This window comes from Microtus pennsylvanicus, chromosome 19 (assembly GCF_037038515.1).
Source record: "Microtus pennsylvanicus isolate mMicPen1 chromosome 19, mMicPen1.hap1, whole genome shotgun sequence".
In the NCBI taxonomy this organism is placed as follows: Eukaryota; Metazoa; Chordata; class Mammalia; order Rodentia; family Cricetidae; genus Microtus; species Microtus pennsylvanicus.
In genome coordinates this window covers 35,595,172-35,665,499 of record NC_134597.1, presented here as the reverse complement: position 1 = coordinate 35,665,499, position 70,328 = coordinate 35,595,172, and the positions used below count along the sequence as shown (strand labels likewise).

General features: G+C 42.4%; 4 protein-coding genes across 7 annotated transcripts in view; all 4 read right to left on the bottom strand.

The window, feature by feature from the left end:
* Window positions 1–15,708, bottom strand: part of Casp2 (caspase 2) — a 17,773-nt gene extending 2,065 nt beyond the window's left edge. Inside the window, exons 1-12 of one of the 2 annotated variants that reach the window (XR_012908524.1) lie at window positions 15,544–15,708; window positions 13,098–13,248; window positions 12,725–12,892; window positions 12,512–12,593; window positions 11,875–11,969; window positions 11,398–11,574; window positions 6,772–6,900; window positions 3,731–3,821; window positions 3,586–3,646; window positions 483–632; window positions 223–332; window positions 1–71 (exon numbers count right to left, since the gene is read on the bottom strand). The exon at window positions 1–71 is cut by the window's left edge and continues 2,065 nt beyond it. Coding sequence is in view for 1 of the 2 variants with exons in the window: in XM_075953565.1 (XP_075809680.1) it covers window positions 1–71; window positions 223–332; window positions 483–632; window positions 3,731–3,821; window positions 6,772–6,900; window positions 11,398–11,574; window positions 11,875–11,969; window positions 12,512–12,593; window positions 12,725–12,892; window positions 13,098–13,248; window positions 15,544–15,617 (1,298 nt within the window). In the remaining variant the exon portion in view is untranslated. The remainder of the gene's footprint in view (window positions 72–222; window positions 333–482; window positions 633–3,585; window positions 3,647–3,730; window positions 3,822–6,771; window positions 6,901–11,397; window positions 11,575–11,874; window positions 11,970–12,511; window positions 12,594–12,724; window positions 12,893–13,097; window positions 13,249–15,543) is intronic. The other variant, XM_075953565.1, reaches the window with a different exon arrangement.
* Window positions 15,709–15,857: 149 nt separating this feature from the next.
* Window positions 15,858–18,792, bottom strand: Tmem139 (transmembrane protein 139). Of its 3 annotated transcripts, none has more exons than XM_075953466.1 (4): window positions 18,741–18,792; window positions 18,160–18,259; window positions 17,436–17,697; window positions 15,858–17,034 (listed from the first exon to the last, which is right to left on the bottom strand). In XM_075953466.1, exons 3-4 carry the CDS (start codon window positions 17,678–17,680, stop codon window positions 16,638–16,640), a joined length of 642 nt encoding a protein of 213 aa, XP_075809581.1. In that variant the 5' UTR covers window positions 17,681–17,697; window positions 18,160–18,259; window positions 18,741–18,792; the 3' UTR covers window positions 15,858–16,637. The 3 variants fall into 3 exon arrangements, with proteins under 3 accessions (XP_075809581.1, XP_075809583.1, XP_075809582.1); XM_075953468.1 differs by lacking the exon at window positions 18,741–18,792 and adding an exon at window positions 18,600–18,699; XM_075953467.1 differs by lacking the exon at window positions 18,741–18,792 and adding an exon at window positions 18,426–18,584.
* A 26,288-nt stretch (window positions 18,793–45,080) lies between these two features.
* On the bottom strand, window positions 45,081–49,066 carry Gstk1 (glutathione S-transferase kappa 1). The gene is made up of 8 exons (XM_075953654.1): window positions 48,893–49,066; window positions 48,118–48,199; window positions 47,804–47,932; window positions 47,269–47,369; window positions 47,086–47,121; window positions 46,029–46,145; window positions 45,604–45,697; window positions 45,081–45,311 (listed from the first exon to the last, which is right to left on the bottom strand). The coding sequence occupies exons 1-8, from the start codon at window positions 48,962–48,964 to the stop codon at window positions 45,262–45,264; spliced, it is 681 nt and encodes a 226-aa protein (XP_075809769.1). The 5' UTR covers window positions 48,965–49,066; the 3' UTR covers window positions 45,081–45,261.
* A 7,414-nt stretch (window positions 49,067–56,480) lies between these two features.
* On the bottom strand, window positions 56,481–60,478 carry LOC142838308 (glutathione S-transferase kappa 1-like). Its single transcript, XM_075953671.1, has 8 exons — window positions 60,289–60,478; window positions 59,520–59,601; window positions 59,206–59,334; window positions 58,666–58,766; window positions 58,483–58,518; window positions 57,433–57,549; window positions 57,001–57,094; window positions 56,481–56,711 (listed from the first exon to the last, which is right to left on the bottom strand). The coding sequence occupies exons 1-8, from the start codon at window positions 60,358–60,360 to the stop codon at window positions 56,662–56,664; spliced, it is 681 nt and encodes a 226-aa protein (XP_075809786.1). The 5' UTR covers window positions 60,361–60,478; the 3' UTR covers window positions 56,481–56,661.
* Window positions 60,479–70,328: the final 9,850 nt, after the last annotated feature.

The following is a 70,328-nucleotide window of genomic DNA, read 5'->3' as shown; positions in this document are numbered from 1 at the left end:
GACATCTCCTTGCATCGGTGGAATTCAGTGCCAGGGGCATAGCCTTCACGCTCCTTGATAAGGGCATTCACCTGGGAAGGCAGAACCGGTGGTCCAAAGTCTGAGATCACTCTGTGCTTCCATGGTACAGACAACCAGAAGGGGAGACTAATAAGGTAGGCAGGGCAAGGAAGGAGAACACTGGAGATGAAAGGTTTGTAGTGCCAGATGGCACTGACCTACCTTAACCAGCATGTCAGCCACGTGCATGTCACAAGCTCTTTCAGAGAAAACCCGAGTGAGTGCTTCAATGTACCAGGAACCCCGTTTGGTGTTCCGCATGGCAGCCGTGCCTACAACCAGGGGTGGGAAGGTCATGGGCAATCCTCACAAAGACAGACTTATGGCCTCTTCTACCCTCCCTAAACAAAGACCTTGGTATAAAAACAAAACAAACCCAAGTCTAGGACAGTATAATCTACATTCACAGTCTCTCCAAATACCTTTTAGGCAAGCATAGCCACATATCATGTCCGAGCGAGTCGGCAGTCTCATCTTCAATAATTCTTCTTTGCCAGCATCACTCTCCTCACATCCAGGGGATTGCGGGTGGTTGTTTCCATCTTGCTGGTCAACCCCTCGGTCTGTCTCGTCTATAAAAGACCAAAAGAAGAGATAAAGATGTTATTTTCTCCCATCTTTTATAGATCTGTTATAGGTACATCCAAGCTCCCTATAATCTTGACTGAAGAGCCATTTTCAGCTGTTGCTCCAACCTATGGCTAATGAATTAAAAAGAGTAAAATTAAAAACTCATTACTTTCTAAACACACATCCATTGCTCAAGGGATGACTTGTAAAGGCCAGGCAGGCACATGCACCTACACAGGCAGAACATGCTTCATTCTGCATATGGGTGAAAGTGCTCAGTTAAGCCCCTCCTTGCAAATGGAGGTAAAAATCATCACATTAACTTGTTCAGTTAATAATGTATAGAAACACTTTATTTTTTTGCTGTATCAGAAAATAAAATAGTGATATTCAGTCTTATTAAAAAATGGTCTGTTTACTATTCATATTCCACATTAAACTGACAATCTCAAACTATGTTACCAGTTTAAAAAAAAAAACAAAGAAAACGTATGCGACTAAGTGTGATCAGAAGTTTTCAAGGTGGTTTTTACTTTTAAAACTTTTCTCTTTTTTCGAGACAGGGTTTCTCTGTGTAGCTTTGGAGTCTGTCCTGGAACTCACTCTGTAGACCAGGCTGGCTTTGAACTCACAGAGATCCGCCTGCCTCTGCCTCCCGATTGCTGGAATTAAAGGTGTGTCCACCACCACCGCCGGCATTGAAATAGAAACTACTTGTTAAGTTTGTAAGACAAATCATAGCAGGTGGCCAAGCTTATTAGAGAAGTTCAAAAAAGGAAGACGTTCTAGTAACAGGCTATTTTAGGGTCAGGCAGGAGTCATGCTGTAGAAAAGGACAGAGTGATGGGGCACAGGTCAGCACACAGCTAAGAGTGTGCCCTTCACAGGACTTCCTGCATGAGATTCTCAAGACTCTCAGGAGCAGAACGAACTGATGCTCAAAGAACTTTTGGTAAAAGTTCATTGACTCACTGACTCAAAAGAGATTTTTTTTTCTTTTAAATTAAGCATCGTGTGTATACCAGGCACCGTCTTCTACTAATAAGATCTAGGGACACACTGCGTGAAAAACAAAGGAGAGCAAAACAAAAAGCCAAACCCTGCTCTTCTCAAGCTCATTCTCTAGTTTGGGAGTCAATCACTGTATTACGGGAAGATTGGCAAGTTCAATTATTCAAAGAAGCATCGGCTTCAGGTCACACTGTAATGGACTAAATTTTAGGTATGGACTGGACAGGCATAAAAAATTCAAATGACTACAGAAAAAAAGCAATTTCTTCATCCAGCCCTTAGCACTACAGATAATATTCTGAGGTGGGAAGAAAATGACCACTAATGGTTTATTTTGTTGTTACTGCCTCTTAAGTGATCTAGGTCAGGCTAAGCATATCCTTTAAAAAATGGAGGGCTTGCTTGTTGCCTTCAAGTTTCAGGCCTATTATTCAGTAAACATTATCTTCTTTTCTTCACAACTGATTTCTATATTAATGCAATTTTTAGACATAGATTTCGTAACTTTTAAGAGTGTAAAGCAGTGCTCTGGGAAACATCTATGAATAAAAAAATGCTTGTTTTTACATGCTTTTTTCTTAGTGCAGTTCCCCGCCATAATAACTTTCCTGGAAAAAATAGAGCACACTATTTCATAGTTAAACTCCCCAAAGTATTGTCTGTTGAAGTTCAAAAATCTCAGCTGTGACTAAGGGTTTGTAATTAGCTGGAGCAACTGCCTGTGATCAGCCACAGCTCACTACAAGGCTTACAGAGATGCTAAGCATTTTAGATCTGGGCACTGTGGATATATTACATAATGGGGGCAAGGTGGCCTACTGTACAACTAGGGGTAAATCTTATAATCTTGTGCTTGTCATGCTGCACCACCCCCTTTTCTGGAAAAGACTCTCTCCATACCCGTGTAAAGGCATGTGTCCATGGTCCAAATTAAGCCTGTCCCTACCTGCAAATATCTCTTCGAACTAAGCTCGGGTAAAATGGTCAACTGCTATCGCACGCATTTCACTCCTGCATGACAACTAGCCTCAAGCTGTTCTTCACATATACTTGCTTTAATTTCCCGAGTAAGCCATATACTCCTTAGGCAAACTTAGATATTTTCTTCTGCTTCTGTGATGTCATTTATAACCACAGTCACACGGCAGGACCGTAAAATATACTCTGTGGTGACACAGAGGGAAACATAAGCATCTTCATGTTGATTATGTAAACTTTAACCCACACTATAAAACATTTGAGGATGCTGACCACATTGTGACAGCCATGGCTGGCTTTCTCTCCAGATTTACCATGAGTCAGGTACAAGCCAACTAAGCACTTAGGTGCAAATTCATTAGTCATCACAACAGCTTAAAGAAATTTTATATAATGACTATCCAGTTTATAAGAAAGAAATGGAAGTGGAGGGAAGTGAAGTAACTTCTCTAACTTCACATAGTTATTAAACAATAGAGTCACATTCTGATTCCAAATTTAGATTCTTAATTACTACTGCTTTCTTCTAGATGAGAAGGAGGCCTGTGTGTCTTCTGAGCCATGTGACACAGGCTTGGTTCTTAAAGGGGTAGGAGAAACTGCATGCAAGAAAGAGGATAGAAGCAGCTCAGGAGTCCGATGCAGACATGGGTTCTGTACTGTTCTCCTGCATGCTCCAAGAATGACAAAGAAAGGAAGCAAGAGCGCGGGAGCGTGAACACGGCAGACAGAAAATGGTAAGAGAAGGAAGATTTGGAGAGACAAGCAGAAATCCTTAACTGGAATGAGAAACAAAACAAAGTGCATTGCAGTTAATAGCAGAGAAGAGTCCAGGTTCTCAGGAGAAAGGTCAGACACTGGCAAGAGGCTCCTGAGAACAGGATATGGAGGTGTACAGAGCTGGCCAGACTGAGAGCCTTGGGCTGCCCAAGTCCTAGCACACCCCATGCATTGGGAGACACTTACAGAGCAAGAGAGGCGGTGGCAGCAGTGAACAGAAGGAGGTGCCCAAGGGATCCAATAGCACCTGAGAGGAGCAAACAGGAAAGTGAGAGCTGGTGGAGGCTGCCCAGGAGCCACCACCCAGATGCTGGTTAGCCAGGGCACTCACCTCCACGGCATGCTTGGATGAAGAACATTTTCGGCTTGTTCTGTAGACTTGGACAGTTAGCATTGTCAAAAAGTCGAAAAACCTCTTGGAGCTACCAGAAACAATGAGGGAGAGGGGAAGTTAGGCAACTGTGACACCTCTTCAAGTCCAACACAAACAAATGCAGTCATCATCTGAAGGGTGGGCTGATGGCTGATCTTTCAGCTTGACTGATTTACAATCCCTTAGGAGACACAACTTAGTGTGCCTGCGAGGGCACCGAATGTCCACAAAGAATTAATTGTGAGGGAAGACCAGGAGCCCAGACGGAAAGAAGGTGTGGGGCAATCAAAGCCAGATAGGCCGGCATCTCTTCTACGATGTATGATCTACCCACATGCAGGTATGCAGCCTTGTGCTCCTGTCTCCAGGGGAGAGGTGGCTTCCTTGCCCCAAAAATCTAGTAGTGGCCTTTGGAGTTAACGTTTGGAGGAACTTGAAAGAGTCTGAAGCTGTAGGCTAGGAAGCCCGAGAATGGTGTAAGTAGGGCTTCACGGGCCATTTAAGTGGGAACTCGAGAGCCAAAGTGCTAAGAGAAATACAGACACAGGCTAGCCTCAAGAGATCACAGACTCAAACAAGGACTCTAATGAGAACTCAGCTTGTGAAATATGAATGCAGTCTGTTGATATTCTGAAAACTTGAGGCTGAATTTAAAATAACTGACTAATTTGCACATTTTAGCTTAACATTCAGTCTGTGTGACATGGTTATTGCTCACTAAATTTACCCACATTTATAGTGAGTGAAGTGTACAGCATAAAGATATAAAAATGAAGTTTCATGAAGAAAGGCTCTTGAGTTTGGATAAAGTTAAGGACGGGGTGGGAGTTCTTTTATTTTTCACTAGAACGCCTTGGACTCTCAATGTCAAAGGTCCTCAATCAAGGACAATGAAACCCAGTGCTAGACATCTGGGAGAAGAGTTACGTTAGAGTCATTGACGCAAAATCTGAACTCTGCATTGGACAATAGAAAAGGTGCCTTTTCTCGGCCAAGAGAATTCCAAGGCTGACAGCACAAACTCACACAAAGGAGAACACCTGAAAAAAGTAGTCCTTAGGGGTACCCTGCTGGATAAAGGTTACCCAGGGAAGTATTTTCTAAGGTTCAGTTAAAAAAGCAGAGGCTTCTGTAGCTATAGTTCAAGCTACATCTCAAGCTGGCAGCAGAGTGAGGTGAAATCATAGACGCTTGCATCAAGGTACCAGAAGAGCCACCGAAGCTAAGGCAATGTGTAGTCTCGGCAGGACTGGGTACCTGTATGGAACTCCTGAGTAGTTGAAAAATTAAGGTGAAATATAAGTTGTATATGGAGAGCCCACATAATAGGGAAACCAGAAACTTGAGGCTTTTGCTAAGGAAAACTGTTGGCACCTACAGAAGCAGGGCCCAAAGCCACAAACCAGAGCTGGAAGGGCAAGCTTATCACTTTAGTTGGAGCAAATGATGCAGTAAGGAACCTGAGAGGTCTGGTATTCACTCAGGAGAGCTTCTGTCTTGTTTTCATCCACTTTCCTTATTATGACCCTACCCCTTTTCTTTTTGGAACAGAAATGGTTACCTGCCACTGCTTGTTTGTAATTTTACCCCTAGTCCCACAATAGTTTACGCTTATACTGTTGAACAGTGTTGAAACAGTTAAATCTTAGGAGATTCTTGGAGATGTATTGTTCACCATGAGATGCCCATTAAGTCTTCAGAGAAACAGGTTATGGTTTAAGTCATGTGTTTGGGTATCTTATGACAGGACTTAAGATCATCAAAACACAGTTTCTTTTTTCTTTTAAAATTTGATTTTTACTTATGTGTATGTGTCTGCACTGGTTTGTATGTACCATGTGAGTGCAGACGCCCAGAGAAGCTAAAGGGTATTGGATATTCTAGAACTGGAGAAGCTGTTGAGTTGGTTCCCGGGAATGGAACCTGCAAGGACTCCTAACTGCTGAGCTATCTCTCTAGCCCCTAGACCAGTTACTTAAACTATAGGTCACGAATTCATGGGGCTGGAGAGATGGCTCAGAGGTTAAGAGCACGGACTGCTCTTCTGGAGGTCCTGAGTTCAATTCCCAGTAACCACATGGTGGCTCATAACCTTCTGTACTGAGATCTGGTGCCCTCTTCTGGCTTGCAGGCATACATGGAGGCTGAACACTGTGTACATAATAAATAAATCTTTAAAAAAAAAAAAAAAGGACGAATTCATGAGATCTAAATGCAGGAGTTGTCAAAAGATTTATCAAAAGGTTTCTGCATGAATAATGGCCATCAGGTCATTCAAAATCAAATGCATAACAAAACTAGAGAGTTTAGTGCTTATTGGTGTTCACATCATTTCAGCCTTAGTTCTGAACATGTAACACAGACACGATGCACTGCATGTGCCAGCAAAGCTGCCTTAAATGCTTGGCTTAGGTGTCTCCAGTGTCTTTACTGGACATACAAAGTTTCCTCTTTATAGAAGCATAAAGGTCTAACTATAGAAAATGGACTTTTAGTATTTTTCTACCATCACTGGTCAGCACAGACATATAAGACTAGAATCTTTGGACTGTACTGTTAGAATATTTGATTTTAAAAATTGCTGTTTGAATTGCTGGATTGAGTTTCATAAATAATATTAAATGAATTTTGATTTGGAATTGGGACAGGTTTTCCAATAATTTCTCTAACAGCTCAAAACAGGTATCTACCATTTTATGCTATGTATTAATGTGAAACAGTGTTCTTAGCATTGATTATAAAATAAAAAATCAACTCTGAAAAACATGAAAGATGTTCCATATCTAGCAGTTCTAAATATTCAGCATACACGATTAACAAAGTGTGTTATGTCCTCATTGCCATGGACTGCATCCCTTCAAACCATGAGCTAAAATACATCTTCCTTTAGGCAGCTTGTCAGGTATGTGGTCACAGTAAGGGAGATGTAGCTAATAGAGATGGACAGGCAGGCAGAATGACCTATTTTCAATGCTTAGCTTTCACAAAATTATACACACCTGAAGCAGTTTGCCATCCACACCGTAGATGCCACCTTCCACACCATGTGAGAGGAGTGCCACTATGCAGGAGTCTGTGACCCGGTGTGCAGGTAACTGTGCAAAATTCTGAAGTTTCTCTTGCATTTCCTAGATAGAAGACGGAGACACCTGCTAGCATTGTTCACTGCAGTCAGCATCAACACAGACATTAACCCCTGGCTTGTTTGAAAGAAGACAAAAGTGTTTTTCTGTATATTCCTATGATCACTGAAAAGTACATACTCTCTGAAAGGCTAAAGAAAACCATGCACTCACAAGAAAAATGCACATGACTTCAGACATCAAACGCTAAATATGAAGTCACAGGTTCACAGAAATAGTAAAGAACTCCTGCATTAAAGTGAAATTTTAAAGAAGCTACATGGTATGTGGGGACAGCTTAGCTGGTAGGGTGCTTGCCATTACGAGGCTCATAGCTTGTATCCCAGAACATGAGTAATACTGGATGGGCATAGGGCTTGCCTGTAATTCTAACACCTGGAAGGCAGACATGGGGAATTCCTAGAGGCAGCTGGCTAGCTATTAGTCACACTGAAAAAGCTCTGGGTTCAACTGAGACCTTGCTTCAACAAGGTAGAAAGTAACCAGATTCCTAATATCAACCCTAGGACCCCTACACACACATTAGCATGCACATATACGTACACCTAAACACATGTGAACACAAATACATACACATTAAAAAAAAGTCGCTGGGTAGTGGTGGCGCACACCTTTAATCCCAGCACTCGGGAGGCACAGGGAGGTGGATCTCTGTGAGTTCGAGGCCAGCCTGGTCTACAAGAGCTCGTTTCAGGACAAGAACCAAAAGCTACGGAGAAACCCTGTCTCAAAAAATCAAAAAAAAAAAAAAAAAAAAAAAAAAAAGAAAAGAAAAAGTCATTTTGTCAGTTCATCTTATTATGATATGAAGGAAATATTATGAATTTGTTCCTAGCAGAGAATCACCGCACACAATCTTACACTCTCAATAAGCAGCTCAGGTGCGTGTGTTTGGGAGTTCCTAAAGGTGTGGTTTTTCAAAGCACCGACTGCAGCAGCACTCAGAATTGCTGCAAAATGTTAAAGGCTGTAAGCGTCATATTCTGGAATTTCAAAGTTTAAGAGTTGCCAATCAAAGCCAGGCATAGTAGTATAGACCTTTAATTCCAGTACTCTGGAGGCAGAGGCAAGAAGATCTCTGTGCCAGCCTGGTCTTAAGAGTAAGCTCTAGGACAACCAGGGTTGTTAACACATAAAAACCATTGTTATTACAAAACAAAAACAAAAAAAAGAGTTGCTAACCTATCTGCTTGGAAGGGGGGGGATTTTTAAAGACAGCACCCTGTTGTGGACCGAGGGGAGTGAGTTCACTCAGGTTCCTACTGAGAAGGCAGCGGCACTCTAAGGACGACTTCAGCCTTTCCAGCTGCAGGGGGCTCAGCCTCTCAGCACTGAGACACCATTCCTTGGCCAAGGACCTCTTTACAGCTTTCTAATTTACACCTTTAAGAAGCTATCTGCATATCCCCCAAATGTCCAAACTAAGCTTCCAAAGGGACAATGCCAAAATGCAAATTCTCAATTAAGGAATAAGGCAGTGTGCTAGATTTTTCTCCCAACCAAGTTTTGTTTAGACTTTCTTCCTCAGGAAACTCTCAAACAGGATTCACACAAGTTAAACAGAAGGTGCTGAAGACAAAGGGCAGATGAAGGTTAAGTGCCAACATTCAAGAGCCATTTCTCCCTGTAGGGCCTTGCTCAGGCTAACCCAGAGTTTATTAAGCAGCTCGTACTGGCTCTGAACTCTCAATCCTCCTGCCTGTCTGCTAAACTAGTGCAGGGATTACAAGCACTCATTATCATACCTGGCCTGTTTGGATATTTCTGCTTAAATACATTGTAAAATAATTGGACATTGCGAAATTAGTTTTGGTAAGAAAGCAGAGATTTTTCTGGATAAATAAAATCAAGTCATAACACAGTATTTGTTTATAAAATATATAATTTTGAGTAACTATGAGTGCTCTACAGAGTCTAGTTAAACTTAATTTTGCTTGAAGAATGTAATAAAAACTATACATATATAATTTATACTCTATATATGGTCATTTTAAACTTGCTGATTATATCAATAAAAAGGAGCACAACTTTGTAACTGAATGTAAAACAAACCAGTCAACAAATGTAGATTAGTTATTTGGGTGGATTGTTCTACAAGTGACATACCTTAAGATACAATCTGTGGATTTATTTTTTATAAAAGTATAGTAGTTCTATAAATAGCAGGGTTTGTAGTTCTTGGGTATGTTTTGGCTGGGGGCTGGAGGCCAGATAAAGAATATACCATCTATAAATAAATGCAAAACTATATAGGAAGTCGCTATTTTCCAGGGATAACCCATACAATATCCTTATATTCTCCGAGCCATCTGTAACCCAAACGCAAATTTAAAAGCAATAGCATATAGTGAGAGTAAAGCTTCCCACTTTAGAATACACCTTCATTTCCTAATATGCTAAACTGTGATTCAAGAGTCAAGTTATCTCCCAAGGTAGAACCAATGTACACTTGATGAGACACTGAGTATATAACTGAGAGGTAAAAACACCAGTGTTCTCTTCAGTACCAACAGCAGAAAAAGATTCTCTACAATTAACTATACTATTTTATATTTGAAGGGAATTATCACTAGTCAAAAAGGATTGATAATGATAAAAAAGAGGATCTTGGATTTCTTGGTACTGTTTCTCTGCTTGCCATATAATCATATAATAAAAAGGCAGTCTTTAAAGATGCCATACAGAAGAGGGCATTCTGCACATTCCCAATGCAACAAAGTACGATATTCACGGCATTCCCTGGATTATCACGTCCGTATCATCTACACACTGCTCCTTCTGCCTAGGCTGTCTCCCTGAGGAGCCTGTCAGTTCCACCTGCTCTGACTACTTTTCTGACCTCATCTACTCCTGTGGTTTTTACTTTCACCTCCTGTAAGAACAGAAGCTCCAGCTCTATTAGTGATAGAGGAACAAAATGATGCTGAGAGTTCACTCATTATCTATCCTCGAATTCAGAACATTAAATTTGTGCGTGTCAAATTACAAGGTGCTCAAAATTTAGCTTCACTGCAACTCAAGTGACAGAAAAACATGGGAATGAGAATTTAGAAGCCCTTGAATCTGCCTTAGATACAGCTTAAATGGAACTGGCCTATAAAAAGTACTTAATGGACTCACAAAGTCTCCTGAATGTCTTGAAAACACAGCAGTATTCAACTGTATTCGTGACACAGTACTGAAACCTTTATTAGGCATCTAAGATCTACTGCCAAACACACTATTTAGAAGACCATGACAAAACAGGTTCCTAGAAGTTTATAAGAAATAGACAGACCATACTCTTAGAAAACATATACAGCACAAATCTGGCTAGATGACCTTACAACTCCCTCAAAAGCAGCAGAGGTGGACAAGCTACTTACTTCATTCAGTCCCTTTGATGGAAGGGAAAACAAAAATGTTCCAGCTATGACTTTTGTTTTTCCTGGTGTAGGGGACTAAATTCAGGGCTTTGCACCTGCTAGGCAATTGCTCCAAACACTGAGCCACGAACTCAACTCCCAGCCTTGGCTTTGAAGCAAGAATGGATCTATTTTAAACAGGCAATTATGGGCAAGCTGGCAAGAGCATCACGTCAAGAATGGCACTGAGATACCTAGACATGAAACTGGCCACACCCAAAGTGTAGTAAATACATAATTCTCATAGAAGTGGGATAGCCAAGATGACCACAACAAACTGTCAACACAAAACCAGGATCTTCTACCTCAAGGGGCCAAAGGGAATTTTTTTTAGACAGGGTCTCACGTAGTCCCGGCCACCCTTCAACTTACTATGAAAGACTGGTCTTAAACTCTAATTTCTGATTCTCCTGCCTCATCATGGCTCAGAACCTTAAATTATACCTCCCTAAGCCCAAAGATCAAGTTTAAGAACATACTATTACAGAACAAAAGCAGTTCAGAATAGTATACAAATAGGTCATTATCAATTTCAAAATATCAATCTTAAAAGAAGTGAAGTCACCAGAGAAGCTCAGAAACAAGTCAATAAGGAGCAGCCCACAACAAAATGCTTCTGACGCGAGAGCAAGCAACCTACCCTAAAACAGTCCAGCAGTGACTCAATCAGACGACCACTGAACAGCATCTGCCAAAAATAATGCTTTAAACAATAATTGGGATCCTAAGTAACGGTATCAACTTTGAAGTAAATGGCTGTGTGGCCTGATTTACAAATACCCTTTTGTAGTTTGTTTGGGAGGATCTCGGTGTTCATCACTTCCTGAGTGACTAGGAGTTAAGTTTCTGAACACATAAATGTGGGAACCCAACCCTGAACTATGGAACTCCATGAAAGCACAGCTACCTTAAGACAGCAATGTCCAGGCAACTGGCTAACTCTACTTCTTTTCACTAGATTGTAGGAAGCAGCAAACAGAGTGAGTGAGAAACATCCAGGAGGCCCAGAGGAACAGAAGCACCCAGCCCAAAGTACAGCCCACCAGATTCACACGCCAGCCTTTCCAGCCGCAGGTACCTGTGCAGTCTGGTCATGTAGAACATGGACATTATATCCCAAAAGCTTGAAGAGGGTGACTAGAGTACTGTGGTCCACATCCCCTCCAGAGCGAAATTCCAGGTCTTTCTCTCCAGTGAAGTGCACATTACTCAACACCAGTGCCAGGCCACGAGGCTGAGACTGCAACCTATAGGCCTAGAAGGAGGAGGCCAATTAGACCACGAGCCTCTTGATGACAGGCAATGTGGTTACTCAATGACATCAAGCATTTCAAAACATACCCCAAACAACAATCCTTGTCCTCAAAGCAGACAACTCCCCAAATCCAGCCTCTGCTATTTTTTTTTTAACCATACCAGGTAAACCGGCAATGCCACAGAAGGTATCAGTCAGCACGGACACTTTCTGACAGGGCAGCAAGAAAACATGCAAACCAGGTTCAGAAGAACAGGTCTCTCGCTCCCCACCACTCTCCTGGAAATTATGCAAACTCACCAGCTGGTAGTGTGCCTGATAAAACTCAGGAGTGCACGGCTTCACCTGAAGGCAGGGAGGACCATCCCCGTTATCTAAGGAGTGTTCCATGGGACCTATGGTAGGGAGAATGCCAAAAGCTGGTATACATTTCAGCACTGCTCCTTAGAACTCCATTAATTAATCAGTTTAGCTGTAGGCAGCCCTTTAAACTGAGGTTCCAATGAAATTCCTCCAACATGTAAGTCCCGTGCTGGCACAGACCATGTTGACCTCTGCTTATCCCTGGGCCCCACCCATGGCTTCATAAAGAAGACACTGAACTCGCTGAGTGATGGAAAGGGCTTCTGAGACAAGCCTGGTTTTAATCACCTCAGCAGAAACACGGAGCCTTTTCTTGTTTGGCTTTAAAGACAAAACACTCAAATCATTCACAGGAAATCACGGTCCCCACCTGAATAAGTTACATAAAAAGCCAATTGTTTTGAAGACTACTACCTGTGATGAAGGGAAATGGGTCTGACTTAAATCCCTTCTAAACTGCCCTGTCAGCCCGTCAAAAATTCATAGAGAACTGCTCCTATCAGGAAATACACCTCACCATTCAGAAAGCAGGTAAGTCAGTGTGGGAGGGCCCTTCTGGCCCATGCATTCTCACCTGTGGACAGGCGGAGCTGCTTGTGAGGGGGGCAGGTCTCACACACCGAGAAAGGGAGACTTGTGTCATAGTCACAGCTCAGCTGGAAGAAATCAAGACTCACCATCAAAGACCTCAGAGAGACAGTCAAGTGTCTGTCTCGCTGTGCCCCCTGCCCCGTATCCTTTCTGGTCAAACTAACACAGCCCAGGGCGCATTTCCAGGGTTTCATACCGGTGGGAGTTCATGCTGAATATCAGAGAGGGTTGTGAGCAGCAAGTCTTCCAAATGACTTTGCCTGGTCTCTCGCAGGGCCTCACAGAAGGCATCAAAAGCCTGGGGTCCCCTCTTGGGCAGCAGGTTGAGGAGTTCCACATTCTGGCTGAAACTGCCCCCTTTGGCCTAAGGCACAAAAATAAAACGTTACATTACATTTACATATCTAATTGTAAACGCCATTTTTTCATATGAGCTTTGAAGTAGTGGTCTTATTCATCTTAGGAATTCCTCTTTACAGAGTGAGCATGCACAGGTGAGGTTTGCTGTCCTTAGCCAAGGGGCACATTCTTTCACAGGTTCATCTTCTGGGCCTCTTCCACTGCGGTACCTGGATGAGCTCCCTCATTTCCAGTGTGATGATGTCCTTCTCCAGGAGATGCTCTAACAGCTCGCTCAGCAGCAGCTGCTTGGCCAGCACCACTCGGTTCTTTTTCAGAGTTTCCTGGTGGTCAGGGTGCATACCACACACTGCCAATATCCTACAGAGGGAAGGCAGACAGAGGCACTGTCAGATCTAAGCCTGGACACAGAAGAGAAGTGAGAAAGAAGAACGAAAGGGACTTAGGAGCAATAGGAGGTGTTATTTTGTGAAATCTCTTTCAATCAAAACGTCCTAGGGAGTAATGTACTGACCCTAAACAAATAAGGCATAATTCTCTAGAGAAGGTCTACATCAGACTATCTGAAACCGTGATCCGACCAGGAGAGGAAGTAGCTATCTTGGTCAAATTAATATAAAGAAGCACAAATATATCCGAGAGAACAAACACTCCTCTGATAGACAAGTTCTAACATTCAGAAAACATGACCATACTTTTTCTTAGGAAACTAACCTAAGTCAAAAACAATCTTAGGGCAGTAATAAAATACAAAATGTAAAGCCAACAGTCATGTTTTTAAACACACACACACACACACTTTCTCTAGGCTGTTCACATAAATTACATCAAAAATATTTTACAATTCCATGATAAACTAATGTTAAAAAATGATCAAAATCCCACAAGGTATGGGTAAGTAGAAATTAACAGTCACAATAGATAGATACCAATGATGAGCACAACATAACTTGTAATCACAAGGATAGTGCAAGCAATGGTTATTTTAGTGATTTAGTTTACCATTGAGAGCTGTATTTGAAAGAGTCCCTAGTTTTGCTCTCAAGTTTGGAAAGAGACCTGCTTCGGCTCACGAATAATAATTTTAAAAAATCCCATTTCCAATATGTCCTTTATGTGCCCAATGAATATTAACCCAGGATCTCCAGTTTGTTTAGTATAAGACAACGCTTAGGGTCTGATGGCAGTACAGGTGATATTGTAACAGACTCACTTTATACAATAAAACATTTTTAGCTGCATCTTGATTTCAAAGAGGGCAAAATATAGGGGACCAAATAAGCATCTCCAATCAGTGAAATATCAAGCATTGGTGGAATGCCCCTAGCTTAAAGATTCCTTGAGAAGTCTACAGTTGGATGGAAACACAGGGTCCTGGGAAATTTGCATTAGCAAGAGGTATAAGAGGCAGATCAAGTATTTAGACTGTATCCACTATCTCAAAATTCACTCGAACCTGCTACAGCAACAACTTTGGGAATTTCAAACTTCAGATAAGAATCACTTCATCACAAGACAACACAGTAGTGGAGCTAAACATAAATTCTGGGGAAAATAAAGTTAATACCGCAGCTGTTGACTAGGTATATCCTTAGGTACACAGTCAATGGTGCCGCAGCGCTTATCAGGAACATTCACTTCTTAAAAGGTTGCTTTTTTAGCTTCCACACTGTACTTTCTCCGTGTCCACACAGCCCAACACACTCTGCTTTCCTTCAGGGGGCTTCTGACCACCCTCTTCCCTATGATAGGAAAAGGCCTGGAGCTGTGTGTAGATCAAGCAAGCCTTGGGTTCCCGCCCCTTTTGTCCAGCCACCAGGCTTCCAGGATTACTATCCGGTAGCCTTTAAACGCTGACATTGCGGTAGGCAGCCCCCCACCAAAAGGCTCTTCCCTAGGCAATTTCATCCATAGGCACAGCTTACTGACTCCAGTTCTGAACCCTCTTCTGTCCCAGGCTTGATATGGAACTAGGCAGCCACCAGTTTTTATCTGAAGCGCCACCCATTCCGCACACCTGCTACTTCCTTCATTTCAAACTGCCCGAGGAGAGGCTTAACAACGACCTTCCCAAAAGTTTCCAATCTCCTGGACTTCTAGGAAACCCCTGGAAAGGGGAATGGAGAAAAACGACACCAGGAGGAGTCTAACGTTTTGCTTCTGCGTTCTCCGAAGATTCCCGTGTCTAATTTAATGTTACAGATTTGGACAGGAAATAGTCCATTGTGTCCTCCTGGGCCATGTTTGCACCGAAACTGACTGGGGAGAAAGGGCAGACAAGGGAACATCAAAGTATCCAAATCCCCTACACCTGTGTGCAATTCACTGACAAACATCTATTACACGGGAATGCAGCGCAGGTCGCGTTACAGTCACTGCAAACCCAAAGCGCCCCAGGCCGAGCTAAGAAGTCTGCAGGTCTCCTTGGCTAGGGGAGGTTTGATTTGAAATCCTCAGGCGAGAACTGGAGGGGAAACGACGGAGCATCTTCTCCAGACACGCCGCAGGCGAAATCTAGCGGGACTGACAGGACCCACTCTTGTCCAGACGCCCCTGCGCTGGACAAAGGAGGCTGCCGCAGCCTCTGCCCACGCGGGACCAGGCCAAGACGCCGCGCAACTCGCCCGGCCGCCTCCTCCGCCCTGCCCTGCTCACCTGCTCCTCCTGTCAGCCGCCATCAGTCCCTTTCTGTGCAGAGTGGACGGCGACCTCCCGCTCGGCGACGCCATTTCCAGTTTTTCCCGGGCTGCACACGTACCACCCACAATACAAACAAACCCCAGGCCGCGCCAGCCCCCGCATCCCTCCCCCCGCCCCCAGCCTCCCACCCTCGCCGCGCCTGCGCACGCCCCGCCCCGACGCCAGCAGGCCTCGCCTCTACCGGGGCTCGCGCAAGCGCACACTGCTTGCCGGGACCCGCACCACCCAATGGGCAGAGAGGAGGCTCTGGGAGGAACGGGAAGGGGCGGGGAAAAGAGCGGGGCTTCTCCCGCCGGGAGATTTGATTGGTTATCGATTCCCGCGGAAACCGCAGCCCCCTCCCCTGGTACCTCCGGCCCCTCCTGCAATAACTACAGTGAAACCAAAGAGGTGTAGCTCCTCATTGTTCGCCTTGAACTTCCAGGGCCCGGATACGCAGAAGATGGAAAGCACTAGAAGGCGCTCATCTCCGAGCCTGGAGTTGCTCCTGGTCGCACTTATCCTACCTGATGGCCCCCGTGCTGTCCGTATTTAGATTTCTCTCTCCTATTTACTAGTTGTCCCAAGGCACGGTTATCAAATCGTGTGAATTGCCTGGTTTGTATTGAAAACAATAGGCACCGGGGTTAGGATTTGACTCGAATTATTTTTGTTTTTTTTTTTTTTACTAGCAGCTTGTTTTTGTGAAAACTCTCCAGCCCCCCTCACCCTTAGAGTCTCTAATTACCCTGTTATGTAATACCCCACCAGGAATCTAAGCGAGGTTTGATGAAACAGCTGTCACTCCGATGTACCACTCTAGTTTCTCTCTCTCTCATCTTCCACCTTACTCTGGAAATGCTGGACGTCAGATGGGCTCCAGAATTTTTCCAGATGAATCCAACTGCCACCCATATCTCAGATGGGAAGGGCTTTCCATAGTCTGCCTCCCGGCTGGTTTGAAGACCCCATCTATGATGTCCGAGCGGGCAAAACCAGTTTCTGATTAAGTAGATAGTAGGAAATGCTGGGCAGAGGAGCGCCGCGATGATAAGATCTGAGAACATGGCCTAGGGAAGTATCCATTTGTCTTCATAGAAAACATTGTCATCTTCAGGGTAAGCAAAACAGATGTCGTAGGCAGGGGGTGGAGTAGTGGGCTCCAATTTGGGGGCCACCCTCAAGCTTTGCAGATCGGGAGCAGTGGATGCAACTCGTGGGCCCCTAAGTCGAAGAGCTCCTCCAGGATTTCCTCTGCGAGACATTGTCCCCTCTGAGCCCACTCGTCTCTTCAGCCTTCCTGGGCTGGGCCTCTCTAGCTGGCTAGGCTGCGCCCCCTCAACTCCTGGGGCTATAACGACACTGCTGTAAGGGGGTGGTTGCTCCAGCTCTTGGAGGTGGTGCTGTGTTTCTGAGTCCATCACTACGGCCTGTTCATAGGTTGGTACCTCAAAAGCCTCATTGACCCTGTGGGAGGAGAAACACAGCCATTAGTGACTGCCTGAAAGGAGTCTTTTTTTCCATTCCACTCTGGCAAAAGACCCCTCTATTGTCTTCTGACTGTTGCTCTTAAATAATACCAGTGACAGAAGAAAGCAGAATCTAGGCTTAAGAAGGGCTTCAAGGGAATAAGGGCCTACGACAGTGGTTCTCAACAAGTGGGTTGCGACCCCTTGAGGGGGATCTCATCAGATATCCTGAAGACATTTATGCTATGATTCATGATAGTAGCAAAATTACAAAGTAGCAATGAATTAATTTACAGTTGAGGGTCACCACAACACAAGGCACTGTATTAAAGGGCCACAGCTAAGGAAGGTTGAGAACCACTGGCCTAAGGGCGTCTTCTGTCAGCCCACTTTCCTCACCGTGCAGTGCCTGGGGCCTCTGAATTCTCAGTCTGCCTTGAGCTCTGCCTAGATCGGAGGCTCCGTTCCACCACACAGGACAAGAGGCAGGCAAGAAAGCAGAAGCCAGCCAAGCAGAGGAAGAAATAAGCAAAAGGGGCAATGTTAGGCTGTATGACCAGTAAAGCCAGCCCCACAAGGAGCGAGGCGCTGCTCAGGAAGAGAAATGACTGTTTCAGTTTCTCCCACAACTGCCTTGGCACCATGGTCCCTCCCAGGGCACCTGTAGAGAGACAAACAGTTGTGTGTTAGCTTGTCACTGGCACCACACCAGGGCCAGACCCCAAAGTAAAAATATGCTCTTCTCTGTAGGTTCCCAGTTTTCAGTCTGAAACAAATGATCTTCAGGGACTCTGGGGGCTCCATCGTGCCCTTTAGGTTATCGGTGTGGAAAGCTGGGAACCTAGTCTGACTCAGCCTCATGTGAGTTTCCTATGCCTGGGCACTGCCTGCCTTCCCTGCTTTCTCTCTTTCCTGCAGTCTCCCTTCCAGCTCCCAAGTATACCATGCAGGATCCAGGGCCAGCTGCGCTGCCTGTGGCCTCAGTGCACACAGGCATCTCTGGAATCCAGGTGATCAGTCAGGCTTTTCACTTTTCCTGCTCTGGTCAGACCTCCATTCTTCTGCTCCCCACCCCCCACCCCGTATGACCCTGCTGGAAAGACGGAGAGCGCTCATCACTTACCTCTCAGCCTGACTTTTGCTGTCTGCCACAGTTGAGTCAACCCATGCTCTGGATGGAGGAGAATGCGAACCAAGACACAGCAAGGCCACAGGGACACCAACTACGTGAGAAAAAATCTTAGAAAGCCCTAAGGCAACCACCAGAAGTTCTAATAACTTTCCACACCCCAAGTAGTCCCGACCCAGGCCTCTTCCCTCAAGTCATTAAGCTCTGATTTCAAGTTTCCTGTCAGCACAGAGGCTGGGAGGTGCGTGGGAAGGGGACACCTTTTCTCCGAGGAAACAGCGACAGTCAATCTCAAGACAGCTCCCACCGGCTAGACTCCCTGCCACTTTCCTGAGTTCGGTGTAACAAGAACTCCCAGAAGCTCTCCTCCCAGACCAACCCAACTCCTGCGCCCTGCGCCCCGCCCCTCCAGGAGGCCTCAGGAGCTCGCTCACCTGTCTCCTAGGGACACAGAAAACCGGTCGCTGACCCCGAACTCAGCGGCAGAAGGCGGAGCCCACTTGCCCCACCCTCTCTTCTGCCCCAATCCTTCCTTCAAATCTAGTTTTTCTCCACCCCTTTCTCCCACGACTGACCTGTTACCGCTCCTCCTTAAGGCCCAGTTCACCCACCGCTAAAGCCCTGTCCCCTCTGCTTCTCAATGGCCTTTGTACTTAGGACCGGGAATTAGTCTTTCCCCGGTCTTACTCAAAGCAACTTGGGCGCTGATGGCAATCCTAAGCACAAAGTACTTTCTGATTTGTTTTGTACTTGTCTTTCCTGAACGGCTGGAGCAGACAGTGGTGTATTTCAATACTGGGCCCAGAGGGAGCCACGGGCGAAATCTGAGTGGTGCTTCAGGCCTCTGCAGTTAGTGTTTGTGGATCCTTTGTCTTGGAGAGTCGGAGGTGTGCTCTTGCTTCCCAGCTCAGTTAACTGGCTTCTTACAAATCCGAGTCCTTACAAATGAAGACTGCTTCAGAATCTGCACTGCATAACCACGTCCTTCTTTTCTCTGCTCCAACTTTTGCTTGGTTAAATAATACTCTCTGTTTCTTTACTGGTCTTCTACTTTGAGTTTCTCAAGAGAAGTGATTCTATTCATTCTTCTTCAAATCCCCGAAAGTAAGTGGATTCTTGACACTGGGTAGCTTCACTCTGTTGGGTTTCTGCCCTGCTCTACTGCTCTAGTTGTGCGAAGGGCCGTGAGACAGAGAGAGAGGTGGCTGGGGCCCTCCTGTGTCCCAGGGTCAGAACCCAGTGGACTCTGTTCCTTTGCTGCGTTAGCATTGGGCAAACCCAAGAGAGGCTGGAACACAAATATAATCCAGGATCTCCAGGTATGGTTGAGGGGACCCTAGACAAGACTGATAGAGAGAGAGAGAGAGAGAGAGAGAGAGAGAGAGAGAGAGAGAGAGGATTCGTGAATGAACATATCTGAGTAGTGTATGTGGGTTGTGATGGGACTTCTGAGTGAACCTCTGTCAGCGCTTGCTCTGGAACAAAAGAGGGGGCATGGCAGACTGTCGTGCCCATGTGAGGTGTATCTGTATATACAGTAGGAATGCGGATAGGGAGGACAACTTGTAGTTATTTTGCTTGTACCAAATATTTTGTTTGAGCCAGTTTCCTTACTATTTAGCTCATATGAAGAAAGTATAGCTGGAATCCAGAATTAAACCCTCAGTTAATACTTCAACAGAAGGAAGTTGGTAAGGAGTTTCTGGTAAGTAAGTTTTCTTAAGGTGTGAGTTTGGGGAGGGAGAGGAATGGGGTAAGAGGCAAAGGGCCAGAGGGTGTGGGTAGGAGTGCCTACAGCACCAGGTCCTGGCTTTGCTTCTGAAGTCTCTTGGCCGCCAGGGGAGGCTATAACCTTGAGATCTGATAACTGTGATAAGCACTAGATAGAAGTCAGAGAGTCTGGACCGTCTGCAGCCTGTGTCTTTAATACCCTAGCACTAGATGTGTCAGAGAGTCTGGACCGTCTGCAGCCTGTGTCTTTAATACCCTAGCACTAGATAGAAGTCAGAGAGTCTGGACCGTCTGCAGCCTGTGTCTTTAATACCCTAACCCAGTAATTTGAAACCAATTGCATTAGTTTCAAACAGTTCGAAAATATTTAAAAGATAAAGAAAAAAAAATAAAGATTAGCAAGTGTCTTAATACCATGTGAAAGCTTCGTAATTCTAGGATGTTCACAAAACAGACCATACTCTGTTTCATGCTAGTAAGCATTCATTACTTTACAATTTTAAGAAGTTTTAGAAGTTAGGTGGGAAATGTTTCTTTTGATGATAAAGTCTTTACTAATTTCTGTTAAGGGATCAGACTCAGGACCTTTCATAAATCAAGCATACACTCTGAACTATCCTCAGCCCCATTAAGGTATTTCTAAAATCTATAAAAGATTTAATTGAATAGATACACCATAATTCTGTTAACAGACCATTCTGAAGTTTCCCTCAATAATGGCCAGCTGTTTTATCCATGTTTATCACTAAAATTCATGCTAGAGGAGATAGCAAGGAGGCTAGAGCTTGCCAGGGCCGGAGTAAGGGAGGAGCAATTTTTAATGGGGTTCTTGAGTAGTGGCAGACATTCTAGTATGAGATGGTAGTGGCGACTTCTGCGCTTCAAAGACTACTCAGGGTAGTGAACATCTTACATTACGTTCTCCTAGTTTTTATGGATGGAATGATGGATTCTGAGAAGTGACTAAAATCTAATGTAAGTTTTTGTTGAGAGACAAAGAGAAACGAAAGTTTTTATTGCCCAGAACACAAAAGGCCAAAGTGTTCTCCAAGGTTTGACTTCCCTTTTGTTTCTCTTAGCTTAATGTCTGTATTGGTTACTTTCTTGTGACTGTGATGAGATGACGGCTAAAGTGGTGGGGGGGCAGGATTTATTTTGGCTAAGGGTTTCAGGGAAAGATGTGGCAGCAGGCACTTTCTTACACCTGAGTAGATCAGGAAGCAGATGGGAAAAGGTGGGGCAGCAGGTGCTTGCTCATGTCTGAGTGGATCAGGAAGCAGAGAAAGAATGCCGGTGTTCATCTAATGTTCTGCTGCCCCTCCTCTCATTTTTGTCCTGTGTGGAACCCCAGCTCATGTGATGGGACTGCCTACAGTCGGGGCAGGTATTCCCTCTCTGGAAACACCTGTCAGCACACCCAGAATGTGCCCCACTAATGTCCAAAGAGAATTTTTTCAATTCAATCTAGCTGACAGAATTTACCATCATAGTATCTTTAGCCTTTGACAGATCCTTCTGTGTTCCAGCTATTCCCTCTTCCCGCTATCCTCACTTCATCTCAGGGGACTGTCGTAGGGTTTCTATCGCTGTGATAAACACCATGATCAAAAGCAACTTGGGGAAGAAAAATTTTATTTTATCTTACAGCTCTCAGGACATACCCTGCCACTGAAGAAAGGACAGAAGCTCAACACAGGAGCCTGGGGGCAGGAACTGAAACAGAACCACGGAGGAGTGCTGCTTACTGGTTTGCTCCTTGTGGATTGCTCACCCACCTTACTTTCTTATACAGCCAGTACCTCCTGCCCAAGAGTGGCACTGCCCTTAGTGAGCAGGGCCTTCCTACATAAATCATTAACCAAGAAAAATGCTCTCATAGACTTGCCCACAGGCCAACATGAAGGAGGCATGTTCTCACTGAGGTTTCCTCTTCCCAGATGATCTTAGATTATATCAAGTTGGGAAGAAGAAAAACAACAACAAAACCATTACCACCACCAAAACCCCAAAACAAACAAACAAACAAACAAACACCAACCAAGATAGGGATGATGGAGTGAGAAGCAGATGAGAAAATAAGTTGTTGATGTGACTCCAGGCAGGGAGATGCAGCTGTTCTCTGCTGTGTGTTTATCTCTGTGGCCTCTTAGGTCTGCAGGGTTGTGGCCGTGAATCTGGATATTCTTTATAACTGTGGCTAATGTGTAAGGTGCTTGGTGTGTATTGCTCACTGTTGTTGAAAACACAAAGTAAGAAATTCACAATATGTATAATATGAAATAGTTACTGTGGTAATTTCCCCTTTATGGATGAGGTCAGAAACTCAATGAATATAGAGGCTGGGATATCGTTCAGTTGGTAGAGTGTTTTAGCCTAATGTGTATAAAACCCTAGGCATGAATGGTTGTAGTGGTACATGTCTGTAATTACAGCACTCAGGAGAGAAGCAGGAGAAGCGAGAATCCAACGTCATTTCAAATACAGAGAATTCAAGGCTACTAGCTTGGGCTAAATGAGACCCTGTTTCAAATAAAACAAGGAACACAACTTTCTTTCCTTCCTTCCTTCCTTCTTTCTTTCTTTCTTTCTTTCTTTCTTTCTTTCTTTCTTTTTCTTTTCTTTTTTTTTTGGTTTTTCAAGACAGGGTTTCTCTGAAGCTTTTGGAGCTTTTCCTAGAACTAGCTCTGGTAGACCAGGCTGGCCATGAACTCACAGAGATCTGCCGAGGGCTGGGATTAAAGGCGCGCACTGCCAACGCCCGGCAGAACACAACTTTATATAGTCACTAATCTGAGGAATGATTAGATGAAATATTTCCTCTTGTTTGGCATCATGAGAGTAAGCTGGTATGCAGACAGCAAGGCAACAAAGGATATTACAGGAAAAAAATAAAGGCACTACCATATGAGTCAGAGTGAGGAAGTGATGGGTGTAGTTCTCTATCAAGATACGATCTTCCATCACTTAAATAAGACTGAATGTCATAGATTCAACGTTGATGGATCCTCTGAAAGGATGCTGCAGTTTGGGCGTAAAGTAGGACCCCAAGTAGTCAATGAGGGGTGAGCGGACTGGCAGATGCTGACTTTATTAAGAGATTGATCTAATGATGAGTTAAAAGATGAATAAATTAGGAGGAAGGGCCTTGTTTAAGGAAGTGGGTCATGGGAGCATGACTTTGAAGGATGTATTTTATCCCTTGACCCTGCCTTTATCTTTCTTGCTGCTTCTTGGCCACTGTGAGATAAACAGCCTCCTTTGCATGACGGATGTTTTGGCCACCTTTCCTCAGCCAGCCTAAAGTAATGGATTCAGCTGACCTGAATCTTCTGAAACCATGAGCCCAAACAAACCTTCTTTAAGTTAAGTTCTCTTTGCATATTTCGTCACAGTGAGAGAAGGCTTACTCACACATCATGTATATATTTGAATAGAAATTATTGATTCAGTCTACATGAGACCCTGTTTTAGATAGAGGTCTTGTCTGGTCTTCAGTCCCAAGCTTGCTGGGTATGGCTCATTGTCGTTTTAATTCACTGAAGGATCTAGCCAGTTCAGATGAAGTGATTACAACCAGTCACACCTCTTCCTGTTAATTCAGCAGGGCTTTCTTCTTCGTTAATCCCTTATTGCTCCCTCAGAGCTGTAAATCCTCCAATATGAAGGGCAAATACATGACCTCACCCACAAAACAAGGCTTCTGGTTGCATGACACTCACAAGGAAGGAATGGCAGGGAAAGTGGGGTTTAGGCAGCCAGTCTAACTCAGGTATTCACCAAGCCACCAAAAGCTTTAATGGAATTTGAGACCTTGATCATGGTTGTGGCCCGGTAACACCAGCAGAAGGTTAGCACTGGGTTTATTACAAATGCCAACAGATGGAACGGAGACATGGAGCCAGGAGTAGAGGCACAAGCCTGCAATCCCTAGCACTCTACAGGCTGAAGTAAGAGATTCATGAGTTCCAGGCCGGCCTGAGTGACTCAGTAAGACAGTGTTTGGAAAAACATAAATAAATAAGTAAACAAGCAAGTAAGTAGCAGATTAAAGAGTTGTATATACAGGTATCCCTAAATACCAACAAGCATGGCCTTAAAATAGCCTCAGGGTCGAGCATGTAGTTTAGAGACAGACACGCCTGATTTCAATTTTAATTCTGTCACTTAGAGACACTTCCAGGACTCTGGGTCGGTTTTCTGAGTGTCAGTTTTGAATGCATAAACTTGTGAAAATAAACAACCTCCACCTACCAATGATTTCCCACCCTATGCCTTCCTCTGATTTGGAACTGCAGCTAAAGCTGGAATTGAAAGCAATGGGTGTGTCTGGTAAGGCCAGCAGATGGCACCATCTTGTCACTGGAACCTGAGTTCACTGAGGAGCATTTGTTTACACTGTAAGAGCGCCATGCTGACCTCCCAGAGGACCTGCCCAGAGAAGTAACACATGTGATTTTGGTCTCCAGGGTCTTGTGATGGAGACAGAATAATAAGAAACCCATGGGATTTAAATGATGGTCTGAGAAAGTATCGATGTGGTATATTAACAAATCAAAAATCCCTGTCGTTAAAATATAGTTGTTTCAGATCATTAAAACAATCTATATTTATGGTATACTATTTAATAGTTAAGAGAATTTTGTAGGAGCCAGCCATGCTAAGCTAAATATGAACAGATCACCTAAAGGAAGTTCTTTACTTCCAACCATTATCACCTGCCAGAGTAGGCCTCAGCCATTGATAAATTTAATAGAGGCTTGAGTCTCAGTACTTTATTGTAGTAGGATTTGGGCATAACATTTGGAGGCTAGTCCCAGATCCCCCAAGCCCACTGGGACTACCACCCACAGAGCTCTCAACTGGCCAATAAGTTTTCTGTGTTTTGTTTCATGTCTCATGTCTGTGTCTCATGTTTCATGTCTTTCTGTGAGCAGACCCAGGAACTGTAAGTGCCTGTAGACAATCTGTGGATGCACAAAAAGATCACAGGCATGGCGCATTCTCAGTTCTGTGGTGAGATACATTGGTAGCATTCTCAGTTGAGAGACACGCAGGTAGCATTCTTGATTCTGTATAGAGACACACGGTAGCATTCTCCTTTCGATAGAGGGGTGGGTCACACCCGCAACAAAGCTTGAAGCTGTCGTCTTTGGTTTGGTTTGGCACCATTGTCCTATTCATTGTCCGGTGTGTCTGTGTGTTGTTGTGTTTTTGTCCTAACTTAGACTGATGCTGACAATATGGGACAGACTCAAATCATGATTTCTTTGACTTTGATATTGTGATCACTTTCAGGACTTTAGAGATAAGCATAAGCCATAAGCATAGGGGTGTATTTTCCTAAAAGGGATAAAACAAATAACCTCTACCTGCCGCCCTAAACATTTCATGAAAAGGAGCCAGCCTTGTCCCCCAGCACCAGGTTGCTGCCGGATAAGGTTCTTGAGTGTATGAGTGGCTGGGCTTTGCAGCCTTGTTACAATGTAGCAAGGCTGCCAACCACAGTTGTAGAGGGAGGATGTACCCCAATAGGATTTCAAACACTGAACATCTGGGATTAATAGCTATGGCTTAGAGAGGTTAACCATATTTTCCCCAATGCTGCAGACCACTCTGCCCTCTCCCATGCTGGTTCCCTCTGTCTGCCCTGGGGGCTGCGGGCCTCAACTTCTGATCAAGGACTCTGGCTATAGGTGTTAAGATGCAGTGGCTGTGTTGTGATACTATAGCCGGACTTCCGTCCACCAGCGCTGCTTTGGTCATTCAGATCCAATGTGTTATAAATATCTGTCATAATTTAGAGGGGCTGGTTACAAGTTATTATTGGTTAATGTATAAAAACTGTTGGTTTCAAATGTTACACGCTGGTACAAGATTTTATGTGATGTAAATTTAAAGGTTTTTTTTTTTGTTATAGTATATGCATGTTTCTGTTCTTGTTTAAAATATTGTAGCCATACAGCATATCATACACCACTGAGGAAAACCACAAGAAAGACTTCGGCAAGAGTTTTTATGTTGTCTAAAAAGCGAGAGATATTTTGGTATGTTGTCTACAAAGCAAGAGAGATTTTGGTATGTTGTCTGGAAAGTGAGAAAAAAAAAGCAGGAGACTAAAAATATAAAGAAAAGAATAAATTAAAGGTATATAAAAGTTATAGAAGGTCAAAAGGGATGTAAACTATGTTTGCTGTGGTTTTTTCATACCTGCAAATACTGAATATGCTTGTTTTGTTAAAAAGTTTGTTTATGTAAGTTTTCTTGCAAGCATGGAGCTAAGACAGAAATGGTCTGGCTATTTTGCTGTCTCTGCCACCCATCACTGCTGTGGCCACATTTACAGGCCTGACTTCAGAAATTTATCACTGAGCTCTGGTTACTGAATTTGGGTTAACAGAAATTCAGATGACTTTTTGGTATAGATAATGTTAAGACTGCTATATGCTTTTTTTTATTATTAAAAAGCTGGCTCTAGAATTGAATTATGTCTCTTCCTTTATTAGACCCATGTTTTATTCACTTAAAATCTATACATGGGTAATTTAAAAAAACCCATAATGTATAATTCCATTTTAAATTTGGATTACCATTTTGCTAGAGTTAAAAAAATGGATGCCACATGATATCACCACCATCTTGATTGGCCAACGTGGAGTGGGCCAAACAAATCTCCAGTATAGTTTGGATTGCAATACACAACACAGGCAAAACTGCAGTTGTAAAATAGCAACGGAAAAAATTCTGTAATGGGAGAATCACTGTAACATAAAAAACTATATTAAAAGGTAAAAGCATTAAAAATATTAAATAGTGTTTTAAAAATATATTTCCTTGTTCAAGGTCTATTCAGGCTTTAAAAAAATGTATGTTAGTCTCCTTGTCTTTGCTAACTTTGTTGGGTTTAAGCTATTTGGATAAGTTAAGTCATAAATTTTTGTATTGATACTAAGAGGTTTGGACTTCCTCTTTTGGGGAAATAATGTTGTTTCTATGTTAATCACTCTGGGGTAATTGGAGATTCAATGGACTTGTTAATGATACAGAACAAAACACTCACAGGGAAACTGGATGAAAACTTGTTCAACCGGTCTCCTTGTTAACAACCTTATTTTCAGCTCTAGCAGGCTTCTTCTTATCAACAGACTGATGGCTTTTGTTCAAGAACGGGCCAATACTGTTCCACTGATGGTATTGAGGTTCCAGTATCTCCCCTTGAGCCCCTGGACAGACAGGATCCATGATTGATTCCTGTCGTTGGTACTTGTGAAGGAGGAAAAATGTAGAGCCCAGAGCAGCTTTCCCAGGACAACTTGATACACACCTGGCAAAATGGGTTTTATAGATCAGCAGAAAGGTAGACCTGAGTCTCAGTTTGCCCTAGGGCAATGCTAGCTCTTAGATGCCCTCCTATTCCCATTTCACCTTGGGATCTGTTCCTTGCCTTTGCAGGAGACAGCATTAACAGCTAGATATAAACTTGTTCTGTGTTTACCCTGAGAATGACTAATTCAGTTTCTTTATTAGCTTTAATTCAAAATCATTACAGAGTGGAGTTCTAGTCTTGTAAAAGCTGTTAACTTATTATAGACTGTTAGGAAATACAAATTAGTCAGTCATCTTTAAAGTACTGATAAATTAGTTACAGAAATAAGCCTTATTTAGTTCCCTGTATATGTTTTTAAAGTCAAACTTAAAACAAACAATAAGAAACAAAGTTTGTCTAATCAGACATATGTAGGCAGCCCTCATACTTCAAAGATCTACAAAATATGGCATTTAAAATAATGATTAAAAAGCTTATTATATTAGACAGAGACTCTGAGATCCGAGCAGTAATCCAAAGTCTCTAAAAATATGAGACACCAAAAAGTCTCCACCTGGATTATGATGACGCTGACCACTGGGCGAGATGCTCTAGTGCAACACCTGCTGACAGGACCCGGTCCAGACTGTGGACAAACAGCAGGACATTGGAGAATTGATTGCACCACTTTTACCTAGACAAAACAAAGTCAGTCTTTTCCATATCCCTCTTCCACAAAAAAAGAAAAATTCACCTTATGGGCCTAGCTTAGACAGTAAGACCGCTGTTCTGGATACTTCTGCCTCTAATGGTATAGAGACCTGGGTATGACTAACTGTATATGGACTCTGATCCCTGTCATTTGTAATAGATTTGAAATCTATTTGGTTTGTACTCAGACATAATTTATTTATCCTTCTGAGATCTCTGATAGTATTAATGGCTAGAGCAGTTATAATGTCAGTTTAACAGATTCTTCCACAAAGCTATAGCCAACTTGTTAGCTCATTCTACGTGGTTCTCTAGACAGCAGAAAACTATACATGCTTCTAAACAAAATCTGTAGTTTTTGCTAGGATTCAAAGGTATGAGTCTGTTCATTCTGTTTACGGATGCCTGTTATCTTCTCTTTTTCTAAATTTTAATTTCTGTTCCTAATTTAAACTTATCTCAGTAGGCTTCGACTTGGCTGACAGATACATCTAAGCATCAGTTGCTGACTACAACCTGTTCTGAATGGTGGCGAGCCCTGGCCTTCCTGAAAGCTGATGTGGACCACTGCAGCTGATATGAACGCTCCCTGTCCCTTCAACAAAGTCTGATGAGTGCCCCATTGCCTAAATGTCCCTCCTACCTTTGGCTAGCCTTTCAACCTATTTGGGCCCAGATAACAATGTCCCAATGACAGCTTGAAGTAGTTGTAGAAAGGATTACTCTGTTCCAAGCCCCCTGCCCAAAATATCTTAAAAGGCTGAAACAGAGGAAAACTCCCTGGCACGGGGGACAAGATAAAGTACCTGTTGATATACTAGAAAATAGGTCCAGAGCTGTCAATAGATTTGTTAATTTAAATAGTTCTATACCTCCTTAAAGCCAGGGGCAAGCAGCACCCAAGACTGGGTCCTGTCATTGGTGCTTGTGAAGGGAGAAATGTAGGAGTCAGCCATGATAAGCTAAATATGAACATATCACCCAAAGAAAATTCTTTACTTCCAACCATTATCACCTGCCAGAGTAGGCCTCAGTCATTGATAAATTTAATAGAGGCCTGAGTCTTAGTAGTTTACCCTGAAGCAATACGTGGTTGCAGAAAGAACCACAAACTGAGATTACCCAAGCACCACCCAAGAAGAGACCACCCAAAGTAAATGCCTAACATTCCAACTGCTGTAGATAGGCTCACCTGCCAGCACACATTCACCAAGACACCCCTAGACAAATGTCAGTCAATCTGGGGTCCTAAGCCTCAGAACCCCCTCACCCTCACCTTTACTACTATAAAAACTCAATTCTAACTGAGCTCGGGGCTCTCCGTTTATTCCAATATGTTGGATATGAGGAGAGACCAAGTTTACAAACTTACGTAAAATAAAGTCTCTTTGCTTTTACATATGGGACTTGGTCTCCTTGTTGGCTTTTGGGAGGACTTCGTAAATTTGGGCATAACAAATTTTAGTTAAAAAAATTTTTTGTTCTACCTACAGACCTCACTCAAGCTCAGGAGCTCCCCCTAAAGGTCATCCATTTGCCCAGGCAAAGAGCATAAACAGATACAAACTGATAGAACCTCTCGGAAATTGTTCAGAAACATGCTAGTAATATTGATTTATATTAATATTTGCTTTTTCCATACACTGCAGATTATTCCTTTTCAGTATAAATAGATCATTTTATTATTAATTATTAGAAGCAGAGAAAATAATTTTATAATGAATACACATACTAACCAAATGCTTTTTTTTAATATTTATTTATTTATTATGTATACAGTACTCTGTCTGTGTGTATGCCTGCAGGCCAGAAGAGGGCACCAGACCCCATTACAGATGGTTGTGAGCCACCATGTGGTTGCTGGGAATTGAACTCAGGACCTTTGGAAGAGCAGGCAATGCTCTTAACCACTGAGCCATCTCTCCAGCCCCCCCAAATGCTTTTTTATAATCAACACTATACTGTGCTTATTTTGTTACATAAACAGCCATTGGTTTATCATTTTGCCCGTTTTTCAGTGCACCTTAATTTTTGGTACATTTTAAAGGGGTCTGCAAACATCAATACATTTCTGCCTAAATATTTCAACATGAAAAAAAAATTAGAATTCAGTGTTGGTAAGTTTCTCCCATGAAGCACAGATTTTAAGGGAGCCGTTACTGACTTTTGACAGACATAACCCTATACAGCCAAGTGTCAGTTCAAATGCAAATCAGCACTCTTCTGCAGAAAGTATCCTCCAGGCCCTTCCCCGTTAATTACAAAGGCATACACTATTTTCTTTCCATATTTTAAAATACTAACATATTATAGAATAAGGCACAAATGTTCAAATTTATTCTCTTTCTCTCTTTCTTTCTCTTTTGGGGGTAGAGTTCAAAACAGGGTTTCTCTGTGTCACCCTAGCTATCCTGGAAATTGTTCTGTAAATCAGTCTGGCCTCCAACTCATAAAGATCTGCCTGCATCTGCCTCCAGAGTTCTGGGATTAAAGGCATCAGTCACCCCGCCTGACTGATGTTATTCTCTTAAGGGAACTATTTGTTTGATTAATGACTTCCCAACTGGTAATCATTTAGGATTTTATAATCAATATATTTTTGTATCTGTCTTTATTTGTATTTTTAAATAAGATAAATTCTTTTCCCTCTCTAACATATTCATATTAAAATTTTGAACACAGGGTGTCTGTGTAGTTAATAGCAACTCTGCCTTGAGTATCTTGCCTCAGCCTCCCAAGTGTTGGCATTCCAGGTATAAGCTTTCAAGTTGTTCCCGATAGAACATCCCCATTGTCTCAATGTGTTGGTGCACCCCTCGCGGTCCTGAGTTCCTTGCTCGTGCTCTCTCTCCTTCTGCTCCTGATTTGGACCTTTAGATTTCAGTCCGGTGCTCCAATGTGGGTCTCTGTCTCTGTCTCCTTTCATCGCCTGATGAAGGTTAATATTCAGGAGGATGCCTATATGTTTTTCTTTGGGTTCACCTTCTTATTTAGCTTTTCTACGATCACGAATTATAGGCTCAATGTCCTTTATTTATGTCTAGAAACCAAATATGAGTGAGTACATCCCATGTTCCTCTTTTTGGGTCTGGCTTACCTCACTCACCAAGGCCAGCTGGCCTGGGTCTGAAAAAGCATAGGATAAAACCGGACTCGCTGAACATAGTGGACAATGAGGACTACTGAGAACTCAAGAACAATGGCAATGGGTTTTTGATCCTACTTCACATACTGGCTTTGTGGAAGCCTAGGCAATTTGGATGCTTACCTTACTAGACCTGGATGGAGGTGGGAGGTCATTATCTGGAAGCTGGCAGCCCAAACAAAGACTAGCTAGTCTGATCTCTTCATTTCCCTTCAACTATCATTCCTCTTCCACCTTTTTGATTTTTATTTTTAGTCAAATATCAGGTACAGTCAACTACACTTTAAGATATGGGTATGGTTGAGAAAGGAGTTAGGATTCTTTCTCCTCCTCCACATCGTTCTCCTCCTTCTACTTCTTGTTTTGTTTTGTTTGAGACAGGGTTTCTAGGCAATCCTAGCTGTCCTGCAATTTGCTATGTAGTTCAGGTTGGCCTCAAATTCTGAGATCTTCCTGTCTCTTCCTCCCAAGTGCTCGGATTAAAGATGTGTGTCACTAAGCCTGCCCAGTTAGTTATTTCTTAACACTGGTAATATGTGGACGATAACACTCTGGAAACAGGTGGACCTATATGTTAATGATTGCTCTTAAATTAGATTTAACAAATAAATAAATAAACACAAAAGTTTCTCATTAACAGCAGATACAAACCACAATTGAAATGGCATTGCACAAAGCTGCCCTTTTGGGTGCTTCTGGAATGTTTCATCACATAATTTCCATGTCATTTATACAGTCCATGAATATATAAAATATATATAAAATAAGGGAGAAATAAAAAATTGATGTGACCCAAGCCAATGATTTTTGTTTTCCTCAAATTCTTTTAAGAGACTCTCAACCCTTGCATAAGAGTCCTAGTGTAAGGAAGCAGAAGTTCCTCTGGCCTCCAAAGTCTTCACTGATCCCTTTCTTGCTCTGGGGTCAGAAAAGCCATTGCTTCTGCTTTTACTGCTATCTCTATCTAGGAATAACAGGTAAATGAAGAAGGTCTGTAAACCCATGAAAAGGAAAAAGATGGATAATGGGCCCAAGATTCCAGTCTCCCACAGATTCTGACTTTCTCAATCTTCTGACCTCCCATGATGCACAATTTTCTGCAGCCTGCACTTTTGTATGTTTTTTCTTTCTCCTTTTACCTTTCTATCTTCTAATTTTTGCTCCCTCCATCTCCTTCTCTCTCATTTTCTTCCCTTTCAAAAGCTTCGGTTTCTTTTGTTGAGATCATTTACCTATCATGTATTATATGTTTCCAACATCAGGAACATGATCTGTTTGTGTGTGTGGGGGGTTCTATACAAAATAAAAATGTAGATAAATGAATTAAAAAATATGGAGATCCAGGAGATGAGTCGCATCCCTGAGGCAAGAAAATCTTACATTCCAAGCCTACCTGGGATGGGTAATAAGTCCCTGCCTCAACCACTTTCTCAGAACATTACGAAGCATTCCATTAAGGTGATAGCAACCAATAAGCCACTTCTGAGGTCATGAGAATACATAGTTGCAATTATTTGAAAGCAGCCTGGCATTGTTGGGCAGAAAGAGACATGTAGAATTGCAATCTCATTACATTTTTTTCTGGCTTTCTATTTTAAACATTGATCTTTAACATATGACTATATGTTTATGGAGTACTATATATAAATACACACACTGTGGAATGATTACTATGACTTTATTAACATCACCTATATTTTTATGCAATGAAAAGTTTTAATATAAATTTCTTTTGCAGTGTGGAAATAAATCTGGTCATCAAAATACTCAAGAGGTCTTGAAAAGTGATCATTTACGCTGAATATAAACTTTGTAGCCTTTGGTCAATATCTTTCCAGCATCTGACTCACCTGTGCCCTGTCTTGCTGTAACCACCAGTCTACTACAGCTAAGACTGACATTCAGACTCTTCTGCACACTTCTTGTCCTCTCTCCCCATCTGTCATCTATCCATCCATCCACCCATCCATCCTCTCTCCCTTCCTTCTAGCAGTTTCATACTGTATAGTCCAGGGAAGTCTCGAACTTACAATCCTGTCCCCTCTAGCCTCTAAGGCACTGTGATGACAGTTGTGTACCACAACAGGAAGCTTGAGTTTTGGACTCTACCTGTGAGATCATGCAGCACTTATTTTGCCCTTTTGCACCTGGCTCATTTGAATGAGTATGCTGCCTTACAGATCATCCCTTCTTTGCAAGTAGAAGTTCTTCTTATTTTAAGGCTGAGTAGTATTGCATTATAATTACAGCATATTTTATGTATGTAAATATTAGTGAACATTTACATTGATTTCATATCCTGGCTGCTGTGGATAATGCTGCACATGTCACTTCGACAGACTGATCTCAGTACTTTTATAAGTGTATCTAGGAGTGTGACTGCTAGATTTTATGGTAGCTCTACTTTGAGAAACTGTTTTTGTTTTTCAAAATGACAGTACTAATGGTAGCTACCCTCTCTGGCATACCTGGGAGAAAGTTGGGAAGACAGACAGACCAGACAGAAAACTCCAAGTCCCATTTTCTTAAGGTGAAGCAGATTTTAATGCCATGGCCTGCTTGTTTATCCCACTACTTGAAGGACAATCTTAAAGTCTGGAAGTGCAGGACCTGTTTACTTCTCTCTACAATAAAGAGAACCACAGATGTCTGCATACTATTTTCAGGGGTTATGTTAGTTAATTTAATTGTCAACCTTGATGAAACCTAGAACCTTGTTAGACTGGCCTCTAGACATGCCTCTGTGAAGATTGTTTTGATTAGGTTGAGATGGGAAGGCTTGCCCACTGTAGTGGTTTGAAAGAAAATGGTCCCCAAAAGGAATGGCACTATTAGGTGCGGCCTTGCTGGAGGAAGTGTGGCACTGTGGGGGCAGGCTTTGTGGTCTCTATGGCTCAAGTTTCCCTCAGGGTAACAGTCAGATGACTCCCTGTTGCCTACAAGATGTACTATTCTCAGCTCCAGCGCCAAATCTGCCTGCATACTGCTATGCTCTCTATCATGATGGTAATGGTCGAAACCACTGAAATTGTAAACAAGCCTCCCAATTAAATATTTTCTTGAACAGTTGTCCCGATTATGGCATCTCTTCACTGCATAGAAAACCACAAATGAGTCACTGTGGGTAGCACAATTTCCTTAGCTGGGATCCTGGGTTTTCTCAAAAGAGAAAACTAATCTGAGTGTGAGCATTCATGTATCTCTTCTTCCTCACTACAAAAGGCTCCTGCTGCTCTGTCTTATCCATGTGGAACATCACCTCTGATGGCAAACCAAAAAATAAATCTGTCTTTCCATAAGTGGCTTTTGGTGAGTATTTTATCACAGCCAGAGAAAACCTAACAAAGAGAGAGGTCCTTGTAGAAGGGGTTGTCCTTACAGGGTCAAGACTCTTGATTCAAGTGTCTTCCTTTCTCATTCAACCTTACCCCAGTATACTATCTGTAATTAATATGTTAATACCTTAATAGCTTTGCATTATTATGTCATTCTTATGATGACATGTTGAAGTCAGATTATATATAGTTTACTATTTTCCCAATCAATATTACAGCCTAAGAATGTTAGTCTTCTTAAAAATTCTCCATACATACAATTTTTGATATGTGATGCACTATTTCCTGAATGAATCAATTTTATTGAAGCATCCTATTGCTGTTGCATATTTAAATACCAAAATTAAAAGAATTCTAAACCAGGAATCCTATGGTTACCTAATTTTTGACAAAGGTGGAAAAAACATGCAGTGGGCAAATGGTAGCCTATTCAACACATGATGCAGGCAGTCCGGACATCCATCCACCTGCAGAAGGGTGAAACTGGGTGTGACTCTTTCATCTTGTACAAAAATCAAAGGCCTTAATTTAAGACCTAGAACACTGAAGCATCTAGAGAAAATCATAGGGAACGCTGAAGATACTGGAGTAGGCAGGAACTTCCTGAACAGAATTTCAGCAGCTTAGCCCAAAGAGTCTACATATGGAACTACGGGAAAGTAAAGAATTTCTGTATAACAAAAGAAATTATCAGCAGAGCAAACAAACAGCCCACAGAATGGGAGAAAATCTGTGCTTAAGACTGGAAGCTAAGAACCAGAATTTTACAAAGAATTCCCAAAACTAAACACCAATAAAACAAAACTGCCAATCAAGAAATGGGCTAATGAAATGGGTGGTTCTCAAAAGAGGCACACAAGTGGCAAATAAGTGTTTTTAAGTTTTCAATACTCTAGTTATCAGGAATACTTAAATTAAGAGAACTCTAAAATATTACATGTAGCACCATCATCAAGAAATTTGACAAATGTTGGAGAAGAAATAGGGAAATAGGAACCCTTATTCTTGGCAGATTAATACACCATTATGGAAAACAGTTGGTGATTCTTCAAAATATTAAAAATAAAACTGTCATATGACCCAGATACACCACTTCAGGGAATATACCCAAAGGACTCCATATCCTACTGCAGAGACACTGCATGTCCATGTTTATTGATGTTATATTCAGCATGGATAGGAAACGGAACCATCCTAAGTATACATCAAGAAATGAACAAACCGGGGCTGGAGAGATGGCTCAGTGGTTAAGAGAACTGACTGCTCTTCCAGAGGACCTGGGTTCAATTCCCAGCACCCACATGGCAGCTCACAACTGTCTGAAGATCCAGTTCTAGGGGATCGGACACCAATGCACATAAAAAAAATAAAAAGTTAAATAAACCAAAAAAAAAGGAAATGAAGAAACCATGAAAATGTGGTAATATGGAGTATTATTTAGAAAAATGAAATAATGAAATATTCAGGAAAATTTTAGAACCTGTGACATACATTAAGCAAGATGATCCAAATTCAGAAAGAACTACATGTTCTTCCTTATATATACATCTTAGCATATAATGTAAATATGTATGTAAATGGTTATTAGTGGATATTGTGGTTTGAATGATAAATGTACACCATGGGCTCAGGTATTTGAACACTTGTTCCCCAGTCAGCAGCACTGTTTGAGCAAATACAGTATTGCCTGTAGCTGACAGAAATTGTGCTTCAACCCAAACACCGGAATAGCAAGGCTGCCAAGCTACAAGAGAAGTCTTACCTATACCAAGACTGGGCAACTGCAGACTAAGCAGCTTAAGCCTCTCTCCTTTCATTTCATATTCCCTCTAGTGCTGGGATTAAAGGCATATGAGTCACTAATACTGGGATTAAAGGTGTAGACCACACCACCTGGATTTGTTTCTGCATTGATCTTGTATAGCCCTGAACTCACAGAGATCCATCTGCCTCTGTCTCCCAAAACCTGGGATTAAAGGTGTGTCTCACCATTGCTTGACTTCTAGTGCCTTTAGCTTTGCCTCTGGTCTTCAGGCAAGATAATTTATTAAAATACAGATGATATACCACTACACTTGGCAGCTGAAGTTTATCACCACAGTTGAGCTTTGAGGGCTTATAACCTCACACCATTGTTTGCTTGCACCCCGACTTCCTGTGCGCTATTGGATGATCTCACAGTTTCCTGCTCTGGCTACCTGCTGCTCCATCTCCCTTCCACTAGGAACTCTTCCTCTGCAGCCATAAACCAAAATAAGCTTTTTTTTTTTATTCTAGCAGTTGCTTTTGGTCATTGTATTTATCAAACAGCAAAGTAGCTAATACAATCTAAAACTGAGGAAGGAGAGGATCATATTAGATGATGGGGAGGAAGGGATGCAGATGAAAGGTCACACAAGTCAGGAAAGAAGATATCTATTTTTTCTTTCTAGTTTCAGTTCTTTCAAAGTTTTTTCTCTTGCACTATCAACTGTCTGTTAAAGTTCCTAGACCTGTTTTTACATGTCATAGGAATCCAACATGTTTTTTTCTTTGACACAGTAATTGTGAAAGTTGAGTTTTTCACAATTAATGGTTAATTCCATTGACCATTAGTCCAATAGGAACAAGACATGCCTGGGTCCTGAACTCATTTGTCACACTGACCCACTTAGGAAAAGTGATTAAAGATATTTTGAGGTGAGGTGCAGGAAACATGAAGTTGGCCTGGCCTAGCTACCCTTCAGGCATGCGGCATAGGTTTTCCAGTTAGAGTCCATGGCCCCTGGGGCACTGTGTGCCTTTCAGTTCCTTAGAAACCAAGGCACCCGGCTGGGTAGCGAAGCATTTCAGCAAATTTGTGTTTATCTGTATGTTCCCTTAGAAGTCAAGCAAGCATGGAAGCTTGGCAGGACAACTCGTCTTAGAAATTCATTTTGTGGACCCTTCATAGCTTATACAAGTGATTGTATCCTAGCAACTACAACTGTATCGATCCTGGCAATTGCCACTATATTCTGTTTCTGATAACAGTATAAAAAAAGTCTCATTGTTCTCAATAGAAGTCGTTACAGCCCGTGTCTTGCTGTCATCCCTCCAACCCAAGCCTGGTTTAATTTCTTGTTGGCTATATCAGGAAGCATTGGTCTTTTGAGTAATCATACAGTGAGGGATTTTGTAAATTAAAATTTCTTCTGTTTAAGATGTTAGTAAAATTTTCTATTGTGGTATTTAGTATATAAACCTTTGGTATGCATTAAGTATGCTTTTAAAGAAAAAACTAAATTGCATTCATTTGTGTTTGTATGTGTATGAACAGGTATGCACAACAGTGCTTGTTGTGTGTGTGGAGTGGTTGAGACACAACTTTCAAGACTCAATTTTCTCTTTTCACTGTGAATGCTCTAAGTTCTAATCAGGGCACCAGGCTTGGCAGTTAGCACCTTTACCCACTTGGCCATCTCAGTGGCCTAGACAAAGTGTTTGAAAGAGAAGACAACACAGAGAAACACATCTTTATCCCTATACTCACTATTGTCCGTGTAACTCTAATGTATACAAAGCTCCTCATTGCTTTAATTAGGCCTTATGTTTCTAAACATTGGGAATCCTCACATTTTTTTAAAAAGATTTATTTATTTATTATGTATGCAATGTTCTGCCTCCATGTATGCCCGCACGTCAGAGGAGGGTGCCAGATCTCATTACAGATGGCTGTGAGCCACCATGTGGTTGCTGGGAATTAAACTCAGGACCTTTGGAAGAGCAGCCAGTGCTCTTAACCACTGAGCCATCTCTCCAGCCCCAAGTCTTTACATTTTTTATTTTACGTGAGCTGTATGTTCTATATGACTTCTTTGCAGAAGAGAATAGTCCATTTGAGATGTACTTCTGAGTTTACACCATAGTGAACCTGGGTAAAGATGACTGTGGAACCCAACAGTTGCAGGGATCATGGAAGAGAAGAGAGAGGAAGGACCTTGGGCTGGAGCAGGATTGAGGCAACAAATTCCACAGGAGTGGGACTGAACCAGCTACCTAGGCTGGAGTGGGCTTGAGGAAGCAAGCTCCATGGGAGCAGGAGCTGGGAGCCAATCCAGTCCTGGGACACTGGTGGAGCAAGACTGATCCAGCAACATGATTCAGAGCAGACCTGAGACAGCAAACTTCACTGGAACAGGTACAGGGGAGTAACCACTGAGCAAGTGAGTCACAGCCAGAGACAGCTGAGGGTCTGGACATGAATCTGGGACCTTCAAGGGAATAGACCTAAGCTAGGACCCCTGTGGGTCTGGGCGTGAGTCTAGGACCTCTGAGGAACTAGGCCTGAGCCAGGACCTCTGCCAGTCTGGGTGTGAATCTGGAACCTCTGAGAGAAGGGAGGAACCAGAGATCTCTGCAGGGCCATTCATGAGTTTGGAACTTCAGAGGGTGGAAGCCTGAATCCGGACTTATGTGGGTATGGGTGCTGGTCTGGGGCATCAAAGGGAATAGGCAGGAACTTGAAACCTCTGCAGTTCTAAGCATGAGTCTGGGTCCTCTGAGGGAGTAAGCCTGAGCCAAGTCCTCTGCTTGGGTTTGGCCACATCTGAATCTAGGAACTCTGAGGGAGAGACCTTTGCAGGACCAACAACAAGCCAGGGACTTCTGCAGGAGGGGATCCAGACCAGAATTTATAGAAACAAGTCAAAGAGAGTAACCTTGGCTAAAGTAGACCTAAGACAGCAAACTCCAAGGGAGCAGAATAAACTCCCAGGAGCGCTGAGCTATCTCCAGGAAGAGGGAGTTACTGTCAGGGTAACTAGAACTGTGACACTGACTATACCAGGAGGAACAACCATCTGAGCTTTGGATTCACCGGCACCTAGAAGATTAATCAACAGCATCTCACACAGCTCTAACCACACCTATTAGAGGAAAAGGTGAGTAGAAAAGATAAGAACACACACAACACCACAAAGAGCAACATGACACCAATTAAAACCTAAAGATCCTTTAATAGAAAGATGTGAACAACCAAATATAGATGAAGCAGAAGAAAATGACCTACAAAATAACTACAGGAGAATGTTTGAAACTCTTAAAGAGGAAATCCCTCTTTAAGTGGACTCAACTCATCTATAAAAAGGCATAGACTAACAGATTGGATACAAAAACGGAATCCATCTTTCTTCTGGATACAAGAAACACACCTCAACCTCAAAGACAGACATCATCTCAGAATAAAGGATTGGGAAAAAATTTTCCAATCAAATGGACCTAAGAAACAAGCGGGTGTAGCTATCCTAATATCTAACAAAACAGACTTCAAGCTAAAATCAATCAAAAGAGACAAAGAAGGTCATTTCATATTAGTTACAGGAAAATATCCATCAAGAGGAAATTTCAATACTGAACATCTATGTCCCAAATACAAGGGCACATTCATATGTAAAAGAAACACTTCTAAAGCTTAAACCATATATTAAACCCTACACACTAATAGTAAGAGATTTCAATACTCCACTCTCACCACTGGACAGGTCAATCAGACAAATAATTAACAGAGAAATAAGGTAGCTAACAGATGTTATGACTGAAATAGATTTAACAGACATTTATAAAATATTCCATCCAAACAAAAAAGAATATACCTTCTTCTCAGCACCTCATGGAACCTTCTCAAAAACTGACTACATACTCAGTAGCAAAGCAAACCTCAACAAATACAAAAAAATTGGAATAATCCAATGTATCTTGTCAGATCACCATGGTTTAAAACTAGAAGTCAAAAGCAATACTAACTCCAGAAAACCCACAAAAACATGGAAATTAAACAATGCTCACTTGAATCAGCAATGAGTCAAGGAAGAAATAAAGGAAGAAATTAAAGACTTCCTAAAATTCAATGAAAATGACCACACAACATACCCAACTTTACGGGACACAATGAAAGCAGTGTTAAGAGGAAAGTTCATTGCACTAAATGCCTACGTAAAGAAGCTGGAAACAGTCCCATACTAGTGAATTAACAGAACATTTGAAAACTTTAGAACAAAAAGAATCAAACTCACCTAAGAAAACCAGACAGCTGGAAATAATCAAAATGAGAGCTGACATCAATAAAATAAAAACAAAGAAAACAATACAAAGAATCGATGAAACAAAGAGTTGGTTCTTTGAGAAATTCAACAAAATAGACAAATGTTTATCCAAAGTAACCAAAAGTCAGAGAGAGAATATTCAAATTAACAAAATCATAAATGAAAAGGGAATATAACAACAGACACGGAGGAAATACAGAGAATCATCAGGTCATATTTCAAAAACCTGTACTCCACAAAATTGGAAAACTTAAAGAAAATGGACAACTTTCTGGATAAATATCACTTACAAAAATTACATCAAGACCAGATAAGCAAATTAAACAGACCTATAACTGCTGAAGAAATAGACACAGTCATCAAAAGTCTACCAACCAAAAAAAGCCTAGGACCAGATGGTTTCAGCTTAGAATTCTACAAGACTTTCAAAGAAGGACTAATACCAATACTCCTCAAATTATTCCACACAACAGAAATAAAAGGAAATTGCCAAACTCTTTTTTTTAGATAATTTATTTATTTGTGTATTTGGACTTTTTTTTTATTTTTTCCTTTTTATTTGGGATAGGGTAGGGGTCTATTTGAGACAGAGTTTCACTATATATCTCTAGCTGACTTGGAACTCACACAAATCCACCTGCCTCTACCTTCAGAGTGCTGGGATTAAAGGTATGTGTCACCACACCTGGCCTTCATTTGAATTTTTTGTTTTTGACTTTTTTAAAATTTATTTATTTATTAAAGATTTCTGTCTCTTCCCCGCCACCGCCTCCCATTTCCCTCCCCCTCCCCCAATCAAGTCCCCCTCCCTCCTCAGCCCAAAGAGCAATCAGGGTTCCCTGCCCTGTGGGAAGTCCAAGGACCGCCCACCTCCATCCAGGTCTAGTAAGGTGAGCATCCAAACTGCCTAGGTTCCCACAAAGCCAGTACGTGCAGTAGGATCAAAAACCCATTGCCATTGTTCTTGAGTTCTCAGTAGTCCTCACTGTCCACTATGTTCAGTGAGTCCGGTTTTATCCCAGACTTTTTCGGATCCAGGCCAGCTGGCCTTGGTGAGTTCTCAATAGAACATCCCCATTGTCTCAGTGTGTGCCAAACTCTTTTTATGAGGCTACAATTACCCTGATACCCAAGCCATAGAAAGACACTACTAAGAAAGAAAATTACAGACCAATCTCACTCATGAACATTGATGCAAAAATACTAAATGAAATACTGGCAAATTGAATCCAAGAACACATCAGAACCATCATCCACCATGAACACGTCGGATTCATCCCAGAGATGCAGGGATGGTCATATGAAAATCTGTCAACGTAATTCACCAAATAGACAAGCTGAAATATAAAAACCACATGATCATCTCATTAGGTGCTGAAAAAGCTTTGACAAAATACAACATCCCTTCATGATAAAGGTCTTGGAGAGAGCAGGGATAAAATTAACATACCTAAACATAATAAAGCCAACAGTCAACATCAAACTAAATGGAGAGAAACTATCAGCAATTCCACTGAAATCAGGAACAAGACAAGGTTGTCCACTCTCTCCATATCTATTCAATATAGTTCTTGGGGTCCTAGCAAGAGCAATAAGACAACAAAAGAAGATCAAGGAGATACAAATTGGAAAAGAAGAAGTCAAACTGTCACTGTTTGCTGATATATATATATATATAATAGTTTACATAAGAAATCCCAAAAATTCTACCAAAGAACTTCTACGATTCATAAACACTTTCAGTAATGTAGCATGATACAAGATTAACTGAAAAAAAATCAGTAGCCCTCCTGTACACAGATGATAAAAGGTCTGGGGAAGAAATCAGAAAAACAATAACCTTCACAATAGCCACAAATAGCATAAAATATCTCAGAGTAACTCTAACCAAACAAGTGGAAGACCTGTATGACAGGTCTTTCAATCCTTGAAGAAGGAAATTGAAGAAGACACCAGAAAGTGGAAAGATCTCCCATGCTTTTCGGTAGAAAGAATTAACATAGTAAAATGGCAATATTACCAAAAGCAATCTACAGATTCAATGTACTATCCATCAAAATCACAGCAAAATTCTTCACAGACCTCGAAAAAGGTACTCAACTTCAAATGGAAAAGCAAAAAACCCAGGATAGCCAAAACAATCCTGTACAAAGAAAGATCTTCTGGAGGCTGAATCCCTGACTTCAAACTCTACTCAAAGCTATAGTACTCTAATCGTCTGGTATTAGCATAAGAATAGACAGGTGAATCAATGGAACCAAATCAAAGACCTAGATATTAATACATAAATCTTTGAACACCTGATTTTTGACAAAGAAACAAAAATTATCAAATGGAAAAAAGAAAGCATATAAATATGTTATATGTTATATATATGTTATATATGTTAAAACAAATGGTGCTGGCATAACTGTATATCAACATGTAGAAGAATGAAAATAGACCCATATCTATCACCATGCACAAAACTCAAGTCCAAATAGATCAAAGACCTCAACATAAAGCCAGCCACACTGAACCTTCATAGAAGAAAAAGTGGGAAGTACACTTGAATGCATTGGCACAGGAGACCACTTTATAAATATAACCCCAGCAGCACTGATACTGAGAGAAACAATAAATAAATGAGATCTCCTGAAACTGAAAAGCTTCTGTAAAGCAAAGGACACGCTCAACAAGACAAAACAACAGCCTACATAATGGGAAAAGATCTTCACTAACCCCACATCAGAGGTCTAATCTCCAAAATATACAACGAACTCAAGAAAATGGTCATTAAAAGAAAAAAATAATCAAATAAAAAAATGGAGTACAGACCTAAACAGAGAACTCTCAACAGTGAAATCCCAAATGGCTGAAAGATACTCAAAGAACTGTTCAACATCCTTAGTCATTAGAGAAATGCAAATCAAAACAACTCTGAGATTCCATCTTACACCTGTAAGAATGGCCAAGATCAAAAACACTGATGACAACTTATGCTGGAAAGGTTGTGGGGTAAAGGGAACACTCCTGTATTGCTGGTGGGAATGCAAGATAGTACAACCCCTTTGGATGGCAGTGTGGCTATTTCTCAGAAAATTAGAAAACAACCTTCCTCAAGACCCAGCAATACCACTTTGGGGTATATATCCAAAGACGCTCAATTGTGCCACAAAGACATGTTCTCAACTATGTTCAGAGGAGCACTGTTTGTCATAGCCTGAACCTGGAAACAACCTAAATGCTCCTCAACTGAAAAATAGATAAGAAAAATATGGTACATTACACAATGGAGTACTACACAGCAGAAAAAAAATAATGCAGTAAAATGGATGGAGCTAGAAAACATCCTTTTGAGTGAGGTTACCTAGACACAGAAAGACAATTATCACATGTACTCACTCATAAGTGTTTTTTAAACATAAAGCAACGAAAACCAGCCTAGAAATCACAATCCCAGAAAATTTAGACAACAATGAGGACACTAAGAGAGACATACATAGATCTAATCTACATGGGAAGTAGAAAATAACAAGATCTCCTGAGTCACTTTGGAACATGGGGACCGTGGCAAAGGGTTGAAGGTGACGGGAGAGACAGGGAGGGGAGCAGAGAAAAATGTAGAGCTCAATAAAAATAAAAATAAAAAAACAGAAAACAAGAAAAGAGAGAGGAAGATGAAAGTGGCAGGTTCTGTAGGGAGAAAAGAGGATGTAAAATGAGAAAACTGGAGCGAGAGAGCAAGGAGAAGCTGGAAAAAGGCTTTGCTGATTTAAAGCTGTCCTTGGTTCCCATCAGGTGTCCAAGTGTGGGCATAGCATCAGAACAGTCTTCACACATGAGTTAGAATGACATCAAAATGCAGCCGTTCCTCATTACAAACAGTATAGAATAAAGACCAGTGGGGTTTAGGTGAATAACTGGTCAGTTTGAAAGACGAATGCAAAAGCTGCAGTTACTTAGGATGTAACAGATTGGGCAGAGGTCTGGCGTGTTCTCAGCATTTCAGGGAATTATGAATGCTTAAACAGCGTGAGGTAGGCTGTGGTGGCACACACCTTTAGTCTCACAATCAGGAGGCAGAGACAGGTCTATCTTTGAGCTCAAGGTAAGCTTGGTTACAGAGGAAGTTCCAGGACACTGAGGGCTACATAGAAAAACCTGTTTAAAAACAACAACAACAAAAACAAAAAAGTAAAAAGAAGTAAAATAAAAAGATTAAACAATGTCTACAGGTCATAAGAGCAAGACCAGAGACTGCATAGTTCTAGTGCTGCTGGTGTGTGTAGCTGGACTCACAGTAAATAACTGAGCTCAGCTGGACAGTTTGTTGCTCCCCCCTCCCACACCCGTGTCCACTGTTACAGGTTCCCTGGCCTTACTCCTCTCCCAGTGCCCTAGCTGATTCATTACTAAGTCTACTGTGTTTAGTCTTCTGTCTATGATAGACATGTAGGTATTTTAGGTAAGAGGAAGGGGAGACGGACTCCTGCATCTACCCCACAGTAGCCTCACTGTGCTCTGGGAGAGTCGGGTGCGCTGAGAATCCAGGAAGAGTTCTTCTTGCCCAGCCTAAGGCGTGGGCAGCATATGATCACAGGTCAAGGTGCAGCAACACTGGCCAGGTAGACGCAGACCCAGAAATGTCTTGTTAGTGGCATCAGGTTTATTTTATGGGAATGTAGAACTTAAGGCTTTCCAAAAGGCACTTGTGAGGCACAGAAGTAAAGGCAGCCACAGCCAAGACAGACTCCTGCCTCAGCCCACAGGGTCACGGAAGTCAACTTTGTCAAATGGAGAACTTGAAGTTCACTTCTTAAGGCAATCTTAAAGTCTGGCATATTGGGCTCTGGGCACAGGACCCATCCACTTCTCTCCTAGATAAAGAAAATCACAGAAGTGTATATATGGTTCTCAGACATGTTTGCAGCAGGAGACAGTCCCCAAAAGCCCTAGGGCCTTCCAGGACCTGTTTGGCTTCAAGGAGTAGGAGGCTTTTTTTCCCACATGGGGAAGACTTCTCACCCACATCAGCACCAATGCTTATCAGCACTAACTGTACAAGCCTTGCGTGTTGGAAATACTAGGAACTTCTGTTGTTCTAGTTATTAGATCCAATGTGTGTTGGGCTTGTGTCAAAAGCTCAAGAGAATGGAAACCTGAACTTACCCAGCAGGTAAGCTAGCAACTCCATGCGGTCAGAACCAAATAACATGTAGGTTTTACCATCTACGTGGGCAACAGTGGTGGGCAGACCGAAGGCCTGGAGAAAACAGAGTAGGAAGGAAGGTGTTAGAGCAGGTGCTTATTAGGCTGAGGTTGAATGTGCTGGAACACAGAACAAAGCAGATAAAATGTTTGCTAAGGGGCTTGTCGGCCTCAGGCATCTTCTCTGCTCAACTTCTGTGGCTTCTTATTTTAAAAAGCCACCATCCACCTCCTTTCCTTCCTTGACTAGGCTTAGGGGAGGGAGGGAGCAGATGAGGTGCTGCAGACGAGCTGAGGTCACCTTAGGATGGGGAGCATGAGCACCCACGTTGACATTCCTTCTCTACCTTGAGGCTGGAAATGGGGATACACTTGGAGTTACTCACCCCATAACGGCAGGCCTCATCAGTGGTCTCCTTGAGCTTGTTCTTCACCTGTGCTGTGGAGATTTTCTCCAGAAAGCGTTGGGCTTGCTCTGTGGACATTCCTGCCTTCTCTGCAGCCTAGGGAGACAAGGAAGAGCTATTCCCCAGATGGTGACATCTGTCTTTCTGGGGGTGACACTGGTCTCTCCTGGTGACGTCAGTGTACAGCCCAGGTTGAGAGGCTACATCTTGACCTATAAGCTCTGTCTCTGACAGTTCAATGGGAAAGTTCTTGAGCAACAGAGTAGTGGATAAGTCACTGAGAGAAGTGGGTTGTTAGAAAGATTTGTTAAATATTAAGTACAAGCAGGCTAAAATCATACAGGCACACATATATGTTTTTAGTAACTAGATACAGACACTAGAGGATAAACTAGCCATTCTTTGCATATCTAATGTGGGAGTGATTCGATGTCTCGTGTGTTGAGAGAATAAGTGTCAACAATCATCCATATACAGGAAGAAAAGGACATTTCGAGTTTCTTGATTTCACCCTCCAGGACATCTGACTTGAAATCCCCATCCCTCTCTGGCGTGCACTTCCATATTTCAGACGCTTCCATTTATTTCTCACTGATATCTGTTTAATTCTTACTTGTTGTTTTCTCTCTGGCTGGGTAAAGTCTCCCTCTTGGTAGTAATCATAGATTAGTGACATTTGCATTGTGAGTCTCTGGAGACCTGTGGATGGAAGCTCCGTCCTTCCCACCCTGGTCCTCTCTATGGTTCTGACTATTTCATTTCTCTCACCAGTTCCATTTTATACATGTATTGTCCACAGTAGACATTGTCGTTATTGCTAGGGATTGAACTCCGGCCCCAGGTCTATTAAGCGTGCACTCCACAGCTGAGCTACAACCCTATCCCATGGACAATCTTCAAAGACTCCTCTTAGTTCCAACTTCATGGTCATTTTTCCCCAAAGACACAGACTTTTCTTTCTAAGTCACTAAGAACCTTTTATGTTCTCAGATTCCCTGTGGCATTAGCATGGGGTGATCCAGTCCAGAACACTCACAGCCAGGATGCTCTGGGACTCCGTGATGTCTTCATCCTGAGGAGAAGAGAACACTTAGCAAGAAGGAGATAGCAGAGAGAGGTAGGGCAGCAGGATTCTGTCTCTGGAAAATCCCCTGAAATGGGTCAGAATGTCATCTAACTAACTGCCCCTTCCCTCCAGGCTTCAAAGTTCAGCTCTTACTCGAGACCAAATACGCATCCACAGCTCTCTGGACACCTTCTCCAGCACCTCTGGTTGCTCCATGCTCACAGCAGTGAGGAAGCGCATGGCATTTAGACTTCCTGCGGGGCATAGGGACATAGACCTAAGATTCTGATTCCTCATCTCCTGATAAGACGCTCAGCTCATCCTTACTTCTGACACCACTCCCCCACAAGCCCCAAGGCCCAGTCACTTGCAGTCTTTTATCCCAGTCTCTCATATGGGTTTACTAAGCTTAGCCCTTGTTTCTGCCCATTCCTCACTTTTGATGACTGATACTGGGTGGATCTCCTAAGAAAGCCCTGACAGATCTGTTTTCCACTAGATCTGCCAACCTCTTTTGACTCTTTTACTTTCTTACTTACTTACCTATTTATTTCATTTTTATTTTCTCTGATACTGGTGTTATAGAGAGTTGTGAGCCACCATGTGGGTGCTGGGAGTCAAACTGGGTCCACGAGAAGAGCAATCAGTGCTCTTAACTGCTGAGCCATCACTCCAAACCCCTCCTCACCTTTCTTAAGAATCACATTGTAGAAATCCTTGGGTATTTTGAGGGGAACCTGGAAGTGTTGCCCCAGGAGAAGCATCTCTTTGTTTATGTATTGGCCTTTTCGGGGAACCAAAGCTGGTGGTTTATTTCCTGTTAGTAGAGAGTTAGAGAACTTTGAGAGAGGATATGAAGGTCTCAGGCTTGGGGAATCCTTAAACAAAGGGCACACTTCTAGCTTAGGATGTCTGAGCTCTGCATAACCAGTGTAGGAAAGGCCCCTTAGGTCACAGAATACAACCCTCCTTGCCCAGCTGGGAGGGTTTCTTCTGGCCTACCGCTGTCATTCATGATCCCAGCGATGAGAGCAGGACGCAGCTGCAGCTTGATGTTCCAGAGGTGTTGGTACCTGCATAGGACCTACCAGTACACAGAGAAGAGAGGGAGCCTGTGTGGTATCTGGAGAAGACAAATGACTCAGGAGGCCTACAGGGCTGTCTCCTGGCTCTAAGTGCAGAGCAGAGATGACTACTCACACTGACCTGCTTGGTTTAAAAGGAGAAAACTCTCAGCAATTTGAGACAGATACTAGAAATGGATTCTAGTATATGGTTTCCTCCCTGCATAGCAGAGATTCTCAACCTACGGGTAGCAACCCTCTGCTTGGGGAGGGGGCAGGACCCTTTCATAGGGGTCGCACATCAGATATTCTGAATATCATATATTTGCATTATGATTCATAACAGCAGCAAAATTATAGTTATAAAGTAGCAACAAATAATTTTATGAGGAACTGTATGAAAGAGCTGCAGCATCAGCCAGGTTGAGGACCACTGCTGTGGAGCAAACTAGCGCCCCTGATTCTCCCTCCCAAAACTTGCGTCCTTGGAGTTGTTCCTGTTCTTTCTAGGCCCGTGGGAAGAGAATGTTGACCTTCGGAAAGCAGGGCCCTACTTAGAGACACAGCCCATTTAAGGCAGAAAGTGAACTTTGGCCTGGGAACAGTCTGTGATTCTCCTAACATTGCCGGCATCTCTGGAAAGTTCTGCAGCCCTTTACCCAGTGCTCTGCTGTGCAATCGCCCAGGCAGCCCTGGCGGCTTCCCTGTCTCACCTCAAAGCCTAGCCAGGAGTACGGAGACAGAACGTCGTAGAACAGTTCCAGAGTTCGCCGCGCCGGCCCCATACTGCAGAGAAGTAACTTGAAGCTGCTGTCTGCAGAAAGACCCCAGTGTCAGCAGCAAGCAGCCAATTCCAGCCTGTGCACTGAGGGTGGGACCTCAGAAGGCCCTAGTGCGCAGCCTCCGGGACAGAGCCCGCCCCGCGGGGCGGGCCCAGGGGTGTAGCTTGATTGACCAATGATTGAGCGCTGCAGACCACAAGGGCGATAAGGGCGGAGAAAGGAAGGTATGGGCAGAAGAGCCTCTGAGGTGTGTGCAGGCTCTAGACAGCTCTGGAACTTTATCTCTCTATCAAAGAGGCAGTACAAAAGGATACGAGTTCTGTCGAACGAAGGGGTTATCTTAAATGTAAAAATAAATATCATTTCTTGTCAGGTGCAGGACGTTGTAAAGACTGAGGTGGGGTGGAAACTCTGAGGCAGGATGGAAGTTCTGAAGTACATCTTTTCTTGCATTCACTGTGTCGGAGATTAGCACAATGGCCCGAACGAATCTAACAAATTCACATAGTGCCCTTTTCTTATCTTCATCCCATACATTACAACACACATAAGGAATGCTTGAAATTGCTGATAATATCAAACTCCACACACTATATTTTGTCTGCATATGAATTTGTATGAGGTTTAACGTATAAATTTGACACATTAATGATGAATAATATAATAACCATAGTATACCAAACTAAAACTTTATGTCTTGTTTTGATAAAAATGTTACTTTAAAATAGTATTTCGGTACTACAATATTTGATCTGATAACGGAGGCGACCACTGAAAAGGAGGCAGGTAGTGTTCACATTGTGGACCTTTGTGGGCACAGTGAACATCCCAACGAAAAAGGGACAGCACTTCATCAGCTACTATTATTATTTATAATTTAGGTTCTTTGAGTCAGGGTGTCTCTGTATATAGCCGTGTTTATCCTGGAACTCACTGTGTAGATCAGATTGGCCTTAAATTTAGACAGACTCCCTCTTTGTACCTCACAAGTGATGTTTTTAAAGGCATGCAACACCATGCTTGGCTCTGTTGTCATGTATTATTGTGTGTTTGTATAATGTGGTGTGTGTGTGTGTGTGTGTGTGTGTGTGTGTGCTTGTTGTGGATGTATATTCCCCAGTACACACGTATCCTCAGAATCTTTACATGGGTGTCCAGAATTAAACTTAGGTGGCCAAGCTTACATAGTCAGGAAGCAAGACCTTTACCTGTTGATCCGTCTCACCAGCCCTCATCACCCTATTCTTGAGGCAAACATTCGATGGTTTATTGTTTTGTTTCCATTTGACAATGTTAGGCCATGTTTACTGCAGGGAGGTTAATCCATGGGAAGTAAACCCCTAGATAAGGGAAGCACTATTGTGGTCCAAATAGTGCACCTGTCATGGCCTAGGGAAAAATATGCACAATGACAGCTTCCAGAAGTTATGGCAAGATAGTACAACTTAGAGAGTTAATAACTGGTGTGTCTGATCCTAAGGTGTCTGAATTCAAGCCGCAAAACTTTTAAACATGGAGGAAATTTTAATGTAATTCTTGGGATAGAGTTAGTAGGAATAGGGGCCTCACTGCTGCAATGATTGCTGGGGAATTTCAGTTTTCTAATAGGTGGTAGTAAACTGGGATAGTATTTTTCTTCAATTAAATGTATATATCTTAAATCTCATCATTTTAAGTATTTTTTTTTCTGAGAAGCACATAAAACATTTCACTTCTTATTTGTATTCACAAGGAAACCATCACAAGCTATCTCAATACAAAGAGCCAATCTCTCTCTTGCCTGGAAAATGCTAAATTTAGATGGAATGTTGCTCATGGGGCCACTGGTTAATGCTCTCAGTTTCAAGGTTTATGCTATAATGATGCTATAACGATGTGGTGGGAACATGAAGAGGTAAAACCTGGGGTCTTTAGGTCATGAGAGCAGCACAATTTCCTTAGCGGGGATCCTGGATTTTCTCAAAAGGGAAAGCTAATCTGAGTGTGAGCATTCATGTATCTCTTCTTCCTCACTACAAATGGCTCCTTCTGCTTTGTCTTCTACATGTTGGACATCACCTCATATGGTAAACCAATAAATAAATAAATTCGTCTTTCCATAAGTGGCTTTTGTTAGGTATTTTATCATAGCCATAGGAAACCTAACAAAGACAGAGGTTCTTGTAGAAGGGTTTGTCCTTGCACGGTCCAGATACCCATTATTCAAGCTTCTTTGTTTCTTGGTAAGACGAGAGCAGCCTCTTCCCCATTCAACCTTAACCTAGTACATTGTCCATAATTAATACATTAATATCTCAATGCCTTTGCTGCAGTATTCTTACAATGACATGTTGAAGTCAGATTATATATAGTTTAATAATTTCCCAATCAATATTACAGCCTAAGAATGTCTAGTGTCCTTAAACATTCTCCTTACATACAATTTTTGATATGTGATGAACTATTTCCTGAATGAATCAATTTTATTGAAGCATCCTATTACTGTTGCATATTTAAATGCCAAAATTAAAAAGAATTCTAAACCAGGAATCCTATGGTTACTTAATTTTTGACAAAGGTGGAAAAACAAAACATGCAGTGGGCAAACAATAGCCTATTCAACACATGACGCTCACAGTCCGGACATCCATCCACCTGCAGAAGGGTGAAACTGGATGTGACTCTTTCACCTTGTACAAAAATCAAAGGCTTTAACTTAAAACCTAGAACACTGAAGCATCTAGAGAAAATCATAGGGAATGCTGAAGATATTGGAGTAGGCAGGAACTTCCTGAACAGAATTTCAGCAGCTTAGCCCAAAGAGTCTACATATGGAACTACGGGAAAGTTAAGAATTTCTGTATAGCAAAAGAAATTATCAGCAGAGCAAACAAACAGCCCACAGAATGGGAGAAAATCTGTGCTTAAGACTGGAAGCTAAGAACCAGAATTTTACAAAGAATTCCCCCAAATTAAACACCAATAAAAACAAAATTGCCAATCAAGAAATGGGCTAATGAAATGGGTGGTTCTCAAAAGAGGACATGCAAGTGGCAAATAAGTGTTTTTAAGTTTTCAATATCCCTAGACATCAGGAATACTTAAATTAAGAGTACTCTAACTTGACCCTAGAGGGGCTCCCAGGTGCCCAAGCTGAGGTCCCCAGTTAGTTCCTTGGGCAGCTGAGGATAGGGAACCTGAAATGACCCTATCCTAGAGCAATACTGACGAATATCTTGCATATCATCATAGAACCTTCATCTGGTGATGGATGGAGATAGAGACAGAGACCCACACTGGAGCACTGGACTGAGCTCCCAGGGTCCCAATGAGGAGCAGAAGGAGGGAGAACATGAGCAAAGAAGTCGGGACCACGAGGGGTGCACCCACCCACTGAGACAGTGGAGCTGATCTATTGGGAGCTCACCAAGGCCAGCTGGACTGTTACCAAAAAAGCGTGGGATAAAACTGGACTCTCTGAACATGGCGAACAATGAGGGCTGATGAGACGCCAAGGACAATGGCACGGGGTTTTGATCCTACTTAATGTGCTGGCTTGGTGGGAGCCTAGCCAGTTTGGATGTTCACCTTTCTAGATATGGACAGAGGGGGGAGGACCTAGGACTTACCGCAGGGCAGGGAACCCTGACTGCTCTTTGGACTGGAGAGGGAGGGGGAGAGCAGTGGGGGGAGGGGGAGGGAAATGGGAGGCTGGGAGGAGGTGGAAACTTGTTTTTTTTTAATTCTCCTTTTATCAATAAAAATTAAAATAAAAAATAAAAAAAATTTATACAAACACATATTTCAACTTTCTAAGATAGGTCTTTTTATCTTTTAATTAAAATGTTTTTGAGAATATCAAAAAAAAGAGTACTCTAAAATACTGAATGTAGCAACATCATCAAGAAAGTTGACAAATGTTGGTAAAGATGTGGGGAACTAGAAACACTTTTTCTTGGCTGGAGGGAGTGAAGATTCATACACCATTATGGAAATCATTTTAGTGATTCTTCAAATATTAAAAATAAAACTGTTATATGATCCAGATACACCACTTCTGGGCGTATACTCAAAGGACTCCATATCCTACTGTAGAGACATTCACGTCCATGTTTATTGATGTTATATTCAGCATGGATAGGAAACGGAACCATCCTAATTATCCATCAAAAAATGAACAAACCATGAAAATGTGGAGTATTATTTTCTATAAATAAAAATGAAATTATGGAAATTTCAGAAAATTATAGGACCTGGAATATACGTTAAGCAAGATTATCCAAATTCAGAAAAAAACTACATGTTCTTCCTCATATATAGACTCCAGCATATAATGTAAATACGTGTGTAAATTAGTGGATATCATGGTTGGAATGAAAAATGTTCCCCATGGGCTTACGTATTTGAACACTTGTTTTCAGTTGATGGCACTGTGTAAGGAGATGTAGCCTTGCCTGTAGTATGAATAATAAAAACCCAGAGACAGAAATTGGGGTTCAACCCCAAAACCAGAATAGAGGGCAAGGTAGCCAAGCTACTAGAGAAGTTTTACCTCTACCAAGGTTAGCCGACTGCAGACTAAGCAGCCTAAGCCTCTCTCTCTTCTCATTTTATATTTCCTCTAGTGCTGGGATTAAAGGCATATGACTCCCTAGTACTGGGATTAAAGGTGCAGGCCACCACTACCTGGATGGATTTGTTTCTGTTTTGATCTTGTGTAGCCTTGAACTCACAGAGATCCATCTGCCTCTGTCTTCCAAAACCTGGGATTAAAGGTGTGTCTCACCATTGCTTGACTTCTAGTGCCTTTAGCTTTGCCTCTGGTCTTCAGGCAAGATAATTTATTAAAATACAGATGATACACCACTATACTTGGCATCTGAAATTCATCACCACAGTTGAGCTTTGAGGGCTTATAACCTCACCCGTTTTTTGCTTGCACCTCGACTTCCTGTGCGCTATTGGATGATCTCACAGTTTCCTGCTCTGGCTGCCTGCTGCTCCATCTCCCTTCCACTAGGAACTCTTCCTCTGCAGCCATAAACCAAAATAAGCTTTTTTTTTGTTCTAGCAGTTGCTTTTGGTCATTGTATTTATCAAACAGCAAAGTAGCTAATACAGTCTAAAACTGAGGAAGGAGAGGATCATATTAGGTGATGGGGGAGGAAGGGATGCAGATGAAAGGTCACACAAGTCATGAAAGAAGATATCTATTTTTTCTTTCTAGTTTCAGTTCTTTTAAAGTTTTTTTCTAGCGCTTTAAACTGTCTATTAAAGTTCCTAGACCTGTTTTTACATATCATAGGAATCCAACATATGTTTCTCCTTTGACACAGTAATTGTGAAAGTTGAGCTTTCTTTTTAATTCCATTGACCTTTAGTGCAATAGAAACAAGACATGCCTGGGTCCTGAACTCATTTGTCACACTGACCTACTTAGGACAAGTGATTAAAGATATTTTGAGGTGAGGTGCAGGAAACATGAAGTTGGCCTGGCCTAGCTGCCCTAGAGGCATGCGGCATAGGTTTTCCAGTTAGAGTCCATGGCCCCTGGGGCACTGTGTGCTGTTTAGGTCCTGAGAAACCAAGGCACCCCCTGGGGAGCGAAGCATTCAGGCCACTTTGTGTTTTATCTGTATGTTTGTTATCTTAGAAGTGAAAAAAGCATGGAAGCTTGATAGGAAAACTCATCTTAGAAATTAATTTTTTGTACCCTTCCTAGCTTGTAAAAGTAATCCTGGCAACTACAACTGTATTGATCCTAGCAATTGCCACTGTATTTGGTTTCTGATAGCAGTATAAATAAGTCTCATTGTTCTCAGTAGATGTTGTCATAGCCTGAGTCTTGCTATGATTCCTCAAACCCCAGCCTGGTTTAATTTCTTGTTGGCTATATCAGGAAACCTTGACCTGGTAAGTAATCATACAGTGAGTGATTTTGTAAATTGAAATTTCTTTTTTTCTTCTGTTTAAGATGATAGTAAATTATTCTAATGTGGTATTTAGTATATAAACCTTTCTTGTGCATAAAGTATGCTTTTAAAACAAGAAAACGAAATTGCATTAATTTCTGTTCGTATGTGTGTGACCAGGTATGTACAATAGTGCATTGTGTGTGTGGACTGATTCAGAGACAACTTTCAATTTACCTTTTCACTGTGAAGGCTCTAAGTGTTCAGCTCCAGAAATCAGGCTTGGCAGTTAGCACCTTTACCCACTGTGCCATCCCAGTGGCCTAGACACAGTGTTTGAGTGAGAGGCCAACACAGAGAAACACATCTATATCTCTACACTCACTACACATCTAATGCTAATGTATACTAAGCTCCTCATTGCCTTAACTTAGCCTTATGTTTGTAAAGATTGGAAGTCTTCACATTTTTTATTTTATGTGAGCTGTGTGTCCCATAAGACTCCTCTGCAGAAGGGAATAGTATATGTGAGATGTACTTCTGAGTTTACACCAGAGTGAACATGGACAAAGTTGATTTTGGAACCCAGCAGATGCAGGGATTATGGAAGAGAAGAGAGAGGAAGATGAAAGCGGCAGGGTCTCAGCAGAAAACAGGATAAAGAATGAGAAAAAAAACCAGACCAAGAGAGCAAAGAGAAGCTGACAAAAGGCTTTGCTGATTCACAGCTGTCCCTGGTTCCCATCAGGAGTCTGAGTGTGGGCCCGGTGTCAGAACAGTCTTCCCACACTAGTTAGTATGATGCCAGAATGCGGAAGTTTCTGATTCCTGGACAGGAGAGAATAAACACAAGTGTGGATGTATGTGAATAACTGGCTAGTGGGAGGGACGAATGCAAACGCTGCAGTTACTTAGGATGTACCAGACTGGGCACAGAGGTCTGGCGTGTTCTCAGCATTTCAGGGAATTATGAATGCTTAAACAGCTTGAGGTAGGTTGTGGCCATGCACTCCTTTAATCCCAGTAATCAGGTGGCAGAGACAGGTATATCTCTGAGCTGATGTCAGCCTATTTTATAGGGGGAGTTCCAGGACACCAAGGGCTACATAGAAAAACCCATTTAACAACAACAAGAAGAAAAGAAAAGAAAAAAAATAGAAAAGAAAATAGAAAAATTTAACAATTTCTCCAAGTCATAAGAGCAAGGCTAGAGACTGCCTAGTTCTGTTGCTGCTGGTCTATACAGCTGGACTCACAGTAAATAACTGAGCTCAGCTGGACAGTTTCTTGCTCCCCTCTCCCACACCCGTGTCCACTGTTACAGGTTCCCTGGCCTTACTCCTCTCCCAGTGCCCCTGGCTGGTGAGACAGCTAAATGCTAAGCTGATTCATTGCTAAGTCTACTGTGTTTAGTCTTCTGTCTACGATAGACATGTAGGTATTTTAGGTGAGAGGAAGGGGAGACGGTCTCCTGCATCTACCCCACAGTAGCCTCACTGTGCTCTGGGAGAGTCGGGTGCGCTGAGAATCCAGGAAGAGTTCTTCTTGCCCAGCCTATTGCATGGGCAGCATATGATCACAGGTCAAGGTGCAGCAACACTGGCCAGGTAGACGCAGACCCAGAAATGTCTTGTTAGTGGCATCAGGTTTATTTTATGGGAATGCAGAACTTAAGGCTTTCCAAAAGGCACTTGTGAGGCACAGAAGTAAAGGCAGCCACAGCCAGGACAGACTCCTGCCTCAGCCCACAGGGTCACGGAAGTCAACTTTGTCAAATGGAGAACTTGAAGTTCACTTCTTAAGGCAATCTTAAAGTCTGGCATATTGGGCTCTGGGCACAGGACCCATCCACTTCTCTCCTAGATAAAGAAAATCACAGAAGTGTATATATGGTTCTCAGACATGTTAGCAGCAGGAGACAGTCCCAAAAAGATCTAGGGCCTTCCAGAACCTGTTAGGCTTCAACGTGTAGGATGCTTCCCTTTCCCCTATGGGGAAGACTTCTGACCCCCAAGTAACCCTGATCAGAACAACTGTATAAATCTTCCTTGTTGGAAATACTAGCAACATCTGTTGTTGTTCTTGTCTCCGGATATCACTGTGTTGGGCTTGTGTCAAAAGCTCAAGAGATTAGAAACCTGAACTTACCCAGCAGGTAAGCTAGCAACTCCATGCGGTCAGAACCAAATAACATGTAGGTTTTACCATCTACGTGGGCAACAGTGGTGGGCAGTCCAAAGGCCTGGAGAAAACAGAGTAGGAAGGAAGGTGATAGAGCAGGTGCTTATTAGGCTGAGGTTGAATGTGCTGGAACACAGAACAAAGCAGATAAAATGTTTGCTAAGGGGCTTGTCGGCCTCAGGCATCTTCTCTGCTCAACTTCTGTGGCACATAGCTTCTTATTTTAAAAAGCCACCATCCACCTCCTTTCCTTCCTTGACTAGGCTTAGGGGAGGGAGGGAGCAAATGAGGTGCTGCAGACGAGCTGAGGACACCTTAGGATGGGGAGCATGAGCACCCACGTTGACATTCCTTCTCTACCTTGAGGATGGGAATGGGGATACATTTGGAGTTACTCACCCCATAACTGCAGGCCTCATCAGTGGTCTCCTTGAGCTTGTTCTTCACCTGTGCTGTGGAGATTTTCTCCAGAAAGCGTTGGGCTTGCTCTGTGGACATTCCTGCCTTCTCTGCAGCCTAGGGAGACAAGGAAGAGCTATTCCCCAGATGGTGACATCTGTCTTTCTGGGGGTGACACTGGTCTCTCCTGGTGATGTCAGTGTACAGCCCAGGTTGAGAGGCTACATCTTGACCTATAAGCTCTGTCTCTGACAGTTCAATGAGAAAGTTCTTGAGCAACAGAGTAGTGGATAAGTCACTGAGAGAAGTGGGTTGTTAGAAAGATTTGTTAATTATTAAGTACAAGCAGGCTAAAATCATACAGGCACACATATATGTTTTTAGTAACTAGATACAGACACTAGAGGATAAACTAGCCATTCTTTGCATATCTAATGTGGGAGTGATTCGATGTCTCGTGTGTTGAGAGAATAAGTGTCAACAATCATCCATATACAGGAAGAAAAGGACATTTCGAGTTTCTTGACTTCACCCTCCAGGACATCTGACTTGAAATCCCCATCCCTCTCTGGCGTGCACTTCCATATTTCAGCCATTTCCATTTATTTCTCACTGATATCTGTTTAATTCTTACTTGTTGTTATCTCTCTGGCTGGGTAAAGTCTTCCTCTTGGTAGTAATCATTTGCATTGTGAGTCTCTGGAGACCTGTGGATGGAAGCTCCGTCCTTCCCACCCTGGTCCTCTCTATAGTTCTGACTATTTTATTTCTCTCACCAGTTCCATTTTATACATGTATTGTCCACAGTAGACATTGTCGTTATTGCTAGGGATTGAACTCCGGCCCCACGTCTATTAAGCGTGCACTCCACAGCTGAGCTACAACCCTATCCCATAGAAAATCTTCAAAGACTCCTCTTAGTTCCAACTTCATGGTAATTCCCCCCCACCCCCTCAGACACAGACTTTTCTTTCTAAGTCACTAAGAACCTTTTATGTTCTCAGATTCCCTGTGGCATTAGCATGGGGTGGTCCAGTCCAGAACACTCACAGCCAGGATGCTCTGGGACTCCGTGATGTCTTCATCCTGAGGAGAAGAGAACACTTAGCAGGAAGGAGATAGCAGAGAGAGGTAGGGCAGCAGGATTCTGTCTCTGGAAAATCCCCTGAAATGGGTCAGAATGTCATCTAACTAACTGCCCCTTCCCTCCAGGCTTCAAAGTCCAGCTCTTACTCGAGACCAAATACGCATCCACAGCTCTCTGGACACCTTCTCCAGCACCTCTGGTTGCTCCATGCTCACAGCAGTGAGGAAGCGCATGGCATTTAGACTTCCTGCGGGGCATAGGGACATAGGCCTAAGATTCTGATTCCTCATCTCCTGATAAGAGGCTCAGCTCATCCTTACTTCTGACATCACTCTCCCACAAGCCCCAGGGCCCAGTCACCTGCAGTCTTTTATCCCAGTCTCTCATATGGGTTTACTAAGCTTAGCCCTTGTTTTTGCCCATTCCTCACTTTTGATGACTGATACTGGGTGGATCTCCTAAGAAAGCCCTGACTATTCTGTTCTCCCCTAGATCTGCCAACCTCTTCTGACTTTCTTTTATGTATTTACTTACTTATTTACCTATTTATTTCATTTCTATTTCCTCTGATAGTGTTGTTATAGAGAGTTGTAAGCCACCATGTAGGTGCTGGGAATCAAATCGGGTTTCTGGAAGAGCAATCAGTGTTCTTAACTGCTGAGCCATCACTCCAAACCCCTCCTCACCTTTCTTAACAATCGCACCGAAGAAGTCCTTGGGCAAGTTGATGGGAACCTGGAAGTGTTGCCCCAGGAGAGGCATCTCTTTGTTCATGTATTGGCCTTTTCGGGGAACCGTAGCTAGCGGTTTGTTTTCTGTCAGTAGAGAGTTAGACAACTTTGAGAGAGGATATGAAGGTCTCAGGCTTGGGGAACCCTTAAACAAAGGGCACACTTCTAGCTTAGGATGTCTGAGCTCTGCATACCCAGTGTAGGACAGTCCCCTTAGGTCTCAGAATACAACCCTCCTTGCCCAGCTGGGAGGGTTTCTTCTGGCCTACCGCTGTCTTTCATGATCCCACCGAGGAAAGCAGGACGCAGCTGCAGCTTGATGTTCCAGAGGTGTTGGTACCTGCATAGGACCTACCAGTACACAGAGAAGAGAGGGAGCCTGTGTGGTATCTGGAGAAGACAAATGGCTCAGGAGGCCTACAGGGCTGTCTCCTGGCTCTAAGTGCAGAGCAGGGATGACTACTCACACTGATCTGCTTGGTTTAAACCAAGAGGAGAAAACTCTCAGCAATTTGAGACAGATACTAGAATATGGATTCTAGTATGTGGTTTCCACCCTGCATAGGAGAAGTTTTCAACCTGAAGGTAGAGACCCTTTGTTGTTGTAAACTGGGAGATCAAATGACCCTTCCATAGGGATCCCACATCAGATACTTTGCATATCATATATTTGCATTATGATTCATAACAGCAGCAAAATTACAGTTATAAAGTAGCAACAAAATAATTTTATGAGGAACTGTATGAAAGAGCTGCAGCATCAGTCAGGTTGAGGACCACTGCTGGGGAGCAAACTAGCGCCCCTGATTCTCCCCCCCAAAAACTTGCGTCCTTGGAGTTGTTCCTGTTCCTTGAAATGTGAGAAAAGAATGTTGACCTTAGGAAATCAGGACCCTACTAAGAGATTCAGTCCGTTTAAAGGCACAAAGTGAACATCCGCCCAGGAACAGTTTGTGCTTGTCCTAACTTTGAGCGCATCTGTGGAAATTTCTGCAGCCCTGTATCCAGGCTGCAGCCCTGGCTGCTTCCCCTCCTCACCTCAAAGCCCAGCCAGGAGTACGGAGACAGAACGTCGTAGAACAGTTCCAGAGTTCGCCGCGCCGGCCCCATACTGCAGAGGAGGATGAAAGCTAACTTGAAGCTGCTGTCTGCAGAAAGACCCCAGTGTCAGCAGAAAGCAGCCAATTCCAGCCTGCGCACTCAGGTGGGACCTCAGAAGGCCCTAGTGCGCAGCCTCCGGGACAGAGCCCGCCCCGCGGGGCGGGCCCAGGGGTGTAGCTTGATTGACCAATGATTGAGCGCTGCAGACCACAAGGGCGATAAGGGCGGAGAAAGGAAGGTATGGGCATAAGAGCCTCTCAGGTGTGTGCAGGCTCTAGACAGCTCTGGAACTTTATCTCTCTATCAAAGAGGCAGTACAAAAGGATACGAGTTCTGTCGAACGAAGGGGTTATATTAAATGTAAATATAAATATCATTTCTTGTCAGGTGCAGGACGTTGTAAAGACTGAGGTGGGGTGGAAACTCTGAGGCAGGATGGAAGTTCTGAAGTACATCTTTTCTTGCATTCACTGTATCGGAGATTAGCACAATGGCCCGAACGAATTCACAGTTCACATAGTGGCCTTTTGTTATCTTCATCCCATACATTACAACACACGTAAGGAATGCTTGAAATTGCTGATAATATCAAACTCCACACACTATATTTTGTCTGCATATGAATTTGTATGAGGTTTAACGTATAAATTTGACACATTAATGATGAATAATATAATAACCATAGTATACCAATCTAAAACTTTATGTCTTGTTTTCATCAAAGTGTTATTTTAAAATAGTATTTCGGTACTACAATATTTGATCTGATAATGGAAGTGACCACTGAAAAGGAGGCAGGTAGTGTTCACATTATGGACCTTTGTGGGCACAGTGAACATCCCAAGAGAGAAGGCATGGACTTCATCAGCTACTATTATTTATTTATCTTCTTAAATCAGGGTGTCTCTCTATATAGCCGTGTTTATTCTGGAACTCACTGTGTAGATCAGATTGGCCTTAAATTTAGACAGACTACCTCTTTGTACCTCCCAAGTGATGTGTTTAAAGGCATGCAACACCATGCCTGGCTCTGTTGTCATGTATTATTGTGTGTCTGTATAATGTGTGTGTGTGTGTGTCTGCCCCAGTACACACGTAGCCTCAGAATCTTTACATGGGTGTCCAGAATTAAACTTAGGTGGCCAGGCTTACATAGTCAGGAAGCAAGACCTTTACCTGTTGATCCGTCTCACCAGCCCTCATCACCCTATTCTTTTTTTTTTATGTATTTTTTTATTGATAAAAGGAGAATAAAGAAAAGAAAGAAAAAAAAACAAATTTCCACCTCCTCCCAGCCTCCCATTTCCCTCCCCCTCCTCCCATTCTTCTCCCCCTCCTCCCACCCCTCTCCCCTTCCCCCCACTTTTCTCCCCCTCCCTCTCCAGTCCAAAGAGCAGTCAGGGTTCCCTGCCCTGTGGTAAGTCCTAGGTCCTCCCCCCTCCGTCCATATCTAGGAAGGTGAACATCCAAACTGGCTAGGCTCCCACCAAGCCAGCACATTGCGTTGGATCAAAACCGCGTGCCATTGTCCTTGGCGTCTCATCAGCCCTCATTGTTCGTCATGTTCAGAGAGTCCAGTTTTATCCCATGCTTTTTTTGGTAACAGTCCAGCTGGCCTTGGTGAGCTCCCAGTAGATCAGCTCCACTGTCTCAGTGGGTGGGTGCACCCCTCGTGGTCCCGACTTCTTTGCTCATGTTCTCCCTCCTTCTGCTCCTCCTTGGGACTTTGGGAGCTCTATCCAGTGTTCCAGTGTGGGTCTCTGTTTCTATCTCCATCCGTCGCCAGATGAAAGTTCTAGGATGATATGCATGATATTCGTCAGTATTGCTCTAGGATAGGGTCATTTCAGGTTCCCTATCCTCAGCTGCCCAAGGAACTAACTGGGGGCCTCAGCTTGGGCACCTGGGATCCCCTCTAGGGTCAAGTCTCCTGCCCATCCTAAAGTGGGTCCTTTAATTAAGAAATGGGGTTCCGTGCTCCCCTATCCAACCTTCTTTTATCCCGATCCTCCTGTTTCCCCAAGTCCCTCCTCCTTTCCTTCTACCTTTTCTCTCCCCATCTCCCCTTACCCCCATCCCACCCCACCCCCAACATCCCACTTTTCTCCCCGGCAATTTTGTATACTTCCCTTATCCAAGAGGATAACTATATGTTTTTCCTTGGGTTCACCTTCTTACTTAGCTTCTTTAGATTCGCCTATTGTAGACTCCGTGGTCCCTATTTATGGCTAGAAACCAATTATGAGTGAGTACATCCCATGTTCATCTTTTTGGGTCTGGGATACCTCACTCAGGATAGTGTTTTCTATTTCCATCCATTTGCATGCAAAATTCGAGAAGTCATTGTTTTTTACCGCAGCGTAGTACTCTAATGTGTATATATTCCATACTTTCTTCATCCATTCTTCCATTGAAGGGCATCTAGGTTGTTTCCAGGTTCTGGCTATTACAAATAATACTGCTATGAACATAGTTGAACAAATGCTTTTGACATATGATAGAGCATCTCTTGGGTAAATTCCCAAGAGTGGTATTGCTGAGTCGAGGGGTAGGTTGATCCCGAATTTCCTGAGAAACCGAAACACTGACTTCCACAGTGGTTTGCACAAGATTGCATTCCCACCAGCAATGAATGAGGGTACCCCTTCCTCCACAGCCTCTCCAGCAAAGGCTATCCTTGGTGTTTTTGACTTTAGCCATTCTGACAGGTGTAAGATGATATCTCAAAGTTGTTTTGATTTGCATTTCCCTGATCGCTAAGGAGGTTGAACATGACCTTAAGTGTCTTTTGGCCATTTGAACTTCTTCTGTTGAGAATTCTCTGTTCAGTTCAGTGCCCCATTTTTTAATTGGGTTAATTAGCCTTTTAAAGTCTAGTTTCTTGAGTTCTCTATATATTTTGGAGATCAGACCTTTGTCTGTTGTGGGGTTGGTGAAGATCTTCTCCCAGTCAGTAGGTTGCCTTTGTGTCTTAGTGACAGTGTCCTTTGCTTTACAGAAGCTTCTCAGTTTTAGTAGGTCCCATTTATTCAATGTTGCCCTTAATGTCTGTGCTTCTGGGGTTATACCTAAGAAGCGATCACCTGTGCCCATCTGTTGTAGGGTATTTCCCACTTTCTCTTCTATCAGGTTCAGTGTTATCGGGCTGATATTGAGGTCTTTAATCCATTTGGACTTGAGTTTTGTGCACGGTGATAGATATGGGTCTATTTTCATTCTTCTACAGGTTGACATCCAGTTGTGCCAGCACCATTTGTTGAAGATGTTTTCTTTCTTCCATTGTATACTTTTAGCTCCTTTATCGAATATGAGGTGTTCATAGGTTTGTGGGATTAAATCCGGGTCTTCTATACGATTCCATTGGTCGACTTCTCTGTTTTTATGCCAGTACCACCCTGTTTTCATTACTGTAGCTCTGTAATAGAGTTTGAAGTCAGGGATGGTAATGCCTCCAGACAATCCTTTATTGTATAGGATTGTTTTGGCTATCCTGGGTTTTTTGTTTTTCCATATAAAGTTGATTATTGTCCTCTCCATATCTGTGAAGAATTTTGATGGGATCTTGATGGGGATTGCATTGAATCTATAAATTGCCTTTGGTAGAATTGCCATTTTTACTATGTTGATCCTCCCAATCCAAGAGCAAGGGATGTCCATCCATTTTTTGGTATCCTCCTCAATTTCTTTCTTCAATGCCTTAAAGTTCTTATCAAATAGATCTTTCACTTCCTTGGTTAGATTTACCCCAAGATATTTTATGCTGTTTGTGGCTATCGTGAATGGAGAAGCTTCTCTGATTTCCCTCTCTGCTTCCATATCCTTTGTGTATAAGAGGGCGACTGATTTTTTGGAGTTGATCTTGTATCCTGCCACATTACTAAAGCTGTTTATCAGCTGTAAAAGTTCTTTGGTGGAGTTTTGGGGGTCGCTTATGTACACTATCATATCATCTGCAAATAATGAAAGTTTAACTTCTTCCTTTCCAATTCGAATCCCCTTGATCCCATTATGTTGTCTTATTGCTATTGCTAGAACTTCCAGCACTATATTGAAGAGGTATGGTGAAAGTGGACAGCCTTGTCGTGTTCCTGAGTTAAGCGGGATGGCTTTGAGTTTCTCTCCGTTTAATTTGATGTTAGCTGTCGGTTTGCTGTATATAGCTTTTATTATATTTAGGTATGACCCTTGTATCCCTAATCTCTCCAAGACTTTTAACATAAATGGATGTTGAATTTTGTCAAATGCTTTTTCAGCATCTAATGAAATGATCATATGGTTTTTTTCTTTCAGTTTGTTTATATGCTGGATTACATTGATAGATTTTCGTATGTTGAACCAGCCCTGCATCTCAGGAATGAAGCCTACTTGATCATAATGTATAATTTTTCGGATGTGTTCTTGGATTCGGTTTGCCAGTATTTTGTTGAGGATTTTTGCGTCGATATTCATGAGTGAGATCGGCCTGTAATTCTCTTTCCTGGTTGAGTCTTTGCGTGGTTTTGGTATCAGAGTAACTGTAGCTTCATAAAAGGAATTTGGTAGTGACCCTTCTGTTTCTATATTGTGGAATACATTGAGGAGAATAGGAATTAGGTCTTCTTGGAAGTTCTGGTAGAATTCCGCATTGAACCCATCTGGCCCTGGGCTTTTTTTGGTAGGGAGGTTTTTGATAACAGCTTCTAATTCTTCGCGACTTACAGGTCTGTTTAGATTGTTCACCTGGTCCTGGCTTAATTTTGGTAAATGGTATTTATCTAAAAAAGTGTCCATTTCTTTTAGATTTTCCAGTTTAGTGGCATACAGGCTTTTGTAGTAAGATCTAATGACTCTCTGAATTTCCTCTGTGTTTGTGGTTATGTCCCCCTTTTCATTCCTGATCTTATTAATTTGCGTGTTCTCTCTCTGCCGTTTGATTAGTTTGGATAGGGGTTTATCAATCTTGTTGATTTTCTCCAGGAACCAGCTTTTTGTTTCATTGATTCTTTGGACTGTTTTCTGTGTTTCTATTTTGTTGATTTCAGCCCTCAGTTTGATTATTTCCAATCTTCTACTCCTCCTAGGTGAGTCTGCTTCTTTTTTTTCTAGAGCTTTTAGGTGGGCTGTTAAGTCTTCAATATGTGCTTTCTCTGTTTTCTTTAAGTGGGCACTTAGTGCGATGAACTTTCCTTTTAGCACTGCTTTCATAGTGTCCCATAAGTTTGAGTATGTTGTTTCTTTATTTTCATTGAATTCAAGGAAGACTTTAATTTCTTTCTTTATTTCTTCCTTAATCCAGGTATGGTTCAGTAGTTGACTGTTCAGTTTCCATGAGTTTGTAGGCTTTCTGGGGGTAGCATTGTTGTTGAATTCTAACTTTAATCCATGGTGATCTGATAAGACACAGGTGGTTACTAATATTTTTTTGTAACTATGTAAGTTAGCTTTGCTACCGAGTATGTGGTCAATTTTCGAGAAGGTTTCATGAGCTGCAGAGAAGAAGGTATATTCTTTCCTGTTCGGGTGGAATAATCTATAGATGTCTGTTAAGTCCATTTGCTTCATTACCTCCATTAATTCTCTAATTTCTCTGTTAGGTTTCTGTTTGATTGACCTGTCCATTGGTGAGAGAGGAGTGTTGAAGTCTCCTACTATTAGTGTGTGTGGTTTGATGGCTGCCTTGAGTTTTAGTAATGTTTCTTTTACATACGTGGGTGCTTTTATATTAGGGGCGTAGATATTCAGAATTGAGACTTCATCCTGATGAATTGTTCCTGTTATGAGTATAAAATGTCCCTCTCCATCTCTTCTGATTGATTTAAGTTTGAAGTCCACTTTGTTAGAAATTAGTATGGCCACACCTGCTTGTTTCTTAGGTCCATTTGCTTGATAGGCCTTTTCCCAGCCCTTTACTCTGAGTAGGTGCCTGTCTTTGTGGTTGAGGTGTGTTTCTTGTAGACAGCAGAATGTTGGATCCTGTTTTCGAATCCAATCCCTTAGTCTGTGCCTTTTTATAGGTGAGTTGAGCCCATTGACATTAAGTGATATTAATGACCAGTGGTTGTTAACTCCGGTCACTTTTTTAGTAGTAGGGTTTGTGTGTTTCCCTTCTTTGAGATGCGCTGGTGAAAGGTCTCTAGATGACTGAGTTATTGTGGGCATTGTTGGACTCCTTGGTTAGTGATTTTCCTTCTATAATTTTCTGTAAGGCTGGATTTGTGGCTACGTATTGTTTAAATTTGTTTTTATCCTGGAAAATTTTGTTTTCTCCATTTATAGTGAACGAAAGCTTGGCTGGATATAGTAGTCTGGGCTTGCATCCATGATCTCTTAATTTTTGCAGTACATCTATCCAGGACCTTCTGGCTTTCATGGTTTCCATAGAGAAGTCAGGTGTAAGTCTGATAGGTTTACCTTTATAAGTAACTTGGCCTTTTTCCTTTGCGGCTCTTAATATTCTTTCTTTATTCTGTATATTTTGTGTTTTGATTATTATATGGCGAGGGGATGTTTTCTTTTGATCCAGCCTATTTGGTGTTCTGTATGCTTCTTGAACCTTCATAGGTACCTCTTTCTTCAGGTTGGGAAAGTTTTCTTCTATAATTTTATTAAGTATATTTTCTGTACCGTTGAGCTGCACTTCTTCTCCTTCTTCTACTCCAATTATTCTTAGGTTTGGTCTTTTTATTGTGTCCCAAATTTCCTGAATGTTTTGTGATGAGAATTTGTTGGTTTTGCTGTTTTCTTTGATCAGTGTGTTTATTTTCTCTATGGTATCTTCAGTGTCTGATATTCTCTCTTCTATCTCTTGTAATCTGTTGTTAGTACCTGTCTCTGTCGTTCCTGTTCGTTTACCCAGATTTTCCATCTCCATTCTTCCCTCGGTTTGTGCTTTCTTCAATGCTTCCATTTCATTCTTCATGTCTTGAACCGCTTCCCTAACCTGTTTGATTGCTTTTTCTTGTTTCTCTTGGTTTTCTTGCGTGTCTTTGAGCGATTTATTCATTTCCTCTACCTTTTTGTTTGTAATCTCTAATTGTTTATGGCAGTTTTTCACCTCCTGTTTAAGGTCCTCTATTATTTTCATATAGTTAACTTTTGAGTCGATTTCTTCTATTTCTTCAGGAGTAGGGTGTACAATTCTTCTTATTTCGGGATCCCTGGTTTCTGGTGGTGTCATGTTGCCTTTCAGGTTGTTGGAGGAATTCTTGTATTGGCGCCTTCCCATCTCTTCCTTCAAATGGGGCCAGGAGAGGCCTGGTCTCTTGGTCCAGTCTTTGTTGTGATTGACTCTCTGGGTATATCTCTTCAGTGTAGAAGTAGGAACCGTTCCCGCCCCTGGATAGCACACACTCACCCGTCCTGATGGGGTTCCTCAGCAACTAAACAGGGCCGCCAGTAGCCCAATGATCCAGGGCCAACAGGATGAATGGAGCAAGGGGGGGATGGTATCCAGGAGCGCGCAGGAAGCCTGGCGCCAGAGCTGAAGGTGCCCGGCTCCCTTACAGGGGACCCTGAGGTCTGCCCGGTAGGCAGGCACTCACCGCTCTGGGTGGGTCGCCTTAGTTTAGGAGCTTAAAACTGTACTTGAGCACTGGTCCTAGCATACAGCAGGGCAGGGTTGGGGAGGGGTGCAGGGGGGGGGCTGGATCGTGGGAAAGAGAGACAGCCCTGCAGAAGGAGCTGGGGGAGGGGGTTTGTGCCCTCTTCCGGGACAGTCCGCCCCTGGATAGCACACACTCACCCGTCCTGATGAGATTCCTCAGCAACTAAGCAGGGCCGCCAGTAGCCCAATGATCCAGGGCCAACAGCTCATCACCCTATTCTTGAGGCAAACATTCGATGGTTTATTGTTTTGTTTCCATTTGACAATGTTAGACCATGTTTACTGCAGGGAGGTAAATCCATGGGAAGTGAACCCCTAGATAAGGGAAGCACTATTGTGGTCCAGATAGTGCACCTGTCATGGCCTAGGGAAAAATATGCACAATGACAGTTTCCAGAAGTTATGGCAAGATAGTACATCTCGAGAATTAATACCTGGTGTGTCAAGTACTTGGTATGTCTGATCCTAAGGTCTCTGAAATCAAGCCACAAAACTTTTAAACATGGAGGAAATTTTGATGTAATTCTTGAGACAGTGTTAGTAGGCCTAGGGCCTCACTGGTACAATGATTGCTGGGGAATTTCAGTTTGCCAATAGATGATAGTAAATTGGGATAGTATTTACTGCAATTAAGTGTATATATTTTAAATCTCATTTAGTTAAATTATTTTGAAAACTATTTGTTTTTTTTTTTTTTCCGAGAAGCACATAAAACATTTTACCTCTCATTTGTTTTCACAAGGAAACCAACACAAGCTATCTCAGTACACAGAGCAAATCTTTCTCCTGCCTGGAAAATGCTAACTTAGATGGAATGTCTCCCATGGGGCCACCGGTTAATGCTCTCGGTTCCAACGTTTGTGCTATAAAGATGTGGTGAGAACATGAAGAGGTGGGGCCTGGAGCCCTCAGGTCAGGAGAGCTGCCATTGTAAGCTTTCTTTGTCTATGTGGCACATGTGGGAAGAGAGAACTCAACTAAAGAATTGCCTTCATTGGCTTGCAGGCCTTCCTGGGTTGTATAACAACACAGATGTCTGGAAGGGAGCGCAGGAGCGAGCCAGGAAGTGGTGTTCCAGCGGCTCTGCTTCAGTGCCTTCCTTGAGCTCCTGTCCTTGGCGTTCCTAGATAATGGACTTATAAGTTGCAAGCTAAAATAAACCTTTTCCTTTCCAAGTTGCTTTTGATCATGCTGTTTATCATAGCAACATGAAAGTATTTAGAATGGGGGACATGACCTTAAAGGCGATTTTTAGGACATCCAATTTCTTCCAATGTGAAAGTCTTGACTATGGGGCAAATGGCTTTGCTCTGTCTAAGGCTACTTCCATGATGTATTGCTTTTGTCTAGGAGGTCCAAAGCAATGGGTGAACTGGACCTCTAAAACTGTGAGCCAAAATAAACCCTTTCTTTATATGAGTGGATTATCTTAGACATTTTTTATATTAATGGAAAGTTGATTAACATAAAAAGGAATATACAAAACAAAAAGTGATGTTATTTCTACCCACATATAAATAATCCCAGTTGATCACAACCACTGTCTTAAGCAATTATATTTAACATTTATTATTTTAAAACTATGCAGGAGATAATTCACCATAGAAGTGTCATATTTTATTTTAAAATTAGAACAGTGCTTATTTTAAAATATTTTATGTATTTTGGAAACAATTTGGACTTAAGAAAAGTTGTCAGTATAGTATGAATTTCTGAACACTTTTCCCTCTGGCTTCCCTGAATAGAAATACTTCACATAAATACAGCCTAATGGCCAAACCCAGGAAACTGACATCGGCCCATTTCTGTTACCAAAGTATAGGCCTAATGTGTATTTCACTAGTTTTCCCACAAACGTCCTTGTACTTTTTGTTCCAGGATTCAACCAAGACTACTACTATTGACAGGAAATACAATTCTTGTTCAAGGGGACCTAGGGATGCCTGTTCTGAGTCTAATTTCAATTCCAATGGTCTAGGAGCGTGGATTTAGTTTTGGTAAATGATACGTTCCGCTGTGGAAGAGATTGCATGTACTTTCATGGTAGCAGAATAAAAAGTTTCTGTCTTTACTTGTTTATGTGCATGTGTATGTGCAAACATGTGGGCACTCGTGGATGGCAGAGGACAATATCAGGTACCTTACTTACTCATTTTCCAGCTTTAAAAACTTTGTTTTGTTTGTTGTTAACTCTGTGTACATGTGTGAGCTTGTGCCCATGAGTGCAAATGCCCTCTGAGGTCAGAAGCATTGGTTCCTCCTGAAGCTGGAGTTACAAGAAGTCTCTAGCCACTTAGTATTGGTACTAGGACCTGAACTTGGGTCTTCTGGAAGAGCAGTGCATGCTATTAACTTCTGAGTCTTCTCTTTGGACCCCTTTGATCCTATTTTTGAT

Excerpts from the sequence above, each read along its gene's own strand:
- Tmem139 (XM_075953466.1), bottom strand. The coding sequence starts at position 17,680 with ATGGTGCCAAGGCAGTTGTGGGAGAAACTGAAACAGTCATTTCTCTTC. Across the intron at positions 17,035-17,435 it reads GAGGCCCCAGGCACTGCACG|GGTCAATGAGGCTTTTGAGG; the intron begins GTGAGGAAAGTG and ends CTCCTCCCACAG.
- Gstk1 (XM_075953654.1), bottom strand. The coding sequence starts at position 48,964 with ATGGGGCCGGCGCGGCGAACTCTGGAACTGTTCTACGACGTTCTGTCT. Across the intron at positions 48,200-48,892 it reads ACTCCTGGCTAGGCTTTGAG|GTCCTATGCAGGTACCAACA; the intron begins GTGAGACAGGGA and ends GTGTACTGGTAG. Across the intron at positions 47,370-47,803 it reads CAATGTGATTCTTAAGAAAG|GAAGTCTAAATGCCATGCGC; the intron begins GTGAGGAGGGGT and ends TATGCCCCGCAG.
- LOC142838308 (XM_075953671.1), bottom strand. The coding sequence starts at position 60,360 with ATGGGGCCGGCGCGGCGAACTCTGGAACTGTTCTACGACGTTCTGTCT. Across the intron at positions 59,602-60,288 it reads ACTCCTGGCTGGGCTTTGAG|GTCCTATGCAGGTACCAACA; the intron begins GTGAGGAGGGGA and ends GTGTACTGGTAG. Across the intron at positions 58,519-58,665 it reads GGATGCGTATTTGGTCTCGA|GATGAAGACATCACGGAGTC; the intron begins GTAAGAGCTGGA and ends TCTTCTCCTCAG.